This window comes from Adiantum capillus-veneris, chromosome 29, assembly GCF_014529385.1.
Source record: "Adiantum capillus-veneris isolate H3 chromosome 29, ASM1452938v2, whole genome shotgun sequence".
NCBI lineage: Eukaryota > Viridiplantae > Streptophyta > Polypodiopsida > Polypodiales > Pteridaceae > Adiantum > Adiantum capillus-veneris.
This window is the reverse complement of record NC_140959.1, coordinates 101,902,927-101,975,015: the sequence shown is the minus strand read 5'-3', so window position 1 is coordinate 101,975,015 and position 72,089 is coordinate 101,902,927. Positions and strand designations below refer to the sequence as shown.

Genomic DNA, 72,089 nt, shown 5'->3' with positions numbered 1-72,089 from the left:
TCATGTTCAAACATTTTAACTTGATGATACCCGGATTTAAGGTCAATTTTGCTAAAGATGTTTGCCCCTTTCAGTTTGTCTAATAGATCATCCACTCTGGAAATAGGAAACCTATTCTTAATGGTGATCTTGTTTAAAGCCCTGTAGTCGATACACATACGAAAGGTTCCATTTTTCTTCTTGACAAGAAGTACGGGAGCTCCGTATGGTGAACTACTAGGTCAGATTAGGCCTCGGTCAAGTAAACCAGTGATTTGAGTTTGTATTTCCCTGTCTGCGGTTGGATTGACACGATAAGGTGCTCTACAAGGAGGTTCACTACCCGGTATAATGTCAATTTTGTGGTCTTCTGGGCATGATGGTGGAATTCCAGGTGGCAGATCATGTATGAAACAATCTTTAAATTGTGAGAGAAATTCATCGTGTGTGGAGTTACGTGAATTTTTAGTTTCAACAGAAATTTGATTTACCAATACTAGATATGTTTTCCCCTGTTTTCGAATTGCTCTTTTGACTTGAGTGTGAGAGAGGAGTGGAAATTTTTGATGTGCTAATGTTGCTTGGATAGAGAAATTTTTATTATTATGAGTGAGAGACATTGTACGTGTTTTATAATTAATCAACGGGTCAAATTCATGACAAAATGGCATTCCCAAAATTATATCAAGACCATGCAATGGTGCTACCAGAAATGTATGTGCTTGTGTAAATTCACAAATGCAAACTTCAACAGTGACTTGGATTTTACAATTAAAACGTTGATTATTAAAAACAGTTTTGACCTTGTGAGGTGATGAGATTTCAGAGAGAGATAGTTGCTGTGCCAAACGTGTGGAAATGAAATCATGGCTACTACCGTCATTCAACAGAATGGTGACACTTTCACCCTTAACAGTGCCTTGCACTTTAAACAAAGTGTGAGGAGATATAAGAGTACCTGAGGATGGGTTGTCATCGTTATCATAATCAGGATCATATCCCTCACCGTAGTTAGCTTCCACTTCATTGTCGTCGGGTGTAGCATCTTTGATGAGGTTAAGAGTAGCTCCGTTGGGCGGTTGTTGTTGAAGGGTTTTTTACTTGAATTTCTATTGACTCCATTGGAATGGCCATTGGATTGACCATTTCCCTTAGCATGACCATTTGGGCACTTATCTGCATAGTGACCATACTGAAAGCATTTAAAACACTTCACCCTTTTGTTACCATTAGAATTTGGAGGAGAACGTTGGTTGAAAGAATTTTGGTTGCCTCGTTCCTGGGTGTTGTTGTTGTTGTTGTTGTTGTTGCTTGTATGAGGTTGAGCAGTTGTAGGAGAATTGTCGAATCTACGTCTCTTGAAAAACGTATGGCTTTGGTGTTTGTTTCTATCAAAGTTAGTAGAGAAAGGAGGTCTCTTGTTGCGGTTAGTGTTAGCAGGTTGAACAGTGTGAGAGGGTTGTCCACCTTTCTTCTTTTCTGCATCAAGAGCCAAATTAATAGCCTTTGAGACAGAGAATCTGGTTCGAACATATCTACCTCAGCACCAATTTGTAGTGCCAAGCCTGATATGTACTTACGCTCATATGTGAGTGACTGTTGCAGATTTTGAAGTTATTTCATAATCGTGGGTGCCTGAGGAAGGTGTGCCATGATTGCGTGCTTTTTCTATTTTTCTCTTTTCTTTTAATGATAATGCTTAAAAATGGCTATTTGGTGATATTTACAGATACAATATGCGAAATAAAAGAGTAAAATAAATAACAAAAATGTAATGTACTTAGCTGAAAATTTACGGTGTCGTTCAATCCGAAATGGCGATGCGCTAGGAAATTGCCAGAAAAGTGAGTGGTCCGATGGGCGTCAGCGAGCCAGTCGAGTTTTGTAGCGTCCGATCTCCATTACCCCAAAATGATAATATAATTGATAAATTTACTGTATGGTCACTGCCCGATCCGCGCCCTGTGTCGTAGCGGATAATTGCTAATGATGCGCGGCTTTTGATCGCCGCCCGCTTTAATATTTGGATGTGATTCTTGGAAAATAATCGGTCGTAAAATTAAGGATGACTAGCAATTTCAAATGTTGCGAAAAGCCAATCGAAGCGCAATTTTATCTTCGTCTTCAGTGGGTTGCTTGGACTTTTTCAACAGCCGAATAGTAGGGAGGTATGATTGCCCCTTGGATTGATGATGAGATTAAAAAAAAAGAAGTTGAAACTCTGCACTGGGCGGCCGAAGTAACATGTGAAAGCCCTTTGAAGGTTTGTTGTTTAAAAAAAATTGGTAACTGCAATGGGCGGCCGATCGAGGTCTTCTTTTAATTGAAGCCCTTACTTTTGTAAGCAAAAGTATGAAAGGGATTGCATGGCAACGACCAGATTGAGGATGACAGCGTCGTTTGCAAGATGGAGGTATGGTGATCAATGTGTACCTCTTCTGTGCACATGCCAGGAAGCAAAAGTACTCCCACAGGCAAAGCGTCCCCTTTGATGGTGATTTCGGGCGTTTCCGAGCAGGCCTACAAAGAGGCTTTTTCGACTGCAGGTGTTGCTTCCCATGCGGGCTCGGTAGTCATGTTAAAAGCCAAAAAAAAAAATGTTTTGAGCTAAACTTGCACGTTTGTCGGCTCGCGTCTTCTTCCTTTCCTTCAATCCTTCTTTCTTTCCTCTCTATTTATGCTTTCCGATATCGTCCTCCATGACACACCAATTACTCGATTGCAATTACTTTTCGAAACCAGGAATCTTCCGACCCTCCAAGCCTTTCTGCTTTCTTCTTGCTTTCACAATCCACACTGATTGGGTATTAAAATTGAAAGTTGAAACTCGACATACCGCCTTTTGACCATCATGAAGCCGAAATTGAAAGCCGCTTGCCAATTAGTCGTCGATTCACCGCCGATTAGCGACCAAGCAAAATTTGTTTTGCAAATTTGACTGATTAAGCTTTGAATTTCCACAAACCTTGAGTCTTTGTATTGCAAATTTGATAAATTGCAATTTCGAGGTTGTCAATCCGAGAAATTCCCTTCTTGCAATTGAAATCTGATGCCAATTAACTCGAACCTGTTAGCTCCGATACCACTGTTGGGAGAAGAGGAGGAGATCGACCACTTAAGCTATTCAACACATGCTCCAAAACATAACCATCATCCTGTCCACCTCTTCTTCCAAATTCCAAGCACACACACACACACCTAGACACACACACACACACACACACACACAACATAGAATTGACATAGACATGCTTGTAAGAGGGTGTAAGAGATGTGTAAGAGATGGAGACTAGATTAGAGAGTACACAACAAATAGAGCATAGCATAAGAGAGTAGAAGAGAATCTGCAACAGAAAGGCCTAAATCTAGCCCCAAACTCCACGGCACCTCTCTTGTGGAGTTGGTATTTAATATATTATTTTTGAGTTTAAGGTGCCAAAAATTGAGGCCCCTCTTTTTACAACCACTTCACTTTTGTAATGAAGCTCATTAGTTCTTGCATGACCCATAAGGGAAGTTCCCACTGCAACTATTTACAGAGCCATAGTGGCTTATTGAAATGATATTCTAAAATACTGTGCAAATATAAAATGGCCAAGAGTAATTTCCAGTGCCTCTTCATCAACTCTCCGCATTCCACTCTACAAAATCATCATCAACTCAATTAGAAAATAAATGGACAGCACATAATTAACCATTACGCCAGCTATCCCAATTGCAGCTGACCACTACAATAGGAGGGTGCCTAGTCTCATAACAGGCATAGAATCTCCATGTCCGCCTTTAGCAGCCGGCCCTTGGCCCGAGTCCTACTCGCCTGGGTTTGCCCTTGGCATGACACCTTCACACACTTATCAAATCCGCCTGGTAGAGACTTCATGCAACCCTTCATGCCTTCTTCCTTCCTTAAGGAGAGAGAGAGAGAGAGAGAGAGAGAGAGAGAGAGAGAGAGAGAGAGAGAGAGAGAAAAGAACCATGCTGAGCCTTGTTCGCCTTGCATGCTCCTCCATGCCTCCTTCTCCCTTGAGCTCTAATACCAATGTAGAACCCTGGGAATTGCCGTGTCCGAAATCCTCCGCCCAACCTCCCTTTAATAGCCTCCTGGCCCTAGGATCCCTTCTCCACTGGGCAGCCGGCATCACATTGGACCTCAAATGGCTTTGAGAGATTCGGTAGTGTAAGCACAAGTTGAGAGATAAGCTTTTCGCAAGCATTGTTCTCCTTGGTGGCAGACCATGTATACCTAATGTTTTTCTTTGTTAGGTCATGTAATGGTCCTACTATTAGTGAGAACTTTTCTATGAAGCGTCTATAGTATGCACACTTACCTATAAAACTTCTTAGTTCATGAAGATTCCTTGGTTTAGGCCATCCTTTTATTACCTCTAGTTTTGATGAATCCATTTGGATGCCATCTTGAGAGATAATGTGACCTAAATACTGAATCTTTTGTAAGAAGAATTCACTTTTCTTTCGATTAACATAAAGTTTATTCTCTCTTAGAACTTGAAATATTACCTGGAGATGTTGCTTGTGTTCGTTTAATGAATTAGAGTAGATGATGATATCATCAAAGAACACTCCAGTAAAGGTTCGGTGAGGCCTGCATAATTTCTCCATCAAGCGGTTGAATGTGGCTGGTGCGTTGGTCAAGCCAAAAGGCATGACAATATATTCGTAAAGACCAAACATAGTGCGAAATGCGGTCTTTACAATGTCTTGATCAACTATCCTTATTTGATGATAGCCACTTTTTAGGTCAATCCTACTGAAGTAGGTGGACCCTTGTAGCTTATCAAATAGGTCTTCTACCCATGGAACGGGAAACCTATTCTTGATAGTGATCCTATTTAGTGCTCTATAGTCAACACACATATGATATGTGCCGTCTTTCTTTTGCACTAATAGCACAGGAGAACAAAATAGAGATGAGCTAGGCCTAACCATGCCCTTCTCAACTAACTCTTGCACTTGCTGCATAATCTCCTCTTGTTGAGCTTGAGAAACTCTATAAGGAGGTTTGTTAGGCGGTGAACTTCCTAAAAGAAGTTCAATTGCATGGTCATCATTGCCTCGTTTAGGAGGTAGCTCACAAGGGATGTCGTCAATAAAGACATCTTGAAACCCCTTGAGAAAATTGGATAACTCTAATTCGTTTTGATTGTGTATATTTTCTTTTGCTAAAACATTAGGTTCATTTTGAGAGTCTTTAACAAAAATCATGTACACGGAAATAGAGCTCTTTATTGACTTATTGAAAGCTTGCGTATGTACAATGGGCATGGTATTACCCATTTCCTTAGCATCTATGTACATATCTTTTTCCCTGACCCTAAAGGAGATTCTCCTTTCAGGGAATTTAACATTGGCAACCATGAGATCAAACCATGGTGCCCTTAGGATTACCTCCTCATGCTTGAGAGGAGAGATAAAGAAGTCCTCTTTGTCCACATAGCTTTGGGCATGGAGCCTCAATTTCCCCATTAAGGGGGTGACTGAAGCTTCTTGCCCCTTGAAAGCACCGTCTGCTCGGGTAGGAAATCTCCCATCTTGTAAGCTTGTATGTGTGCGCGTCTGTCGCACGTCTCAATGCAAGGAACTTGCCGATACACCGTGTGCGAGCCACAAATAGCTCCAAGCACACAACAAGCCTAAACTAGTAAGCTCAAAGATGGCGTTGGTGTGTCACTCACCGCTCTATGCTTCCTGTCGTGGAGGATTCCTCACCGCGAAGAAGAGGGAGACGCCGCTACGCCGCGCTTAACCGCCTCGCCGCCGTCGTGCCGCCGCAATGCTCTCTCTCTCTCTCTCTCTCTCTCTCTCTCTCTCTCTCTCTCTCTCTCACGCATACACACACACACACAAGGAGATGAAGAAGAAGAAGATGGAGATGGAGCAAGAGCACTCTTCAATTGCACAAATGAGAGAATGAGTGAATTTTAGGTTTAGTTGACTTTTATATGAGCTCACCCCATTCACACTTGGGCGCCCATGCTTAGCCAACTAATCCCTTGAATGTTCTAGTTAGAGTGCGCCTCTTATCGGCAATTACTCTTACCCTTTTCCTATTGGACCAACAAGCCCGATACCTAACTCTACCAAGTAAATAATACAACGTCCGTCGTAGGTGATAGGGTGTCCGTGAGCTGTGAGGGTTAACATGCCCCCCTTCTTGATGTAGATTCCATCCTCGGAAGCTATTGAGTTGAAGCTCGTTCGTCGAGGTGGAAGAGCTTTTGAGATGAATGTCCTTAGCCTCCTTCAGTTACTGCAAAATCAAACAACATTGGCACAGTAATTGCATTCTCATAAGCAATTAAAAAGCATATGTAGTTGTAGGCAGACAATTTGATTGGTAACACAATTTTAAACCATTTGTCAGCAATAAACATTAAATTGCAATATAATCAAACGCATAAATAGTTGTAAAGATAAAAAATTAAACAAGTCTGGGGTCGCTAATTTAACGATCGAAAGGCACTAAAGATCGACTATTAATACCATGGGTAAGCTTCTTAATTTTCTCTAGTCAATTAAGTTGTTTTCTCTAGTCAATTAAGTTGTTTAATCGCGAGAGCCAAGTATTTCATGTTCAAGGGCTGACTAGAGGCTATACCTAGAAGACCTTGTAGTTAAGCTACGATAAAAGGAATTTCTCATGAAATCATCGCCTGACTGATTACTTTTTCTTTGACCCCCCAAAGTCTTTTCACAGTAATTCAATTTTGATGTGTGTGCTTATTTTGTATGCCTTGGGTTTTTTGCTTTTCAAGGAAAAGCACCCACACTGGGAACCTCTAGGGCTCTAGTACCATCGGCAATACATGTGAGTGAAGTACCAAATCAAGCCGAGATTTCTCTTCCAGCTTAAGATTTTACATTATGGCACTTTGATTTTTATTTTTTATTTTTTGTTCGTATTCAGCATTTTAATTTTGTAACTTTGGGGGGTCATATAACACTGTTACATCTCCCCAGGCTCATCACACTAGTAAACTCCCTTTATAATACTTAAGGTAAAGGTCAATAGGGTCAAGCCCACTAGAAAGCCCTAGTACATTTCACACAATGCTGCCTAAATCGGATTAAGAACCTAAGTAACCATTAATAATTAGAAAGGCATTCCCCATGGTATTAAGAGAAGATCTCTAACACCTAGCTTGGTCAAACTAGCTTAGTCGGACTGCTTGATTTTTAAATCTAGACAAGTGATTATGACAAAAAATTACATTGAATTTAATGTTTGGTACTAAGCAAATGCGCTGAATATTATGCTACCAATCACAATCAAAGCAGACAAACATGGATGCAAAAAAGATAAGGGACGATGCTAATGGACAAGAAACACATGTTTGTGTTGATGGTCGCGCTTGATTTGAAGTGTGAACGAGAGAAAGATCACATGAAGGTCCAAATCCTAACAACAGCAACACATTCCTGTACACACTAGGAAACAAGAATACCTCTAGGAGGCACATCAATGGGAAAAATGAACTTTGCTAATCACTCAACTCTAAAACAGAAACACTCCTATCATACTAATCTTACCTACCCTCCATCACTCGAGTGATGAGGATCAAAGGTGTTTAATGACATAGGTCTCTGTTTCAGTGTACCGAATATGAATGTGTAGGTCTGGTCAATGTTTTGACTTTTATTGTGCATACTCATTTTCTAATTGCTCTTGCTCTTTATTATTTTTGTTTTTTGTGAGTATAAGACTTTATATATACATTCCCTAAGATTGGGAGATTGAGAGGTCAGGGAGGAAGGTTGGGAGGAGAGTAAGTGAATGATGACTATCAGCAAACACTCCCCCCTTCCTTGGGTAGATCATACCGTTTGAAATGTGCTCGTCACCCTTTGAAACCAATTGTTCTAGTTGGTAATAGGTGAGGATTTTTGCCAGTAGTTTTCTATTACCTTAGATGCCTCATCGAGTTGCAAGGGTGGTAAGGTACTCTCCCAGGATCGTGTAGCATTGAAGAGGTGGTCTCTTAGCAGTGTAATTGATATTTTGGCCTCTTGCCTCAAGAGCAGCTACTTGAAGGACATGTTTGACTTGTCCCCAATAGTCCTCCATGTAGTATTGTGGACTTTCTTCAAGCACATCCATCCCATAGGCAATATTAGGATCTATATCTTCCTCACAGCCTTCCAAACAAGAAATAGATGACTCACAACCCACTTGATTCACAGAAGTGATTCTCGGATGTGGTGGTTGCGGTCCTAGCACTGGAGGTGGTAAGGGTGTTGGTTGAACAATATTTTGGGCCCTAGGGACCATGTGTTGTGTTGTGTTGTTTGTTCAAGAGGTGGGGCCGCCATCAATGCAGGCACTCGAGGTGTGTGTCCATGCTAAGGTTGGTCTATTGGCCATCGTGCACTTAAATACTATGCAATCCTTAGCTTGATGACCATACCTCCCACAGGCATTGCAGTTCCCATTGAATTTTACTCTAAAAGTAGGGCATTCACTGTTACTATTTGGTCCATAGCATACTGAGCACCATTGTTGCTCCCTTCTTGGATACATATGATTGTTTTGCAGAACACGATTGTCTCTAAGACTCTCTTGAATAGCCTTGGTGAGACCTGCTAAAGTCATCTCAGATATCTTTGGCTCCTTAGCCATAGGCTTTAGGGTCATTGACTGATGCCTCGATGCTTGTGAGCTAATAGATTTAAACTCAATAGACACTCTTTCTCCTTGAATCATTAAATTATCCTCCAATTGGATCGCATTGGTGGTGACTGCTTCCCAAGTGGTGATACCTCTAATGACTAATCCATTGTAGATATCCTCATGTCGTAATCCCCTAATGAATCTATCAAGCAATTGGTTATTGTTGAAGCGCTCATTTGGATTACATCGAGAATTCAAATGCTTCAAGCAACTAATAAGTCTCTCACCAATTCTCCTTCCTCTTGTTGGGCTTTCTGGAGCTGAGAGGCTACACCCCAAAGTACTCCCTCTCGTATGTATTCTTTTAAGAACAGTCTCCTAAGAGTAGGGTAAATCTTTTTTTCTTCCACCCTTAGGGTTCTATACCAATCCCCAGCCTTTCCACTTAAGGTTAGGCTTAAAGCATTGCTCTTATGTAGGTCATTGTGTTCTCCTAGAGAATCGCATATTTGTTCAAACACTTCTATATGCTTTCTCACATCCCCGTCTCCACTAAATTTTTGTGTGAGCTTGGCTATTTGTACTGCCTTACTTCTAGGCTCTCTATCAGGCATGTTACGCATATTCTCAGTAATAGATCGACCAATAGCTTGAGCAAATGTTGCCAAGTCACCTAAGTGAGCAGGCACCGTGGGTGGAGGTGCTCCAAAGACTACATGTGGAGTAGGTATTGGCATCGGGCTTGGCGCATACGAAGCCCTTGGGTTCCACGTTGGGTACGATGTTGTGCCATGTGGTGGCCCAAAGTTCATATGTATGGCTCTAGGCATAGCAGACGTCGGATGAGACATGCTAATGCTAGCCGGTATAGTCCCATGAAAATAAGAACTTGGGTGTTGTGGTTGTGGATCTTTGACTTCAAAGCTGAAATTTCTTCCAAGTGCTTGCCAGCAATCAACATGTCATCCACATACAAAGTAAGGATCAGCCAACTGCCATCCTTAGCCTTCTTTGTATATAGACAGTGATCGAACTCACTACGTTTGTAGCCTTGAGAAAGCATAAACTTGTGGAACTTATGGTACCATGCCCTTGGTGATTGTTTTAAGCCATAAAGACTCTTTAACAACTGGCATACCAAATCTTCCTTGCCTTTCTCAACAAACCCTTCTGGCTGCTGCATGTAAATTTCCACATCTAAATCACCATGCAAGAACGCTGTCTTGACATCCATTTGGTGCAACACCAAATCTAATATGGCAACCAATGCAAGAAAGCATCTCAATGTAGTCATCTTGACCACCGGAGAGAAGACTTCATCAAAGTCAATGCCTTGTTCTTGCTTAAAGCCCTTGGCAACAAGCCTTGCTTTGTACTTTGGCTGACTATCATGAGCGGTGATCTTATACCTGTAAACCCATTTACAAGGTAGAGCCTTTTTGCCCTGTGGTAATTTAACTAGCTTCCATGTTTGGTTTTTATGTAGAGCTGTCATCTCTGACTGCATGGCCAATTGCCAATTCCCGGAGTCCTTCATTTGCACTGCTTCCTTGTAACATGAAGGCTCATTGCAATCAGTCAACATGACATAGTTCATAGATGGAACAAACCTATTAGGAGGTCGTGTGATACGTCCAGATCTACGCACAATAGGTGGCTCAGGCTCAGCCACAACCTGTGGTTCCAATCTATCCCGTCCTTGCTCCTCTTGAGCCCTGACATTTTGTCTTGCACGTGCAGGTCCATCTTCTTGGAAGACAACTCTTCTAATCTCCCCAACCCTCTCTGGTTTAGAATGATATTTGGATTCATTAAAGTGAACATCATTACTGCGGATAACCTTTCTGGATTCGGGATCCCAAAGTCTGTACCCCATCTCACCAGAATTACCATAGCCTAGAAAGATGCACTTTCTACTCTTTGGCTCAAGTTTGTTCCTAAATTCCTTTGGAACGTGAGTATATGCCTCACAGCCAAAGACTCTGAGATGCTTGTATGAGGGCATTTTGCCTGACCATACCATCTCTGGCACTGAATCCTTCTGCAAAACCTTGCTAGGAGATCTATTTACAAGATGAACAGCTGTTGATACAGCTTCAGCCCAAAACCCATTTGGCAGTTGTGCATTAGACAACATACTTCTGACCTTCTCTTGTATGGTCCTATTCATCCTCTCAGCAACACCATTTTGAGGAGGATTGTAAGGAGCAGTAAGTTCACGTTTTATACCTTTTGACTCACAAAAGTCCTGAAAGGCCTTTGAAACATACTCTCCACCATTGTCAGTGCGTAAGCATTTAAGCTTCTTGCCACTCTGATTCTCCACAAGTGTCACAAACGTTTTGAAAACACTAAACGCTTCATCCTTGTGCTTGAGAAAGTAAACCCATACTTTCCTCGAGTAATCATCTATAAATGTCATAAAGTAAGAAGCTCCCCCTAGAGATAGGTTAGGCATAGGTCCACACAAAACACTATGAACAAGTGCCAACTGTGTATCTCTTCTATTGCTTCTATGCTTATGTGGCTGCTGTGTTTGCTTACCATACAGACAATGTTCACAGAATTCAAAATCATTAAATGAAAAGCCAGGCAAATAACCAGAACGAGACAAGATTTCCATTCCCTTCTTGGACATACGTCCTAACCGGCTATGCCACAAAGAAACGTTCGGCTGCTCGGTTACATTGATTACATTTTTAGAGACATTTGATACATAAATCATGTAAAGTCCTCCAGACTTTACTCCATGTGCTACTATCATAGAAACCTTGGATATCTTCCACATGTTCTGTCCAAAAGTGGTGACGTAGCCAGCATCATCAAGTAAACCTGTGTTAATCAAGCTCTTTGTAATTGCGGGAACATGTCTCACATTCTTCAGCGTGAAAGAAGAGCCATTCTGAAACTTCAATTGAACATCTCCAACACCTAAGATCTCACATGTCTGCCCATTGCCTAGCCGAACATGATCTTTAGTGGTCACATAAGAGGTAAACCACTCCTTGTTTGGAGACACATGAAGTGATGCCCCTGAGTGTATAATCCAGTCACTCATTGCATTTCCATCAGATGCTGTAAGAAGAGCTGAGTCCATTGTATTCTTCAAGAAGTAGATGTCTCCTGACACTAGACTGTCATCCTCTGCAACAGTGTTTGTCACATTTATTTCTTGAATCTTCACTGAGGACTTGTTCTTCTCACCATGGTCTTCAGCTTTCTCTTTGCCTTTTTCTGCTTTCCATTCTCTGAAGTCTCTTTTCATGTGACCCTTCTTGCCACATTGGTAGCATTCTATGTCACTCTTGCCTTTAGCACTGCGGGACTTGCTACGAGACTGATTCCTCTTTCCACCTTTGTACTTTTCTTTGGTCCTTCCCCTGACAACTAAGGCTGTTCCTTTGCCTTTGTCCATTGTCTTTCTATTGGTTTCTTCAGTAAGTAGACTTCCTTCTACACCTGTTATGTTCAAACCATCTGGAGGTGTAGAATTATTCAAAGCTGTGCGAAAAGTGTCCCAACTTTCCGACAATGTGATCAACAGGAACATAGCTCTAACAGGTTCATCAAACTTGACACCTTGAGCTGACAATTGACTGTAGATTGTGTTGAATTCATTCAAATGATTGGACATAGGTGTCCCTTCTTTCATCTTCAAGTCAACAAGCTTCTTAATCCAGTATACCTGTGAAGCTGCACTCTTCTTCTCATAAAGATCACTCAGCTTTAACCATGCTTGATAAGCCGACATCTCGTATGCTACATTGAAGTAAACGCTTTCTGCTAAAGTCAGCATAATGGTAGAAAGTGCCAACTCATCCATTTCGCTCCATTTATCTTCGTCCATATCTTCTGGTTTTATCCCCTTGAGCTTTATAGGTTTTATCTGCTTCTTTTGTACCAACACGTGCCAAATCTGCTTCTTCCACAATGGGAAATTGGTTCCATCCAGCTTCTTGATATTGTAAAGAGCAGTGTCCTGTGATCCAGCCATAGCTACGCTTCACAGTAGTTTACTTTCTTGGGAAAAATTTGGCAGAGTTTCCCCTGTAAACTGACCTCTAAACCAATATCAACCTGTCAAATGAACCAAGAAAGCTTCAGATTCTGCATAAATTTCAGCAGATTCTCCTTTGTAAAATGGCTCTAGTGTACTAAAAAACAGACCAAAAAACAGCTCAAAAAACCACTGTCTCTCTAACACTGTAAGTTGTGGGTAAACCTGTCCTGCACCTGTACTGTCTCTCACTGTCCTGTCACTGTCCAGTAAGCATAGACTGCGACAATGCCTCAACGGCAGTAAAGCAAAGATACAATCCCAACTGTCTAACTCACAGTCAATACATCCTAGCTGTCTATCTAAGGGTGCTCGAGGGATCGCTCCAAGACCTGTATCACTGAAAGGATCTCAACATTTGAGAATCCCCCAGCTCAATAAAACCTCACTCGACCCTCAACAAAGGCTGCAGTGAATCTGACAGTACATAGACTTCCCACAAAGTCATACATCCACAAATTTCCCACTATATGTTGTAACCGCTGCGGCGATTGTTAGCTGCGTGACTCACAGCCAGCAAACCCTCAACAGACATACATCATCTCTGACAATACATCCCATGTGGAAGTACCTGCAATGTCAAGATGAAATATGGAATATCAAGCAGCAAACACAAGCTACCTGATGAACTAGTGAATGCCGCCTATAGTCTTTGTGTAGATGCGCCCATGTCGTATGTGACACACCTCCAAGAACTGTGAGCCGTCCTTCAATGTGTAGACAACCACAAATCAACACTTTGGGAGTGTCGATATCCTCAGCACCTGCAGTCGTAGGCCGAAACCCCAAATTTGCAGAGTCGGATCTGCACCCGCTAAGACCACGTAGTCGAAAATGGCCTGCGCAGAACTTTGTCGAAGCCGAACGGTGGCCGAGATGACCTCAGAATGAAATTCTGAGAACATCGAGCCCTTTTCGTTCCCCCACAAGATTTGAGGCCGTGTCTTCGCCTGTCGAATCTCACTCCAATCTGAGCAGGTGACTCTGGCTACCTGCAAATGCTGCCCCGAGCCTTGATCTAAGCTCTGATACCAGTTGAAGGAGTACGAGCGGAAGTGCGACGAGAGAGAGAGTGCGAGAAGAAGAGCACGACGATATGGTGAACTCGCTCTACTGGAATGTGTAGAGCATAGTGAGTTCTTATTAGGTTTTTACAAAAGAATATGTGTACATACCTGGCGGCCCGCCCACTTACCTGGGCGACCACATTAGGCTTTATAACCCAACAACAATGTGTCCCAAATATTCAATTTCAAATTGGAAAAATGAACTCTTTTCAGGATTCAAATACAAGTGATTTTGTGCAGGCAGATCAAATACACGTGTTAAGTGTTGTTTATGCTCTTTTTCAGATTTACTGAATACCAAAATTTCATCAAAAAATACAATCACAAAATCTTGGTGGTCAATGAAAATTCAATTCATCATGCGTGTGAATGTAGCTGTTGCATTTGTCAAACCAAATGGCATGACAAGAAATTCATAGTGTCCAGTTTGTGTTCTGAAAGCAGTTTTATAGACATCATGTTCAAACACTTTGACTTGGTGATACCCTGATTTAAGCTCAATTTTGCTAAAGATGTTTGCCCCTTTCAGTTTGTCTAGTAGATCATCCACTCTAGGAATCGGAAACCTATTCTTAATGGTGATCTTGTTTAAAGCCCTGTAGTCGATACACATACGAAAAGTTCCATTTTTCTTCTTGACAAGAAGTACTGGAGCTCCGTATGGTGAACTACTAAGTCGGATTAGGCCTCGGTCAAGTAAATCAGTGATTTGAGTTTGTATTTCCCTGTGTGCGATAGGATTTACACGATAAGGTGCTCTACAAGGAGGTTCACTACCCGGTATGATGTCAATTTTGTGGTCTTCTGGGCGTGATGGTGGAATTCCAGGTGGCAGATCATGCATGATTTTTTAAATTGTGAGAGAAATTCATCATGGTTGGAGTTATGTGAAGTTTTTGTTTCAACAGAAATTTGATTTACCAATATTAGATATGTTTTCCCCTGTTTTCGAATTGCTCGTTTGGCTTGAGTGTGAGAGAGGAGTGGAAATTTTTGACGTGCCAGTGTTGCTTGGATGGAAATTTTTTTATTATTATGAATGAGAGACATTGTACGTGTTTTATAATTAATCAACGGGTCAAATTCATGACGAAAGGGCATTCCCAAAATCATATCAAGACCATGCAATGGTGCTACCAAAAATGTACGTGCTTGAGTGAACTCACCAATGCAAACTTCAACAGTGACTTGAGTTTTACAATTAAAACGTTGATTATTAAAAACAGTTTTGACCTTGTGAGGTGATGAGATTTCAGAGAGTGATAGTTGTTGTGCCAATCGTGTGGAAATGAAATCATGGCTACTACCATCATCTAACAGAATGGTGACATTTTCACCCTTAACAGTGCCTTGCACTTTAAACAAAGTGTGAGGAGATATAGGAGTACCTGAGGATGGGTTGTCATCGTTATCATAATCAGGATCATATCTGTAACATTTAATGGTCTAAAAACTTATGTGTAGCAGAAATTAGAATGAACATAGTGGGCATTTCATTAGAATAGATTCCTAATGAGAATTACAAGAGTGCTTGGGTGGAGAGAGCAACAAAAAGCATAACACCTAGTTAGATAGCATCAACAATACTTTCAAAAGAGAGAGAAATTAAGCTATTGACAACAGTTGAGGACCGGATTTGCATGGAGCCGGTTCCCCCTCCAAAAGGCTTTGTATTATGGTTTCTCCCATCAAGAGAGACATTGTACAATACAATTCTTTGTGTTCCTTCAAGACTAGCTAGTGCAATGAAGATGAAAGCTTCATGCACTAAGCAAAACACTTAGCAAACACAACATCAATTATCCCCGGTCTCAGACCCAAGACCTCACACACCTTCGAAGATGGTGAGAGCTAGCAGGGTATGAGAGTAGATTGAGAGGAAGAAGGAGTATCTTACGAGAAAGATGTACATCTCCTCACATAATCACTCATATTAGCATAGCTTAGCTTAGTAATTAGCATGGTAGAGGAGATGAGCATGCATTGAAGCTTGGCTCTTGGTTGGATTTGCATCACAAAGCCAAGAGTTGTTGGTGTAGGCCTTCATTCTCACAAGCTTGGAGTAGGTGGTAAGCTTTCCATTAAAGCTTGAGAAGGAGAGTGAGTCTTCTTTACTTCACACATGAGATTGTGTGAGTGTGTGTGTGATAATGCCTTGCAAAAATCAGCCCCCTCTCTCTCGGGTGAGCCCTCTTGCTATTTACTCTTGCAGGCTCCCCATTGGACCTCCCCAAGTCAAGCCAATGGACATTAAGCAGCATAAGTGATAGCCTTCTGACATGTGTCCCCCTTTCCCCTTTTGTGAGAGCTTAATCAATTAAACTTACTTGATTTAAATGAATTAAATCCCCATTGGACCTTTCCCCATTCTGACCAATAGGAATTAAGTAGCCCATTGGGCTGCTCAATTCCTATTGGACCCCTTCACGGGCTGTCCAATAATCATCCAGGAGACTTAATTTTCATTGGTTCTTTTTATTAAGTGTTTTTAAATTAATTAAACTAGATTTACTCTAGCCTAATTCTCATTGGTCCACCTCTAAGGCAATCCAATAGGAATTGGGTACACCTTGTGGGCATCTGGCCTAGGGAGCTGACATGTGTCCCTCATTCCCTTTGTGTAAAGGGAGCTTGTGTGTGTGTGTGTGTGTGTGGATTTCTCTCTCATCCCCTAGAAGAAAGGCTCGCCCCCTCCCATTTAGGGATATGCAAAGACTTTTTTTACACACACAAAGCATCCAATTCCCCTAGGGTTGACCTTTGGACATAACCTTTGAATTTTGGAACCTTAGCATTTTGGAAGTCTTAATGGGCTGAACCTTAGGGTCTTTTTAGCCCATTGTTGCACATGGCTCTTTTGCAGATGGCCCCCCTTTTGGATCCCTATTTTCCCTCCTTTGGATCCCTACAGTGGCCGGTCTGCTAGCTTAACCAATATTCTAGCTTTTTCTCCCCTGGCACTTCCCCACATTAAATGATCAGTTTAATATGAGAAAATCGTTTAGGAGAATTAGATATTGATTATTATGACATTACCTCTCTCTTGAAATCATAGTTATCCTCGACTATGGTGTAGAGAAGATAAAGCATATTCATGAGTCCTTTTCTTAGCGGGTAGAGGATCCCTATGTTACCCTACGACATCATTCCACAATGGATGACTAGTCCATTTGGCGCTTGAGAGCCTGAGGCTGCCGCAAGCATGTCTGCACATTAGTCCTATCAATCTTCCATAGTAGAGTGACAAGCTCTACTTGGTGTTTGGGAGACGTCGTGTTTGTGAGTAGAACCAGGGTCAAAGAGAATAAAAGCATCATGTTCTCTTACCTTTCCCCAAGCATGGCATAGAGGGGATCCTTTGTGATGAGTTTGGTGAGTCTCCTCCTCTTGGATTTCAACCAAGGAAGCTCTAGGAGGATCTTAGCGGTTGTTCTTTTGGGGACAAGCGCGGTACGCATGCCCTTGTTCTCCGCACTTGAAACACCGGTTATCCTTGCGATAACGCTCAAGCTCTTCAGGAGAGAGTTTGTTCTTACCTTTGTAAACTCCCTTCGCTTTAGCTTTGTTGGAGTTGCCCTTAGGAGACTTTTGGACATTGTCCTTCCCCTTAGGCTCATTGGAACCCTTGTTTTTCGGGGGCTTATTATTTCTTTTAGCCCCCGTTTGGAAATTGATTCGTGAGGCCACCATAGTATGGTGTATTACCGCCGATATGTGGTACGTGGCCTTTGGGAGTTGACATACTCCGCCATTTCTTCGGTTAAGCCCGCACAAAATTGTTGCTTTTGCTCTCCAAAATCCAACTTTTTGAAGACAGTGGCTTTGAGTTGTAGGTCCCAAAACTTGTCTACATATTTGTGGATGGATTCATAGGGAGAGAGCTTTAAGCTTCGCAATTCGGTGAGTACTTTGTCTTTGGCATCGGTGGCCAAAAACTGCTTCATAATGGAAGCTCTTAAAGCTTTCCATGTTCGTGGAGCTTCACTGTTGGCTCGTAGGCTAGACCACCATTGCCTGGCTGACTTTTGAAAGTGCATAGCTACATGGCGTAGCTTAGAGGACTCCGTGAAGCCCTCATCTCCAAACGCCGCATCGAATTGCTGGATAAAGGCCAAGACTTTGTCTGTAGCACCAAAGGTACCATCATAGGTAAGGAAAGAGATGCTCTTCCCTCCCTCTTTGAACTTCTTCAGCTTGGATGACCTCTTCCATGCGGCATAGGATTTCCTATGGCCTCTTCTTTTTGATGGTTCAAAGGTTGCACCATCACTTTCTTCAGAAGGTGAAGAATTTGAAGAAGGTGGAGAAGAGGGTGACCTCTTTCTCGTCTTTTTCTTGTCTTGATCTTCGTCGTCTTTACCATCACTTTCATAAGAGGAAGAGGATGAAGAAGATGCAGAAGAAGGTGTCCTCTTTCTCGCCTTTTTCTTCTCTTGCTTTTTATCATCCCTCTTTGAATTATGGCGTGGAGAAGAGTGTGATGGTCTTTTCCGCTTTGGTGGTGATGGAGAGCATTTAGCCCGTCGTCTTCGTGGAGCCATCTCCGCCAAGGTGGCGGGAGACTCACTTCTTTCTCGTTCCTTCGGTGGAGGCTCTTGAGTTCTCCTTTGGGAAGGAGATGCATCATCAAGAAGTAAATTCTTGAGCCCTTCGTACGGATTCTCTTCTTCTTCCCGAATCGGAGAGAGACCTCTTTTGGTAATTTCACAAGGAGGCTTTCTAGGTGTTCTATCGTCATGGTGATGAGCTTGGAGAATCCCGTGAGCACGGAGCTGCCGTTGCACTTCATTTTGGAGAGATGGATTGCCCATGGCTTGTTGAAGCCTAGAAACAAGATAATTAAGAAGCATTGAAGCATCATTAGTAGCTTGCTCATGAGCAAAATCAAAGTTATCAACATTTTCACTCTCTTTACTATTGTCAACCATTCTAACAACTTTTAGGTGTAAACTTTTTAGGTGTACTTTGGCACTTCAAGCCCTAGTTGCTACTCCTCTTTACCCCTTTAGAAAAAGCACTCAAGCTACTGTACCCGCGGCTTGAATACCATTAATTGCAAGGAATAGAAGAGAGGGTCTTTCGACACCAAAACAGCACCGGCTCCTGTCAAGCTTCTAATAGCTCAATAGTGGTTAAGCCATAGGTAAGCCGTAGGCAACCCCCGTAGGACTCCACTATTAAGACCATAGCTCTCGACGGTGATGCCCCGTTAACTGCACGAAGGCAAGCACACTGCAAGGCTGAAAAATCCCTATTCTACTTACTCACTGGCAATTAATAATACCAACCATTTATAGCTAGCTTGAGGACCTCCCTTCTTGAGCAAGAAAAGAGAAACCTTGTGCTCTGATACCAATGTAACATTTAATGGTCTAAAAACTTGTGTAGCGAAAATTAGCATGAACATAGTGGGCATTTCATTAGAATAGATTCCTAATGAGAATTACAAGAGTGCTTGGGTGGAGAGAGCAACAAAAAGCATAACACCTAGTTAGATAGCATCAACAATAATTTCAAAGGAGAGAGAAATTAAGCTATTGACAACAGTTGAGGACCGGATTTGCATGGAGCCGGTCCCCCCTCCAAAAGGCTTTGTATTATGGTTTCTCCCATCAAGAGAGACATTGTACAATACAATTCTTTGTGTTCCTTCAAGACTAGCTAGTGCAATGAAGATGAAAGCTTCATGCACTAAGCAAAACACTTAGCAAACACAACATCAATTATCCCCGGTCTCAGACCCAAGACCTCACACACCTTCGAAGATGGTGAGAGCTAGCAGGGTATGAGAGTAGATTGAGAGGAAGAAGGAGTATCTTACGAGAAAGATGTACATCTCCTCACATAATCACTCATATTAGCATAGCTTAGCTTAGTTATTAGCATGGTAGAGGAGATGATCATGCATTGAAGCTTGGCTCTCGGTTGGATTTGCATCACAAAGCCAAGAGTTGTTGGTGTAGGCCTCCCTTCTCACAAGCTTGGAGTAGGTGGTAAGATTTCCATTAAAGCTTGAGAAGGAGAGAGAGTATTCTTTACTTCACACATGAGATTGTGTGAGTGTGTATGTGATAATGCCTTGAAAAAATCAGCGCCCTCTCTCTCTTGGGCGAGCCCTCTTGCTATTTACTCTTGCAGGCTCCCCATTGGACCTCCCCAAGTCAAGCCAATGGACATTAAGCAGCATAAGTGATAGCCTTCTGACATGTTTCCCCCTTTCCCCTTTTGTGAGAGCTTAATCAATTAAACTTAATTGATTTAAATGAATTAAATCCCCATTGGACCTTTCCCCATTCTGACCAATAGGAATTAAGTAGCCCATTGGGCTGCTCAATTCCTATTGGACCCCTTCACGGGCTGTCCAATAATCATCCAAGAGACTTAATTTTCATTGGTTCTTTTTATTAAGTGTTTTTAAATTAATTAAACTAGATTTACTGTAGCCTAATTCTCATTGGTCTACCTCTAAGTCCATCCAATAGGAATTGGGTACACCTTGTGGGCATCTGGCCTAGGGAGCTGACATGTGTCCCTCATTCCCTTTGTGTAAAGGGAGCTTGTGTGTGCGTGTGTGGCTTTCTCTCACATCCCCTAGAAGAAAGGCTCGCCCCCTCCCATGTAGGGATATGCAAAGACTTTTTTTACACACACAAAGCATCCAATTCCCCTAGGGTTGACCTTTGGACATAACCTCTGAATTTTGGAACCTTAGCATTTTGGAAGTCTTAATGGGTTGAACCTTAGGGTATTTTTAGCCCATTGTTGCACATGGCTCTTTTGCAGATGGCCCCCCTTTTGGATCCCTACAGTGGCTGGTCTCCTAGCTTAACCAATATTCTAGCTTTTTCTCCCCTGGCACTTCCCCACATTAAATGATCAGTTTAATTTGAGAAAATCATTTAGGAGAATTAGATATTGATTATTATGACAATATCCCTCACCGTAGTTAACTTCCACTTCATTGCCGTTGGGTGTAGCATCTTCGATGAGGTTAAGAGTAGCTCCGTTGGGGCGGTTGCTGTTGAAGGGTTTTTGACTTGAATTCCTGTTGACTCCATTTGAATGGCCATTGGATTGACCATTGCCCTTAGCATGACCATTTGGGCACTTATCTGCATAGTGACCATACTGAAAGCATTTAAAACACTTCACCTTTTTGTTACCATTAGAATTTGGAGGAGAACATCGGTTGAAAGGATGTTGGTTGCCTCGTTGCTAGGAGTTGTTGTTGTTGTTGCTTGTATGAGGTTGAGCAGTTGTAGGAGGATTGTCAAATCTACGTCTTTTGAAAAAAGTATGGCTTTGGTGTTTGCTTCTGTCAAAGTTAGGAGAGAAAGGAGGTCTCTTGTTGCGGTTAGTGTTAGCAGGTTGATCAGTGTGAGAGGAATGTCCACCTTTCTTCTTTTCTGCGTTGAGAGCCAAATTAATGGCCTTTGACAGAGAATCTCATTCGAACATATCTACCTCATCACTAATTTGTAGTGCCAAGCCTGATATGTACTTTCGCTTCAATTTCCTGCGACTAACATGTTCAATAGCTTGCAATTGAATTAGACAATTCCAAAAACGGTCAGTGTAACCCTGTACGTCTTCATTTCTACCCTGTCGAATTAAATCCCATTGACGTCGTGCTTTAGCTTTGTACTATGTGGGAAAGAATTGGGGTAAAAACACTTTTTTAAATGCATTCCAAGTGTGTGGTCTTCTTCCATGTTGTTTGGTGGCGTTCCACCACAATGCAGCGCTGCTAGTGAGATGATTTGATGCACACTTTACCATTTCACGCTCGGGAAAGTCTTCATCATGAAAATAGTCATCTAGTTGACTAACCCATGCTAGAACCGTCCTAGCATCTTTAGTGCCATCAAAATCTTTGATGGTGAAGGCTTTTCTGCTAATTCTGTTTTTCTTGGGTGCCGGTGCAGATTCGGTGCGTGCAGAATGTGATAATTTATCTTCAAGTTCTTGCCTTCGCATGCGTTCATATGTGAGTGATTATTGCAGATTTTAAAGTTGTTCTGCAATCGTGGGTGCCTGGGAAAGGTGTGCCATGATTGCGTGCTTTTTATGTTTTCCTCTTTTTTTCTTTTTTTTTTAAATAAATAAATATTTAAATGGTAATGCTTAAAAAGGCTATTTGGTGATATTCACAGATGCAATATGCGGAATAAAAAAAAATAAAATAAATAACAGAAGCGTAATGTACTTATCTGAGAAGTAGCGGTGGCGTCCAGTCCGGAATGGCGATGCGCTAGGAAATTGCCAGAAAAGTGGACGGTATGATTGTGCGTCTGCGAGCTGGTCAAAAATTTTGTGGCGCCCGATCTCCCGTATTCCCAAAATTAATGGCAGTCACAGTTGGTAATGTAAAGTAAGGTTTACCGTAGCTTGAATGAGTAGAACCGAAAGGAAAAGCCAAAGGTCATCGAACTGTTATTTTGCTTGGTATGTGTACGTCGATTGAAGAGTTCGCCCTTTTGAAATTATAACTGTGATTGTTGAAAGGGCAAAGAGTGGGGCTGACGACCTTCCGAAAATAACTGATCACTTACTGTTGAGGAGAAAGGGGTTATCGACCGCTTAAATAAATGGGTGTGTTGCCTCCCTTTCCAAAACCTGCAATGGGCGGCCAAGGCAGTAGGAAAATGCTTTGAAGATTGATTTTAAAAAGGGTTGAAGGTTTGCAGTGGGTGGTATTTAGGAGGACGACAGTGGCGGCCGATCAAAAGGCTTATAACAAATAACCATAGCATAAGAGAGTAGAGAAGAGAATCTGCAAGAGAAAGGCCTAAATCTAGCCCCAAACTCCACGGCACCTCTCTTGTGGAGTTGGTATTTAATATATTATTTTTGAGTTTAAGGTGCCAAAAATTGAGGCCTCTCTTTTTACAACCACTTTACTTTTGTAAATGAGTGAAGCTCATTAGTTCTTGCATGACCCATAAGGGGAGTTCCCACTACAATTATTTACAGAGCCATAGTGGCTTATTGCAATGATGTTCTAAGATACTGTGCAAATATAAAATGGCCAAGAGTAATTGCCGTCGCCTCTTCATCAACTCCCCGCATTCCACTCTACAAAATCATCATCAACTCAATTAGTAAAATAAATAGACATCACATAATTAACCATTACGCCAGCTATCCCAATTGCATCTAACCACTACAACAGGAGGGTGCCCAGTCTCGTAACAATCAAGCTGAGATTTCTCTTCCAGCTTAAGATTTTACATTGTGGCACTTTGATTGATTTTTTTTTACGTTTTCAGCATTTTAATTTTGTAACTTTGGGGGGTCATATAACACTGTTACCCTTCCCAAGCTCATCACATTAGTAAACTCCCTTTATAATACTTAAGCTAAAGGTCAATAGGGGCTATGTCAGGCCAAGGGCAGGGCCAAGGGCCAGGATGGACATGCGGTCAAGGGGCGCTATATTTAGGGGCTAGGAGTCTATATATGGCACGGTTGGGTGGAGAGTTGGATGGTCCAGTCCCCCGCGGTCTTACACTGGTATCAGACGAGTAAGTGTTTTGGCCTCGCATCCACAAGCAAGGCTGGTAACAACTATTTTTCCACACATGCCAAGCACAAGGTGCTTCTGTGGTTAGAACAAGCATGACAAGCCTCATATACTTGCCTGCAACATATATGATTGCAATTTAGACACTCCCAGCACAAGCACGGCTTGTGACAATTGTTTTAAGCATTACCATTTTGTTGGCATCGAATCACTGTTTCACATGCCAACATGGCTCAAGCATGGCTTGAGTATTTGCAGCCCTAATCTGCTGCACGGATCATCAGCAGTTCACTTTTGATGCCCATGGAATCTCAAGGAGATCGGCACACCCTGTGGCTCGACTTCATGAAGGGTGCATAGAGCTCGGCATGGCCGACCTCTTGTCATCGCTTTCAGAAGCCGACAAAGATGCTAGCCCAGAGCTAACCACTTTCAGTTGAAATTGCTTGACAAGGTCAATTTTTTGTACATGATTGACAAGGTTGATTCTCTTTGTTATGGCATATGTTGTCAATAGCATTTGTTGGCAACGAGGCCAGACATAGTTATATGAAGCAAGGCTTCAATTTCTGCATCTTGCATTGAGCTTCCCCACGTTTGGGCTATGCTCGGAGCATACAAATTGGGAAGGATTTGACAATATGCTTGCAAGTTATTTCATTTCATGCCCGACGGGCATATATGGCGCAAGAGAGCGTAGTTGTGTACACGCCAACTCCCACTTGCACAACAAATATGGCTATCAACCATCTATGAGACATCAGATATGGCTATGAGCCATCTATCCGACAGCCACATATGGCTATGAGCCATCTATCCGACATCCACATATGGCTATGAGCCATCTGTGAGCAAGTTTTCTCCTACAAAATTTCATGACAATTACTATCATTGTGCAAAGCAAAGTGCTTTGGCACGGCTTCTCCCTTGTGCCGAGATACTGCCATTGATTTGGAATCAAGGGCTTTGGCACACAAGTTTGGGGAACTGGCAAAATAGGGAATGTCAACTCACAGAATCTGTACTAGTTTATTCTGTGCAAAGCACTTATGATTTTGGTTCTCACGCTTGAGACCGTTATAGTAGCCAAGGGCTTACGTTTTTGCATGCAAGGCATGCTAAGAAGGTGGCATGGCTTCCACCACTTTATGCATTATGCTTCCGCTATCACACTCGCAACTCTGTCAAGGACAGACTCAGTGATGGATTGTTGAACCTGATGGTTGGTTGCTATCAACACCCAACAACACTAAAAGGAACCTAAATCTAGGACTTATTTCACAGGCAAAGTTCCAATGCTACGTCATTTTCATCCAACCACGACCCTACAAGGCAGGTAGATCAAGATGTGGTTGTGTTTTTCTGTTACCTCTCTTAATGAGAGAGTCATAGCAGAAACTTGTTGCATGCTTCTAGGATACGTTGCACGTTAGGCATAAGATGCACACGAGCATGGCAATCAACTATACACATCATAGTTGTTCAAGGAAAGTTCCGCAGCCCAGCATGCTCTTCTTCTCTCTCGTTCTCTCTCTTTAAGGAAATAATGAAAATCTTCTAAGAAGCTTTTGATACGTGTTTTTCTCGTGAGTCAGCCTGAGCCAAGGCGCTCTAACTCTCAGCTAGCACGTAGCTAAGATGCTACTCAGATTAGTCTTCATCGATTCGTCCATTGAACACTTATTCGCACAAGGGCTATGAGCCACACAGGCTAAGAGCCATTGTCAGGCCAAGGGTAAGACCCAACTAGTGGCATTCTTTGGGTGATTGTTTTCAAGATTGAACAGATCTACCCAAGGAAGTATACATCGACGTTAATGCACAAGCAAGAGTCTTGTCATTGATGTTTAGGGTGTCATTTTTGCACTACATGTTTTTAGTGCGACACTCAAGCTGAGTTTTTGATAATCTTCAACTCACAGCAGTTGATCTCTATAAGGAAGTATAGATGTAGCAATCAGTGGTGACAGTCTCTATAGCACTACAGAGTGTCTATGGACATATTGTTTTGGGGTACGACCCGACGGGTGACTGCTACATCACCCCATAGGCATGGAGGATCATAGCTGATCTGCATTGAGGATCACAGTTGATCTGCATTGAGGATCATAGTTTGATCTCTCTTAGTTAGACTTTCAAGGAAAGAATTCCGCAATCTACCACGCGGTAGCGGACAAACTCAACTTTTCAAGTTGATTCCAATCATTATGTACACGGTTAACTATGTTGGTTGTCGTTACCTGCTAGTTGAGCAGTTTCTACAAAGGGTCTTACCAAGGGGTTTGACTACGTAGATTTTAACCAAAGGGGTTGGATTGCGAAGGCATCTATTAATTTAGTGTTATTCCATTTTTTGTATGCTTTGCTTGTTTTTTTTTCAAGACGTATAAGTACACTTGAATGTTACAGAGCCATGCCAAGGGCATGTCGGCACAAAGTATTTTGGGCCAAGTGTCCAATCTACCTTTTTGCCTTCTGCTGTTAAAAACCTACTTGTAGGGTTCGATTTGGCACATGTTGTCACATGGGATACAACATGGTCTAGGAACTCAAGGAGTTTGGTTTAGCCAGTGTGGAGCATGATAATGAGGGTCCCTCTCACTCGCGTCGCAGAGTGTTCGTAGTTACCTCCACACACAAGTACAGCTCGTACTTGATGGATGTCACTTTTCCTGGCATCCTTACTTGAGACATATTCCACATGTGGAGAATATGAGTCTCTGGGACTGACACTGGCGCCCAATTCGAAATGATGTGTCGCGACGAAGTCCCTAGGTGCTGGTCGCATCCGTTCATTAGACCAATTGACGCACACAGTATCAGGAACAATTTCAGTGGCCAAAAATTGTCGGGTACTAAGTACAGACTTGTTGTGATTACAAGTGCTGTGAAACCACCTTAACGGAGGGTCGTTTCTACATATAGCAAAGTATGCTACGTTCATGAGAATGTCTCATGGTTGGTTCCTAGGTGTGACCGGGTTGTCACATTCTATTATGGTCCAACTTTTGCTGCAAAGTATGCTACGTTCATGAGAAGGTCTCATGGTTGGTTCCTAGGTGTGACCTGGTTGTCACATTCTATTATGGTCCAACTTTGTTGCAAGATTTTCACGTAAGTATCGTGGAAAGTCTCGTCATGGAATTGCGGTTTGGATATGTTTGTGTTAAATGCATGCACACCAGGTGTTATGGGGCCTAGTGTTTAACACAAATTTATTTGGAGTGGCATGCAAATCCATGGACTTTATTCTTTCTGCACCCTTTTGCATTGCTAGTGCAATCCCTCTTGCAGATTTCGTATGAGTTTACACCCTGCCATACAAGGTGATGGCTGAGTATGGATGTTAGTGATTGGTTGCTGGAACCTCCAATCTACCTTCAACCTAGTTGGTTGTCTCCATTCCATATCGAGTATATGGCTGGATACTCAATGGTTGAGTCATAGTTTGTCGTCAGTCGTGGAAGACTGTCTGTAAGTGGTTGGGGAAAGTACCTCACTCTTACTGCTGTTATTCATCCCACGTTGGATAGGCAGCTGACAAGTATTCTATTTAGTACTAAAGGATATGCTAAGCGCATACGTTAGTAAACCGTGCTAAAGGATCTGCTAAGAGCATACGTTAGCACAATGCATTCTGAATAGGTGATTCTCTCCTTATTCTAGAATTTGCTTAGGTTAGGTTTTCAACTTTGAACACCTGTTGTGGTGGGGTTGGATACCGATAGTTTCATAAGTCAAGGACTTAGTAGGTGTGCTGACAGAGTATGTTGGCATGTAACCTTTGTTAGGGGTGAACATGTGGTTCTGTGTGTTCCAAAATGTTCAAAAGTCTGACATGAGGACACTCCCTATTCTATCTTTCAGTAGCTATGAGCTTTTCAAGATACTCACATGAGTTATCATGAGTTACCATTTAGATACGGGTGGTTGCAAAAGGACAACAATGTTGAAAATCAAGATGTTGCTCTTGGTTTCATTGAACCTCCTCACTGCACCAGGTATCGGTCATATGGACAATTGGCCCGTGTAGAGGATGCCAATAAGGAAAACATCAGTGTTCTTACGAAGATACTACCACTTGTGTTTTCGAGGACGAAAACACTTCTCCAAGGGGGGAGTAATGTCAGGCCAAGGGCAGGACCAAGGGCCAGTATGGACATGCGATCAAGGGGCGCTATATTTAGGGGCTAGGAGTCTATATATGGCACGGTTGGGTGGAGAGTTGGATGGTCCAGTCCCCCGCGGTCTTACAGGCTAAGCCCACTAGAAAGCCCTAGTACATTTCACACAATGCTGCATAAATCGGATTAAGAACCTAAGTAACCATTGATTATTAGGAAGGCATTCCCCATGGTATTAAGAGAAGATCTCTAACGCCTAGCTTGGTCAAAATAGCTTAGTCGGACTGCTTGATTTTTAAACCTAGACAAGTGATTATGACAAAAAATTACATTGAATTTAATGTTTGATACTAAGCAAATGCGCTGAATATTATGCTACCAATCACAATTAAAGCAGATAAACATGGATGCAAAAAAGATAAGGGGCAATGCTAATGGACAAGAAACACCTGTTTGTGTTGATGGTCGCACTTGATTTGAAGTGTGAACGAGAGAAAGATTCCAGGAAGGTCCAAATCCTAACCACAGCAACACGTTCCTGTACACACGAGGAAACACAAAGAATACCTCTAGGAGGCACATCAGTGGGAAGAAAGAACTTTGCTAATGACTAAACTCTAAAACAGAAACACTCCTATCGTACTAATCTTACCTACCCTCCATCACTCGAGTGATGAGGATCAAAGGTGTTTGATGACATAGGTTTCAGTTTCACTGTACCGGATGTGAATGTGTAGGTCTGATCAATGTTTTGACTTTTATTGTGCATACTCGTTTGCTAATTGCTCTTGCTCTTTACTTTGTTTCTTTTTTGTGAGAATAAGGCTTTATATATACATTCCCTAAGATTGGGAGATTGAGAGGTTAGGGAGGAAGGTTGAGAGGGAAGCAAGTGAATGATGGATGTCAGCAAACACTCCCCCCTTCCTTGGGTAGATCATACCTTTTGAAATGTGCTCGTCACCCTTTGAAACCAGTTGTTCCAGTTGGTAATAGGTGAGGATTTTTGCCATTAGTTTTCTATTACCTTAGGTGCCTCGTCGAGTTGCAAGGGTGGTAAGGTACTCTCCTAGGATCGAACTTGAAGTGGTTCATCCGGTGATTCTTGAACACTGGGAGGTGTGGATTCCTTTGTAGCTTTATGGAGGTCCACTATTGTAGGTGGGGGCTGTGGAGAAGCTTGTACCTCTATGGATGCATTACATGAGGAGCTAGAAGCTTCATGGGACTCCCCCCTTCCTGAGCTAGGTGGAACAAATTGTTCTTTCTTCGACACCCAAACTAGCTCTGGAGCGGGTGTGTAGCATTCAGTGATTTTCTTCTTTCCACGATCGCCAATTCATTTTGGAGCTACAGGATTGGACGCACATGGGTCAGGTGACAGGTAAGAACACAATCTATGTTTTGGCACCCAGATTTGATCATTTCCTTGATAGTAGCCTTGGGCTTCCAATAGTCGTTTAGGAATCCAACGCAACGTTTCTTTACATTTCTTGGGAAGAGTGGGACGTTTCCTACAAGGCTTCTAATTTTTAGCACTAGCTATGGTCGCTAAAGAAGATTTAGGGACCCACTTGTATGCTTTCTTTGTTATATGAGGATGAGTCTTGTCAGAAGCTATATGCATTGCTTGTAGCATATTTAAGGGTATGAGTTATGGCATTTCATCCCCCTCAGGTGTTACCCAGGTCGTCCCCCTATTTCCCCAAGTGTCTATGGTTGTTGCTAGGTGGACCCAATCTACATTGTCCGACTCAGTCATCCCATGTAGTACATCCATATAAGGAGAATCTTCCCCAACATCAGTGTCCGCTTTATACGTGTAACAATACTGCAATGGGGCCGAATGAACTGTGGTGTCATATCTATGATCAATTATAAACCTGTTTCCTAGGGGATGTGCTCGACCAATTACAAGATCCACTCGAATGACAGAATCTTGGAACTGCAAGTAGGCATGGTTTTTAGTTGTGCACCATTTTTGCTTCCCTCATGAAAGGACGTCCTAAGATCATCTTCGATGCCATATTGTGCTTGGAGAAATCCATAACAATGAAGGTAACTCTTATTTTAAGTCCAAAGACCTTGATATTGAGATCTTCTAGCATCCCAATAGGTTTAACAATAGACCCATTGGCCATCTTCACTACTATGGTTGTGGTCGCAAGGTGAGGTCTTCCCATAGTTTCCCAACAATTTTTAGTCACAATGCTAATCCCAGCGCCACCATCAAGGATTCCCTTCATAGTTAATCCCTTGGTAGTGATTGGTATGGTCGCATTGGATTCATCACCCTCAAAGTATTGTCCCAGCTTGTTAACAGGTATTTCTATAACAAGGTTCTCATCTAGGTTGGGTTGTGGATCTAAGTGTTCCTCCTCTATTGGCATCTCCCCATCTCCATCCATCCGTGCAAATTGTGGTAGCCCAAACTTCAGTTATCCATTGAAGAAGGCTTGAAGAGCTGAGACTAGCTCAGGGTCTTTATATAGTTTGAACATGATGGTGGTTCTAACTTATGAAGACATGAAATCCATCAATTTGGCAATGTTTAACGGCACCTTTTGGACTTCAGCCCCTTGACATGGGGAAAGATGGGATCTCCATTTCTTCGATAGGATCAGGTAGTCCCTCTGTAAACATTCTTTCCATCAAGAAGTGAGTACGCCCACTTTCCCATGACTTTAAGTCACTTTCTTCTTGGATGACACTAGGAATGGCTAAGGGTCTATGGACTTGGTTAGCTTGTTGTAGCATAGGAAACATAGTGTCTGTAATCTGGATCTGCCTAGGTGCTGGTTCTAGATCCCTTTGGGTATCTTCTACCAAACTCCTTAATTGCTTGACTCGCTCAATCTCCTCTGTAGGGTTTGGATAAGTTCTTATCTTCTTCTTAGATCCTCGCCATTGTGGCTCATGAAGATCTTCCTTGTTGGTTTCTATCTTAGTGGTCATTTTAGTCTCCATGGTTTCACTTGAATCAGTATCCTCTTCAGCGTCGTTCATATATACGGGGTCGCCACCAGTCCCTATGTTGGTCTTTGAACTAGGGTCTGACTACGCTGCTTTTTGCGATCTCTTCCTTCGTGTGTTTTTCTTTTCATGAGATTGGGCAATTGATGCCGTGTCTCTTTCCTCATGAATATAATTTGTTTTTGGAGCATCGATCGTGTAAGTACGTTTACTGGTACCACATGTGTACTTTGTGATGGCTCCTCGGTAACCTCAATCAAGTTTAGTGGCGTGATCTTCGGTGCATTTGGATTATTTGGACATTGGGCAATCAAATGATCTATACCACATCGATTACACATGAGTATCGGCATTGTAGACGTGCTCGCTTGATTGGTTTGCATTAGTGTGGCGTTCTTTTGTAGCCTAATAGGACACTCGGCCACACGATGCGGACCTCCACACTCATAGCATTGAAGAGGTGGTCTCTTAGTAGTGTAATTGATATTTTGGCCTCTTGCAGCAAGAGCAGCTACTTAATAGACAGGTTTGACTTGTCCCCAATAGTCCTCCATGTAGTATTGTGGACTTTCTTCAAGCACATCCATCCCATAGGCAATATTAGGATCTATATCTTCCTCATAGCCTTCCAAACAAGCAATAGATGACTCACAACCCACTTGATTCACAAAAGTGATTCTCGGATGTGGTGGTTGCGGTCCTAGCACTGGAGGTGGTAAGGGTGTTGTTTGAACAACATTTTGGGCCCTAGGGACCATGTGTTGTGTTGTTTGTTCAGGAGGTGGGGCCGACATCAATGCAGGCACTCGAAGTATGTCTATCCATGCTAAGGTTGGTCTATTGGTCATCGTGCGCTTAAATACTATGCAATCCTTAGCTTGATGACCATACCTCCCCCACAGGCATCGCAGTTCCCATTGAATTTTACTCTAAAAGTAGGGCATTCACTAGTACTATGCGGACCATAGCATACTGAGCACCAATGTTGCTCCCTTCTTGGATACATATGATTGTTTTGTAGAGCACGATTGTCTCTAAGACTCTCTTGAATGGCCTTGGTGAGATCTGCTAAAGTCATCTCAGATATCTTTGTCTCCTTAGCAATAGGCATTAGGGTCCTTGGCTGATGCCCCGATGCTTGCGAGCTAGTGTATTTAGGCTCAACAGACATTATCTCTCAAGATGGCATCCAAATGGATCCATCAAAGTTAGAGGTAATAAAAGGATGGCCTAATCCAAGGAATCTGCATGAAGTAAGAAGCTTTATAGGTATGTGTGCATACTATAGATGCTTCATAGAAAAGTTCTCACAAATCGCGGGACCATTATATGACCTAACAAAGAAGAACGTTAGGTATATACGGTTCACCAAGGAGAAGAATGCTTTCGAAAAGCTTATCTCTCAACTCGTGCTTACACTGTCGGATCTCTCAAAGCCATTTGAGGTCCAATGCGACGTTTGTGGTGATTGCCTTGGAGATGTTTTGCTCCAAGAAGGGCACGCCATAGCCTATCAAAGTTGAAGGCTCGACCCTGTTGAGCAAGCTCTATGCATATCTGAGAAGGAACTCTTAGCAGTTCTACATGCTCTAGACTCGTGGAAGCAATATTTATTGGGGACTCCTTTCATTCTGCGAACGGATCACCAAAGCCTTAAAGTACTTCATGATGCAGACCAAGCTTATTCTCCGACACGAAGACAAGGTATTACGAGGCGGTAAGGCTATCTGACGACATCTTATCAAGTTTAAAAATTATTCTTTTGAAGATGCTAGATGGATGCAAGGCATACAATTAAAGGATAACCTAAACCTTGTCAATGCTTACAATGATTCCCTAGAGTAAGCAAATGTAAATATGTATAAATGAACAAAGTTTTTGTCTTATAAGACTCTCTTTTTCTTTATTGTGCGCACATGTTAATGGTATGCATGCTTAGGATCATGTTTGTGGAGACGACGTCTCCCGAACATTTGGTAGAGCTTGTCACTCTACTATGGAAGATTGATACGGACCAATGTGCAGACATGCTTGTGGCAGCTAACGCTCTCAGGCACCAAATGGACCAGTCATCTATTCTGAAACGATATCATAGGGTAGAATAGGGATCCTCTACTCGCTAGCAAACGGACTAATGACTAGGCTTTATCTTCTCTACCTCATAGTTGAGGACGACTATGATTTCAGGAGAGAGGTAATGTCATAAAAACTAATATCTAATAATCCCAAATGATTTTCTCATGTTAAATTGATCATTTGATATGGGGAAGTTCCAGGGGAGTAAAAGTTAGAATATTGGTAAGGTTGCTAGACCGGTCTCTCTCAGGAATCCAAAGGAGGGAAATAGGGATCCAAAGGGGGCAGTCTGCAAAAGAGCAATGTGCTTCAATGGGGCTTAAAAGACCTAAAGTTCAACCCCATTAAGACTTCCATAGGCTAAAGTTCCTAATTTTAATTGTATTGTCCAAAAGCCAAAGTAGGGGAAATATTGGATGGTCATGGGAAGACTAAAAAGTCTTCCCACATTCCTAGGAAGGAGGGGGCAAGCCCTTATTGTAGGGGATGAGAGAGAAACACACACACACACACACACACACACACACACACACACACACACACACACACACACACACACGCACACACACACACTCCAAAGCTCCCCCTTTACACAAAGGGAAGGCTAGTTGCTCCCAATCTCCCCTCAAATCCTATTGGATGGCCACAGAGGTGGACCAATGAGAATTAGGCTATAGTAAATTTAGTCTAATCAATTAAAAAATGCTTGACAAAGGAACCAATAGAAATTAAGCTCCCTAGAAGACTAATGGACAATCTACCAAGGGGTCCAATGAGCATCCAACAGCCCAATGGCTTGCCTGATTCCTATTGGCCAGAAGACAAAAAGGTCCAATGAGAGTTTAGATGAATTATTTAATTACCTAAAGCTCTCACAAAAGGGAAAAGGGGACACACGTCACAAGGCTATCAATTATGCTTCTAATTTGTGATTAGCTAAGCTTTGCAGGAGCCAATGAGAGGCCAACATGAGCAAAAAGCAAGAGGGGTCGACCAAGATAGAGAAAGCTTGGCATTTTTAGTCTCACACACTTTGCTACACACACACACACACACACACACACACACACACACACACACACACACACACACACATACACAAGTTATGTGTTGAGCAAGAACTCCATCTCCTTCTCCAAGCATTGAGAAGTAGAGGCCTACACCAACAACTCTTGGCTATGGAATGCAAATCCAACCAAGACCCAAGCTTCAATGGCATGCTCATCTCCTCTACCATGCTAATTACTAAGCTAAGCTATGTTATTAGAGTGATTATGTGAGGAGAATACTTCTTTCTCGTAAGATACACCTTCTTCCTCTCAATCTTTCCTCATTCCCTGCTAGCTCTCACCATTTTTTAAGGTGTGTAAGGTCTTGGGACTGAGGCTAGGGACACTAGGTGTGTTTTTCAAGCATAATTTGGTGCATGAAGCTTCCATCTTCATTGCACCAACGAGTTTTATCAAGGAACCCAAGAATTGTATTGTACAAAAGTCTCCTTTGATGGAAGAAGCTATAATACAAAGCCTTTATGGAGGGGGAACCTACTCCATGTAAATCCGGTCCTCAAATGTTGTCAATTGTTCTATTTCTCTCTCTTTTCAAGTATTGTCAATGCCAAATTAGCTAGGTGTAAATTGCTAGGTTGCTTTCTCAAATTAAGTACTCTCTCTATGCTCATTAGAAACTTGTTCTTAATAAAATGCTCACTATGTTTTCAATTTCCGCTACACACAAGCTACTAGTGCATACATACTATATTGTATAAAGATTAGAGCATGCAATATGACATCTTTGTTCACAATCTAGAAATATGTCATTCTAGCACGACGGCATACCTCACATATATAGCGATAAATGAGATGGACAAACAAATGAAATAGACAGTCTTGCTGCTCCCACTTCTGTATTATTGTTGGGTGCTTTGCCATCAGAACGGCAACAACAAGACTTAACAGCATTGCATCTACAGTCCATCACCAATTCAAGATACCAACCACGAATCAACAGTATCCCCTCTCTATTCATGAGACCGATGAGCGATATATGGACATAAAAGAGGCATATATTATAATTATAGACGAGCTATTCATGTTAACCCAAATGACTTTTGACCTTATCGAAAGAAAAACAGTCAACGTAACAAGCAGTACATCGGCAGATCCCTACAGTAACAAATGTGTTCTCTTGCTCGGTGATCTTGCCCAACTACCCCCATTTTGTAGTCATGCATGGGAGCTTTGTAACACATGCCATATCACAAGCTCGGTCCACTCGCTACATGCAACTTTGTACAAGATGTCATGCTCTGTAAGACATGCAATGGACCCTGAATTGCTTCAATTCTTGATTATTATTCGTGAAAGAAAACCAGCTATAAGATGAGACCAATTGTACCTTGGGTGCATGTATTATAGGTGAATCTCATGCTACATCAACAACTCTACTACGATAATTAATTTGTACTCACAAAAGAGACATCCAACACTGTAACAACCTTCCCTTGAATAAGTTGTACAATCAAACTAACATTACAAAAGTTTAAATGAAGACAAGCGCGAGTAACAATATAAATGTCCTTCAGTTGTGGCTTCTAATGTCCTTCCGTAGTGGCTTCTAGACCCTAAGTTCAATGAGCTGGAATCGATCGCAATTGGCGTGTGCTGCATGATTATTCTATAGATGTTATATAGCAAGGCCCACCAAGCAAGATTAGTTGCGGGCTTCTTGGTGTGAAAGCATTTTGCCACTAGGCTCGTGACTATCGCCTTGTCACTTCGGATCGTCCGGACTCGTGTGGAACGGGCCTTTTAGAAATATTCGTACGAGTCCTACCTATCTTCCCCATTCCAATTTTCTACCCACAGATCTGCCTCTGCTCGCCATTGATGCTGTTATCTCGATGTGCGTTTGGCTTCTTTGCCGTCTCCGAGTCTGGTCTGCCGTTATGATCGCAGTGACAGAGAGTGCCTACGAGGCTTGAAGTTGGCGGTGAGCAGTCTGCTTCTATGCATTTCTGTCTTGTCTCCTGCACTCTTTCCATCTGAGAGAGAGAGAGAGAGAGAGAGAGAGAGAGAGACCGTTCGGCGTTTGTAAATTTTGCAGTTTTTCACTGTGTGGATGCGTCTACTCATAATTTTCTTCAAAATTAGGCTTACCTGCATGCGATTCCTACGTGGGGATGGTAGATTCATCCTGTACACCTCTAGTATGTCAGTATCATTGTGTGTGCATGCCTTCACTTTGGCAGTTTTCAAGTTTCCTTTGTTTATTTTGGTAGCAGGAATGGTGGAAGTATGCTGGTCGCTTTTGAGGAAATTCTGACATATTTGACATGCTGCCTTGTATCATCTCTCTGTGGTTAATGTAAAGTTCTGTTGTTCTACATGCGATCCTTCCCCTATGGGTGCGCTCACGGGGTGGATCCATAGTAATGGAAAAAGAGTTTTTTGTGTAGGGAGGGGGGCTCTACCCCCTCCTTGGTGTCGGGCTCCTGTTTATATTGTGTGCATGTGGTTGGGTTCTTTTGCTGGTTTCTCATATATTTCCGTGTTTACATGGTCTTTGAGCGTGGACTTGTTGGTTGTGTGCAGGCTTCTGTTCATTTACAGCCCATATATAGTGAAACATGGGATTTGTGTCAGAGGATAGTGTGACATCTTCATCGAATGATGCAATGAGAGAGAGAGAGAGAGAGAGAGAGAGAGAGAGAGAGAGAGAGAGAGAGAGAGAGAGAGAGAGAGAGAGCATAATACTTGCTTGGACCTATATTGGAACTATAGTGTTTGCTGTGAAGAGATTGAGATTAGGATTTGTTTTGCATTTGACTGAAATATGCACAGGGCAAAGTTGGTTCGTAGCAAGTATTTAATGAGTCCAAGGATGTGATGAGTGCAAGGCCCTCTTTCTGAGTTTGGGGTGAGATAGAATTGTATAAAGTCATACACGGATGTGTGCTTGCTTATTAATATTAGGTTCCATCGTATGGTTTTGTCTGACATCAAGCATGAGTGTGAAAATAATGTTTTGGAGGTGTCTTACGCTAGGTATCTGCTTGGGATCACATATTCTTGGGGCTGTTCTAGATGTACAACTCCATTTCAATAGTTATATTCCATTTCAGCTGGGAGATGCAAACGGATGTACGGGGAAGTGTAAGTGAACAGGGAGCAGTGAGTCACATTACTGAGGAAACAAAGCACAAAGTTCGACGTAGAAATTTGGTGGTGTTAGTGTCTTTGCCTAATATGCTGACCTTCAGTACAAGATTGGATTTGTAGTTACTGGCACCAATTTTGAGATGTTGGTATAGGTGTTAAAAGTGGAGGATTTGGTTAATGGGCTTTATTGAGAGAGAGAGAGAGAGAGAGAGAGAGAGATGTATACTTATTTTGCGAACGATTACTGTTGCTTCAGGGATTCGGTAGTTTTTCGGGTGAGTGTGCTGCAGGTGTTTAGAGTGGAGGACACCAGGTAGAGGAGCTTTATTTGGAAAGAGCAGAATAGGTTTAATCTTGCAAGGGGCGGAGATAGGCTACGCAGAGCTATGCAATTCTAGCTGTGCTACATCTCTAACAGACTGCTGCCAATTTTGGTCTCCAGAAGATGTTTTCATAGCATTCAATCAGTTTGGTCCTTGCGAGTTGAAGGATTGTTACTTTTCTCTTTGGAGTAGTGTGTTTTCAGATGTGCTAGCCTTATGTATCGGATAGTGGTACATTTAGTGACTGTAATGCTGAGGGAGTGGCTTTTGACTGCGAGTGTTCTTGCAGTCTTGTGTAATGGTGTCTTCCATGGTGTTATTTTGCAACAATTATTAGGTACAAATTCTATGGCGGTTGGCACTTGGTTGCTGCCGAGAGCTTTTAAGACGAAAGGTTCCGCACGCTCCTCGCAATTGCATCTCTCCATGAACTTAAGATGAGATTTTGGTCTAGACAGTTTGTGTTTTTGGGTAGAGGAATGTGCAAAAACTTCTGGTAGGGAGGTATGCCACAATTGAGGTCTGGTTCCTTGCAATCACATTAATGCTCGCATCTTACATGAGATTTTTGGACTATTGGTTTAGACTCTTCTTATGATTGGTAATAACATCTGGCTGGGAGGCGTGCGACAGTCAAGTTCTGGTTCCTTGCATATGCACTACTGCTTCAATGCTACATGAAAATCTTGGTGTAGATGTTACTCGTCATTGGGTAGAGGAGTGAGAGGCATGCCAAAGTCATATGCAGCTGTGCCTTCTCACCAGCATCTGTCCATTTCTTTTCTGAATATTGGGGTTGGGGAGAGGTTTGTATGGGAAGCTATGCTTAAAGACAGGTGTCTTTCATTTTGAATGCATCCTGACAGCCAAATATGCACATGTAGAGTCAGTTAAATATTTTATTTCTTTTCTAGTGTTCGCAATATTTGGTTCCACATTAAGTCTCGATGAAGCTTTTTCCATTGATACCCCCATCTTAAACATCATCCTGTCATTTTTACATGGTACAAGATATCAATGTTTCCCTTGTACGTTCCTCTTACATAATTCTGTCAATTTTTATGGTACAAGATATGTATTTATTACATTGATCTGCATCATTCTGTCAATTTAGATGGTACGAGATATAAATTTATTGCATTGATCCTAGCCTCTGTGGTGTATCTAGCAGCGATAAGCATCAATATATAGTTAAGTATCAATATATAGTTGTGTAAGTTATATAAGCAAAGCCCTGTGCCCTTTTTACATACATTATATTTGGATATCCTCTGTTGTGCCCAGTCTATGATTCATATTATCTGGAGCTTAACTAAAGGCTCTGAATTGTGCACCTTAATGGTACAGCAAGAACTTGTGTTATTCTGTCAAAATACTGTGGTACCTCGGGTCAAGTGGAACAATAGAATTGTAGTATGTGCTTTTTTTTCGGGAGTGGTGCTTGCAGAGCATGCTGGTGCGTTGGTACCGCTACTGCTGCTGTTTGGTGTTGGCTTTGGATGCAGAGGATCTGAATTGGCATTACATGGTTCCTATTTCTGGTATGCTGGTCTCCCTAAACACCTCTCCTCTTATGGTTGCACATCTTTACCCTTGCACGGCGTGATTTCGCAGCAGTTGGAGAATTTTAGCTCCACATCAACAGGCAGAGACACATTATCTCAGGGAAAGGCATATCATTGGATATTGTCTCGACGTCAATGTATGGAATTGCTCTTCTGAAGTTCTTAATGTTTCACATGAAGAATTTGCAATCTTGAATCGAGTTATTTTATTGTCAGGAAGCAGGTTGTGTCACAGCTCAAATGTACAGCTATTCAGCTCCGCAATGACTACTACAATGTTCTGGAGCTTCCACGACTTCTTGGGTGCATTGCACTATTTTGCAAGGCTGGTCCGGGTTTTACTGAAGTGAAGTCTCTACATACTCAGTTACTATTCGTTGATAACAATCCTTCAGTTCGTTCAGAGGATATTGTCGATCAAGTTACCCTCTTGTAATGGCGACCACATAAAGTCTGCTATTGATTGTCAACGGTGAACTCTTGTGTCATCTCAGCCACTATAAGAAGTCCAGTCTCTTGAATGCTGTAAGAACAATACGCCTGGTAAAAGCAAGCACCAAGTTTTTCTGATGCCTTGGAAGTGAAGGAGAAGTGAGCTTCGATGCCCCTCTATTTTCATAATGACAATTGTGGGCAGGTTGTTTTCCTGTGCCTGCTCAACAGACAGATTGTAGCAAAATAACTTCCACCTCAGAGGTGGTTTGCAGAGTACCTCCATTGACGAGTGCTTAGGTTGTTGATGTTCAGTTATTTGGCAGTTTTCTAAATAAGTTTGTCAGACCTTATACACAAGAAGCCTTGCAATTAAATTGTGTGTACTATGATCTGGTTACTTGTTTGCAATTGTTTAGTTTAGCTGCATGCAAAGGAAGCCATGCTAAGCTGAAGTGATCGGATGGCTGTAGTGGTGCTTGTGGTCGGTCTCCCTTGTTGAAGTAGAATTCATCAGGGGTGATAGCTGCATGTGCCAGTCTGACAACCAAGTAATTATCGGGTGAATGTAGATTTTGTGTTGGTGATGCTAGTCCATGTGGGTTCTTGTCCTCGGTAGCTTAGTGGTAGCTCAGTGGCAGAGCTGTTGATTTCAGTCAACAAGGCGTAGGTTCAATTCCTACCCGGGGAACGTGTTGCCCTGGTCTTCTTTATTGAATAGCCCTTTGAAGGTACAGAGGCGTCTGTCAAATCATCTCTGCTTGATTTGGTTGTTGCACCTACCATGTTGTCCTTTAAGTTCTTAATGTGTGCATTGCTCCTTGAAGCCTTTAAGTTTTATCAATAAATAGGCACGTCTTGATATCGAAGTCACATTAGCTTTTTTGTAGCCAGCCTTTTAGTTGTATATCAACCTGGTCTGTATGGATGCATGGCATGGGCTGGGGATGGGTGCTTGAATTTAAGTGAATGTTTCTAACACATCCACTCGGACTGGTTTGTGGATAGGTCTAACTGAAAGAAGACTAAGGCATGATCTTACCTGTGCAGGATTGGGATCATATTGAAAAAGTGCGCTTTGAGCTTGCATACCACAAGCCGTGAGGGGAGGAGAGCTGAAACACATGTTTTGTGAAGAGAGCAGAAGGGAGGTTTTATCTATACCTGTGTATTAAGTTATTTTTGCTTACAGCTGGCGTGCGGCTGTGGGCTTGATAGGCAAACAAGGTGAAAAGTAACTATGGCCTACTTTAGAGGATATGGAGAATGACCTATTCCGTGTCCCTCTCTACAGTAGTGGAAAAATGAATCAGTTCTCTGTAGCGTATGTATACATAAGCTGATGTGGAGTTAACAATGCACCTCAGACAAAAAGGAAGGTACTGTGAAGCCATCAAAGGAAGATAAATGTTAATACATCAATGGGTTGGTGTGTCATACTTCATGGGCAGCAGACCACAAATGCTTGAAGGGGCTCCATGCTCTACTAATGCCATATGTAGGCTAGAAAAGGAACAGAATGGTCTAGCCCATTATGACGATGGTCGGATCGGTATTGAACTATGCCTTCTAAGTGAAATGCGGAGGTTCACCAATTGAGCTAATTTTACAGGCCCATCATTGCGGCTTGTTTCAATGCTCCAATAAGTGCGCTCGGATTACTTGGAATAGATTTGTACAATGCTTCTAATAAGTCGGTACCCCCCCCCCCCCCCAAACACCAACAAAAAAAAAAAGGATGTAGAAACTCTCAAATTGCTCCAGTCAAAGAAAATTGCTATTGAACCCTCACAAAAAAGAATGTGACCCTCTCAAAGAGGGTTCAGTAGCAATTTGTCTGATCAATATACAGCAAATTGCAAGTGTGTTGTGCATGGATAGCCAAACGTGCTTAACCAACTAAATGTCAATCAAAGGAGCTATATAGCTACTGGTATGCTTGAAAGAGCAAGTGGTTTGCAATACAGATGACTTGAGAAATTGGTAAGAATTGACACCTAATTGATCAATATCCATAGAGTTATGGCTCTTGTGCATTGCTATCCTACCTATAATGAGAGTTGGAATAAGTCCGTAAGTTGCAGCTTGTGCAACAACGTACACGTAGCTATATAGCTTTTGCAACAACGTACATGTAGCTATATAGCTACGTGTATGTTGTAAAGAGCAAGTGTGGTTTGCAATATAGATGACCTGATAAATTGGGAAGAATTGACACCTAATTGATCAATATCCATGAGTTATGATCCTTGTGTATCGCTATCCTATAATGAGAGCTTGAGGAAGTCCATAAGCTGTAGCTTTTGCAACAATGTACATGTAGCTGTATAGCTACGTGTACGTTGTAAAGAGCAAGTGTAGTTTGCAATATAGATGACCTGAGAAATTGGGAAGAATTGACACCTAATTGATCAATATCCATGCATTATGAATCTTGTGTATCACGATCCTATAATGAGAGCTTGTATAAGTCCGTAAGTTGTAGCTTTTGCAACAACTTTAGGGATTGTATGTAGGAGAGTAATGAGATGCTAGTTAAGGTAATTTGGATCCCCTCTTTCCTGAAGGATAGTCTCTAGTGCTCTAAATAAACATTTTTCTAAAACTTGGAAGACCTACACATGGACCATTTTAGAGAATTTTTAAAATACAATGAGGGATTTACACTATAAATTTCTCTATACTTTGTAGATTTTCTCTCCTTTAAATCTCTAAATTTAGAAGTAGGTCGACAGATGAGGAACAAAATGCTTCTACACCTTGAGAGTTGAAAGGCACTTGGAAAGTCTGTGAGAATTAGAATGTTGAGGGCCAATCCTTAGTAGCCTCAAGCTCCCTTGAGAGTTGCTATATTTTGAGAGAGTATAGCTTCAGAAGGGCGGGTTTTTTTTGGCTATACAAGGCCTTTGTAAAGCATGGAACTCTTGGCATCAATTTTGGACCATTGGATAAAGATTCTCGATTAATGCCACCCGGCAAGTTAATACTTGCAAAGCTATCTTTTCCTTTTTCTTGAGCATAGTCTTCTGCATATGTGGGCCACTGTAAGAGATACTTGACATATGTTTTCCTATTATTAAAAAGAGGGATATTGAGTGGTGGGTCACACTCTCTTTCTCATGGTCCTTCACGGGTTTTTGCATGAAACTAAAGAGGTGACCCATGCACTTGTGCTGTGACTCAATGCATGATAAAATGCTAGGCATCATGATAAAATGTTATTTTGAAGGGAGGTTTACTTTGTTTGCATATAGCGCCCTTGCTTGAGTTGGAGCGTGCTCAATGCATCCAATTAGCATGTTGTAATAAGTAAGCATCAAACTTTGGTAACCTCGAATTTTGGTCAAGTTTGTTTGAGTACCGATCATTCTAAATCAGGAATCGCTACTTCAATTTTGAGTATTTTGATATTTGGGAGCATAAAGAGGGGGTGAGGAAATTATTTTGGGCCTCAAGGTTCTATCTTGTAACAACCATTACAGTAGCCTATTTTGGTGATTTGGGCTATCTTCAACGAGTCTAAATATGAATCCTTGGAGCTACATTGTAATGTGTGCTTAGTAGCATTAGGGCTCATTAGGAAAAATGTGGACTCTCCTTAGGCCATATAGGATTAAGGTTAATTAGGCTCCAGCCAATAGGAAGAGAGCAATGTATATAAGTCTAGAACCTAAGAAAGTAGAGAGAATAATAAGGTTGTCCACTCATTTATTGCTTTGTATCCTAGAGGGAGGTGGATGGGTAAAAAGGGGGGGGGGGGGGGGGGGGGGGGGGAAGTGGTGGGTCCAAAGATACGTTTTTGCAAAAACCCTAAAATTTTAAAATTTTCATAAAAAACTTAAATTCAAAATATTTCATCCAAAACTCCCCCCAAACCTACCCTATGATCAAAAAATCATTTTCTCACTCTAGAACCTTTTTCCCAAGACTCCCTTCCTCCATAGCCCCTTACCATAACACAAAGCTCCCACTCTCTCTCTAAACTCTTACACCTTCCTCCTTCTTCAAGCTCTCCATTGCAACTTTAAACTTTCACTCTCTCTCTAAACTCTGTCTCCCTCCTCCTTCCTCAAGCTCTCCATTGCAACTTTAAGCTCCCACTCTCTCTAAACTCTGTCTCTCTCCTCCTTCCTCAAGCTCTCCATTGCAACTTTAAGCTCCCACTCTTTCTCTAAACTGTGTCTCCCTCCTCCTTCCCCAAGCTCTCCATTGCAATTTCAAGCTCCCACTTAAGCATCCATGGCAAACAATGGTCAAAATAGACGCCCCAAACCCATCATTCAAAGTATGGTTCTCCACAACTCGAAGAATGAGGAGCAGCAATGGGAACCTCAGGTTTTTCAAGAAGGTGCGTGGGTCTACATGCAACCTTCCGCAATCGATCCCCATCGTGTTCGTGAAAGAACAAACGTTGATCTCCATTGGAAGGGAAGACTAATTGGCTTCAAGCAAGTAAGAGACAAGGGTACGGTGGTAATCGTTCAACATGTCTTCATATTTGGACACATGTGTCTATGAGGGATCACCAACTCAACGGATTTTCCTTGTAATTGTATGTCCCTTGCACTTCAATGGTTTTGGTGGTAGCAAAAAATTTGGACTTTTTACATCTCACGGACTGTTTTGTTTCTATGTAGATGTTTTCCCTTCTAGCCTTGTGGAGGAGCAACCGCTCTCGTACCTTTCAGGCACATTTACGGCCATGCATGCAAGTCTTGGGGATATGCTCTTCTCTAACACAACTTCATCAAACCTTGCACGACAAAGGGTGTTCTTCTACACCCATAAGTACATTGTACCTACAGATGAGCAAAGCTACGAGAGCTACAACCTTTGGAGGCTACAACCTTGCATAGCATGTGTAGGGATTTCTACGGTGGATACACACTAGAACCATTCATTGCATGAAGACTAGTAAGAGAGAGAAAAATACACGTATGAGTAAATAGAGCTACAGAGCTTAGATTATGAGAAAAATGGAAATTGGTTACAAGCATGAGAGGAGGTCCTCTTATGTAGGTTTGAGGTGGAGTTCTAGAGAGTTCTAGGTAGTGTTCTCGCACGGCTAAGTAGGAGTGAGAGCAACATGTGTTTACCCTTCAATCTCCCTCTTAAACACATGCTTGAACTTCCTAAGGTTCACTTGCAAGAAGAAATGCGGTTCATGGTGGTTCTCAATGGATACAACACCTATGACCAACATTGATACAAAAGATTGGATACAAGATCAAGGTTCAAATGTGATGATGGTTCTCAATGGATACAACATCTATGATCTACATTGATACAACATGATGGTTCACAAAAGATTAAGACTTCAATACAAGGATCCAACATAGGAGTTGGGAAACTACAAAATGTCATCATATTCAAAGACTTTCAATGAGCCATGTTTGGAACTCCCTCTAGCATGTTTTTTATTAGAAGTAGAAGCAATAGAGATGGTTGGAGAAGAGGATGCGGAAGTAGAAGTAGATACGGGAGCAATAAAGTTGACTTGTTCATCTTCATCACAATAGTCGCCATCACTTTCATCATCATCACCACTATTTGTGTAGTGGAGATTGTTGGGAATGCTTTTACCTCTTTGGTTGACGTTGGAGGTATTGTTGGTGTTGGGGACTCGAGTGTTGGTGTTGCAAAATTGAGGTGCATGCCCCGTTTTGCCACACTTGGTGCACTTCTTGACTTTGTAGCAATTGGGGGACAAATGGTTTGTCTTGCCACAATGCTTGCATGGAGAGGTGTGCTTGGTAGATGATACATAAAGTGCATTATTAGCAATTACCTCTTGATTTGTGTGCTTCTTTTCTTCTTCTTGAAGTGAATGTACTATGCTTTCAAGAGAAGGAATGGGCTCCTTTTCTTTAAGCACCGTTACAATATTATCATAATGCAATGGGAGTGATTTAAGTAATACGGCTATCTTATCTTCTTCTTCTATGTTGCATTGGATATATGAAAGTTGAGTGCAAATGCTCTTAAGCCTATTTACTAGGCTTGATAGGCTCTCATCATTTTGCATAGTAAGCCCATATAATTGCATTTTTAGAGATATTTTTGAATGCTTTGATTTAGCACCAAAGGTTCTCTTTAAAATCTCCCATGCATCTCTAGAAGAGGTAGCTTGATCTAGATGGTGTATGATATCATCTGCTACACTAGTGAGGAGAATGCCCAATGCCTTTTCATCTTTAATTTGAAATTCCCTTTGTTGTGCATGAGTGAGTTGAGTTTCATCTTCCCCCTCTTTGGTGATTACATTCCATAAGCCCTTTCTCATTAGATAACCTTTCACCTTGACTTGCCATGTATGAAAACCTACACCATGAAACATGCATATGCCGTCTTTGCCCATGATGTGTGTGGCAATGAACTTGTAATGCAAGGGAGGTCCTATTAAGAGACTCTCTTGATGGTGTCTAACCCTTTACAATGAAGCAAATGGCAATGCGACAATGGAGAATGATAGCAAAGTTACCCGTCTTGAATGCCTTGTGTAGTGAGCTTGGTTTTTTTGAGTTGAAGCTCCCTCTTGATTTGAAGCTTCCTTGCCTTCTCGAGTGCTGAAAAATCTCTGCAAATCAATCCTTCAATGGTGTATTTGCTCCTCAAATAGCTCCTTCCTTGATGTAGACTAGTTGCTAGTAGTAGAGAGCTTGCCGGAGGTGTTAAAAAACACCTTTCTTGATGAGCTATGGCCTCAAAACTCCAAGGTTGGCTTGCTGAAATTCCAGATCTGAAAATGAAAGTGACCTTGAGAATGGCTCGAGAAGGCTCAATGGAACAAGGCAAATAGCTAGTAATACTAGCTAGTCCGTTGCCAATGGCTTCCTAGTGCATATGAGGGCTTGGGGAGGCAATGAATGACCTCAAGATTTAATGGAAAGCTTGCTGGTCCGCAACACTACAGAAATTCTAGATTTGAGATTTCTTCAATGATGTAGCTCACGGATGCAAGAGATGGGGTCGCTAGCTAGTAGAGATGCTGGTAGAGTGTGTAGAGAGGGTTGAGAGACAATGGAGAGGATGAAGTGCAACAATGGAGAGCTTCTAGAGCAGCCCACGAGCTGTTTTGAGGCTTATTCTCAGCCAAGGAAGAAGAGGTAAAGTGGGTGAAGAGAGAGAAAGAAAGGAGGCCACCTACTTACTTGACTAGTGGAGTCACTAAAGGTAGAGAGAGAGAGAAAGGAGGCCACCTACTCTTAGATCTAATGATGAGGATTTAGATTGGCCTTGATCCTATGGCTTTGATACCAGTTGTAGGGATTTCTACGGTGGATACACACTAGAACCATTCATTGCATGAAGACTAGTAAGAGAGAGAAAAATACACGTATGAGTAAATAGAGCTACAGAGCTTAGATTATGAGAAAAATGGAAATTGGTTACAAGCATGAGAGGAGGTCCTCTTATGTAGGTTTGAGGTGGAGTTCTAGAGAGTTCTAGGTAGTGTTCTCGCACGGCTAAGTAGAGAGTGAGAGCAACATGTGTTTACCCTTCAGCATGGAGTGGCCAAAGCCAGATGCATTCACTGTAATGTCTTTGAAAGCCAAGATTGTAGCTGATGTGAGAGCATCATTAAAATTTGGAAAAGCCTCGCGTTCTGTTGGGCTTGGATGGTGTTGTCCTGCTCATGTCTTCGCTAACATATTCGGATCTTTGCCTTTCCATCATACAAATACTATGTATGTTTGCAAAGATCTACATTACGATACATTGGAAGCCATCCTTGGCGAGAAGTGGGGGTATCTTGAAGTACTTCACAACGTAGATCGCTTTCGGTGTCAGGTTGGAAGTTTCGGCATTGCTATCCGTTTCATCAAGGTGCGCTCCACCCTTTACGTGCGGTACTTCTATGAAAGATCGATGTGCAAGCTTGGTGAATGGATTCCATTGCAATCCACCGATGCTACAATTGAGGTATTTGATATTGCAATCAAATTGTCGAGTGGTGCTGTTGAGACCGTCCAAGTGAACAAGCATTGGACATTGGCCAATGTGTGGGAGCACTTAGTGATAATGGGTTTAGAGCATGGAGAAGATACAAAATTTTGCATCGGACAACGTAAGGTGAATGATTTTTCTCTCTTAATTATGTTATCTTTATGTTCTTTGGATTATTCCCTGCTCTAAGGTGGGTATGCTATTTCTTTTTTTTTTTTTGCTAGATCGGTAGCCGCATGGAGAGCACGATTCAAATTGAAAAGGCGTGGATGACGGAAGAGAATCTGATTTTATCATTAGAGTAGTTATGTTTTGTACTTCAATTTCTTATAATATCACAATTGTAAGTTCAAACAGATGATTGTATCAAATTTTGGCAATGCACATTATCTTAAAGTCGTAGTGATGTGTTTTTAGAGTTAAATGATTATAATTTAATTTGAAAGTTTTTTATAACTTCTTGTTATTTGTGTTACTTTATGAAAATTGTTTTATATTTTAATTATTGTTATTAATTTTTATTTTTATTTTGGGGGGGGGGGGGGGCGCTATATAAAGCCTCCTAAACCCTACCATTTTCACAATTCACCTACATAGCCTGTTCACACTCTCATTTGAGCTCTAGCACTCTTTGCATTCCTACCTTAGGAGCTAGCATCATGGCATCCTCCTCCACCCCTCCCGAAGCCACGGCGTTACAACGCTTCCAAGCGTTTTTACAAACAACCGAGTGGCAAGATCGTGACGATCTCCACAATTTCTTCACCCAATTCCCTGATGTGAACGCAACTATTCACCTAAACAGCCAATCTTTTCAGCCTATCTTGGAATTTTTGAAATCTACATCGACAAGTATGCTGTACCAATTGTCGGACAAGGGGAATTGTGGATTCCATACGATTTGCTTCGCTACATACACAAAGGCGATCGGCCTTTCACCCAACGGCTTCAACGATTTTGTGTAATTGCGGGTGAGGCAGGCCAGTACATTGAAGATTCACGTTTGAAAAAGAAGAAGGTTGGCACCCCGTTTCTAAGTCGCTTGGCGACTTTTGTGTTTCTTCTTGCGGAGGAGCCTGAAAGATCTGAGGTGAGTTTGCCTCATTTGCGCCTTGGAGGTGTCGTCAAGGACACAAAGGAGCCCATTACAACGCCCTGGGATGCAAGCAAAGAGGACAATATTCTTGCCCTAACCTACCCAGGAGGTGTCATGGATGCCGCCAAATCCATGGGTGATGAGGGTGCAGAAGCATCCTTTAAGCCCGCTGCAGATGCGTCCGAGGAGACATTAACTCCGGAGGTTTCTTTTGAACACCTCTCCCCAATTGTCATAAATGGGGAGGAATATTTGTTTTTACATGATCTTGAAAAAACTTTTGACATCCGCATGGATGAGTGCTTGTCCATCCTCTGTGCCACTGTAGAGTCCTCTGCCATTGACCCCTCCTTCGATCCACTGGATCGAAGCCTCCTACCCCTTGGAGAGAGTGTGGTAGATACAGCGGAGTTGGCAATGGTGGCGGTGACAGATGCACCGTACTCATTTGTGTCGGAGGATGAGTTTGTAGCTACACGCGCATTGCTTGAAGCCCAACGCACTCCTATGCCTGTTCATATAGATGAACTTGAGAGTGTCGCTATGGCTCCCAATTCATCTATTTCTCTTGACAGCAAAGACATAAACGATGAGGAAAAACAAAAGGTATTAATTAATTTTTGTTTTGTGATTACGTTAATTTTCATTGTTGCATTCTGAAATCTTATTTACCTATTGATTTCTTTGTAGAATGTTGTGGAGCTGGATGAGCATGTAGGTCGCGGAGGAGATGGTAGGCGCCAAGCTTTTGGATGACACTCATCCCTTGCGCATTACCTTGGCAAGCTCCCCCAGGACGGCTTTGCGATAATCCACACGGAGTACACTCCTTGTGGTCAATTTTGGGTGTCAATGATGAAAGCAATGAGCCGCATCCTATGCCTGTCAACCATATCTCAAGCCTCCCAAGTTATTTATCTTGTAAATAAATCTTTGGCCAGTGCTGCATTTGCGACACACATTCGTGGTCGTGTGCTTTGTAACGTGGCCTTAAAGAGCGCCGAGAAAACATTGCTCGCCATATCTTAGATGGCTCAAGCACTCAATAGCTGCATATATCTTGTAATTAACTCTTTCAAATTTGTAATGAGATATATCACATCTTTGTACTTTGCTATTTCAAATTTCAAATGGGACTTGATTTTAACTGGTACTTTACATTATTTGTATTGAGTTTATGGTACAATAGACAGTAGGTGATTGGTTCTATCTTGTGATATAATTGTGCAATTCTCTGAACCAAAATCAAGAGTTTTTTTTTCATACAAATAACACCAAAAAGGCATAATATCATTGTATTCTTGTAAACCTAGCCTAGAGAAGGTAAAAAAAGGCTGTCTGGGGGCCTGCCGACAGAGGCGCGTGAGAAGGCAAAAGTAGGTCAAGTACCTCAAGCACCTTAATCAAGCACCTCAAGCACGGGCCGGGTTCCCACCTCAAGCTCAGACCTAGCTTACCTAAGGTCAAAGGACTTTTACACACATTATTGGAGGTCTTCAATGAAGCTAACCCTAAGGTCTTATGCTCCATTGGTTAGCCTTGCTCTTTGATAGACCATCTCTCATTTGGGCCCCTTTTCTATTGGCCCCGTGTTGAGATAGATCTATAAGCACATATCTATATCTTAACACTTGTTCCCGTTCATTCTCCCACATTAAGTGATCAATTTAATATGAGAAAATCATTTGGGTTGGTTAGATATTAGATTTTATGACACCTCATAGTCTGTTTTATAAAAAAATCTTTTTTTTGGAGGACTCTCCTTGGCATGGCTTGTATGCAGGTAAATACAAGCTGACCATGTGTAGAAGGGCTCATAGATGTTACAAGGCTGGAATCCACACTTGGCAAGACTTCTTTCAAGAGGATCACATCAAAGACATGGTTACTTACAAAGACAGTTCAATATTAGTCCAAGAGATGCTGAATGGTGTCTAGCCAGACTAGAAATGGTTCTACAGAGGGTTCACCTTCACTCAAGGAGCAGTAACCATAAAACTCAACTCAAGATTTAGTGCATGACATCTATAACAACTACAAGGTTAAGGAAGGTGTCTCAGAAGACCTTAAGAGAAGGCTCAACAAAACTTGGAAGACCAACTGGAGCTGTAAACAATGGTGCTACAGGTTTAAGTGTATGTGGATAAACCCCATCTCCAGAAAGCATAGCACCTTGCTATGGCTCATAATTCATCAGGGAGTGTGGTGTGGTAAAAAAGCCAAACAGATTGGAGCAAGTGATGGGATGTGTAGAAGATGTCACACATAGGTTGAAGATGTATCTCATTTGTTCTTCAGATGCAAATCATCTCAAAGGATGCTAGCTTCAATTCTCGAAAGCATATGTGTGTTCAAGATGCAACCAGCAGATTGTAAAGACATTTTTCTTGGTAATTGTCCCAGAATGGATATTCCATTATGGAATATCTGGAGAAGAGTCTTCCTATGGTTCGTTTGGATAAACAGGATGACTGTTGTATATGGGCAGTCAACCCTTCACCCCAATCTCCTCATTGTAGAGCTCAAGAAGGTCTCTTCACTTTTATGCAAAGAAAGCAAGGATGCTCTAGCCCAAAGCTCCTCTCTTGCAGAACTATAGAGGTCCATAAAGTGGACAAAATGGAGAAAGAAAGTCCCCGTCTTTTACTCTAGCTTACGACTTAGGATGTTTGAGTATTTGTCTGATTAGTTGATCACCTTGTAACTCATTCTTGGTGGGGCTACCCTCCCCCATCCTGAGGGTCTTGTATTTCTTTTTTTTAATCTCAGTAATTCACTCTTCTACATTCCTAAAAAAAAATAAAAAATCCGTGCACCACATGGAGAGGAAAGGCCTCGACTATAAAGCTCCACTCTCCAACCCCCAAGCAAATTGGGCAATCCCCACCTTCCCCCAAAGAAATGCGTCCCCTCTCTTTACAATGCGATTTGCGGAGCATGCGCATCGAACATTCGCGGACATTATCTGTCCACGTAAAGAGGGGAGAGGTGGCCTGTCAAAAGTTGAGCATCTGCTGGCGACGGGTTCATTTCAGCTCAGGCTATGCATCGTGTGACCACTGCATAGAAAAGCTTATGAGAGGGAGAGGATTAGGACCGTTAGTGTGAACAAGAGTAGGGTTCGTGCCATAACGTGTAGGAATCCAATTTGCAAAGCTTTCATGGTCCACATCAGCAGTCTCCAAAGAACTCTTGTCCACGTCTCTATTTCAAGACAGGTCATCTGCCGCTCCTTGCTCCACGTCATTATGAAGTTTGTCCATGTCAGCTCTCCACCCTGCGGCTCTTTTATTGCACCCGTCTTTATGTAGAAGCCGACACTTCCGCATTCTGCATCTTAATTCGCACCCGGAACTCTACATGCTGCACAGCGCAGGGGGTCTGCAGCAGCTGTGGCGACTTGGATGTTCTCATTCTCTTTCCTGGCGTATCTCTCTGTTGCTTCGTATGTAGCTTCGGAAGTTTCCACCGCCAGCCATCGCCTTTGAAGTGCGCGTGTGAAGCTTTCTTTCCCGTCAGCTATGGCGTTCAAAGAACTCTCTTGGCACTTCCTCCATACAGGAAGCTCTGTCTTCCTTGGCATGCAAGGATGACGGTCTCTGTGTTACTCTAAGCTTGATCGTTTGCAACGTTTTACACAGTTCCCTTGGTCGCATTTCTGCAAGCGAAATGGATTGCTTCCTTACTGCGTTTCGGGTCTATTCTTCCCAGAAGGTATCCATGGGTAATTCTTCTGATGCAGAGGATGCCTTATCACACTCGTCTTCAATTTCTTCAATGTTTTGCTCTGGCGCAACCTCTAACTTAAAGAGGCAGCGAGCAGTGGCATTCTTTATGAGGTTTTACGTGTGCGGCATAAAAACGGGTCTGAGAGGCGAGGGAACGGTGGATGCGAATGCAGATTACCTGCTGGAACTGGGATTGCAGAGCGGGAAAGAAAACAGAAAGAAATGCTGCAAGGAAGAGAAAGAAGCGCTGCAATGGTGGGAAGAGGGTGCGAACAAGAGGAGAAAGCTTGGAAGTGACGAGTGGGTAGCAGGAGAGAGCCGTGGCAACCTATTGCGGAGAGCGCCAGAAAGATTGAAGAAGCTTCTGAGGAGAGTGAGGGCGAAGATGAGGAAGATGGGGCAAGGGCAGAAGGCAGCTAGCTTCCATTACGATCCAGTGAGCTACTCCATGAATTTTGATGAGGGGTGTTGGCAGCAATGTGAGTCGCATGCCAAGGTCTTCTACGCTGCGTCTTTGCCCAGCCCTTGCAGTTCACAGCAGGGAAAGTGCAAGGTGCCTAGTGGAAGATAGCTGTGAGTCTGCTTCCTCCCCGCATGGTCGTAAATTTGTCTGGTTTCATTCTTTGTGCCTGTAGAGGCCCATTCAACGATGTATACATAATTTGAAATGAACGATGTACACATCTCTCTCTCTCTCTCTCTCTCTCTCAAGTCCCTTCCTCCAGCTGAGAGTGAAGGGTCTCTTTGAACGACCATGTCCTTCAAAGAAACAAGCAATTTTCTACGGTTTCCGTACTGATGTGAATGCCTCAATATTGAAGGCTTTGATAACACACAATGACTTTGAATTTTAGCAATGTAGGGATGAATCTTCCCCCCCCCCCCCCCCCCCCAAAAAAAAAAAACACAATTGATTGACGGTTGAGGTGATCTTGGCCGTCAGATGCGCATTTGGTAAATTTAAATTCGGGGAGAAAAGTAAGTTCGGATACGCTTGTAAATTCGGGTCAATCGGTACCCCATGTTTTGAACCTTTGACCTCCCCACCATGAGTCATGTGCACTAACCACTACGCCCTCATGCGTACATTGAAATATAAGGAATTCGAGTATGTCATATTGTAAATGTGGACCGATTAGTTAATTCGGGGCAACCTCAAATCCGACGGTCCATGATTGTTGTGCCCCTCCTTTTCCTCCTCCACCATTGATCCGATTTGACCATGCCCGTGTGATAAAGTGATTTTTTTGGGGGAGGGGGGGGGGGGGGGGGGGGAGCGTAAAGGGATCGACGACAAGGAAGTCATGGGCAAAATCTCTAGGCGCACTAAACCTCTCATCGCAAAAAATGGAGGCAAAAATGGGAATCCACCCCCTCACGACTCGGATTTAAACCACTTACCTCGCACTTCAGGTTTTGTGAGTCATGGGCTAGCCACCCCACTCGTGCGCACGTTGTGTAATCTCCTCCACTTTTTCAAGGTTTTATTGTGAGTTAACACACGTTGCTCAAGTCTTTCAGACTTAATTCGTATCCGGGTTTAGCTTTTAAATGGATGGTTATGATCACCTCGTCTTTCGTGCGTGAACTTCTCGACTGTTCCCCCTCCCCTCTTTCTTTCTTTAATGCTCGATGTTACTTAGGCAATGGTCACGCAAAGCTTAGTTATCAGTTATTTGAACAAATAACTAAGCGTTCAGATAACTAAGCCTCATTCTTGGTCACATTGAAAGAGGAGCATTAAATGATTTACTAAGCCTACCCTGAGTTATCAAGTGGCTCTCCTCCCACTTTCATTAATTAATTAGCGTTCAAGATTCCTTTGGGTCCTAAAAGTCTAATGCATTTTAACACATATCTAATGTGGAGGTGATGCACGCGCGTGATTTCCTCTCTTGCGCTACCCGATCTCATCACTTCCAATCCTATCGTTCTGAGCTGCTTCCTTCCTTCCTTTGCCAATGTGAAATGGACAGAACTATCCAGGCGATGCCTCGCCGCGCACCTAGGGCTATCTTGTAGCATGCCCATCTATTGCATGCTTTCAAAACAAACAAACACACACACACACACACACACACACACACACAGAGACCAGCTCCGCCATCTCTCACCCAACTTGCCCGCTGTCTTATTTGCACGACTCATACCATGTGCAACATGCCATTGACGCCCTGCAGATTCCCGGCACAAAATTGGAGAGAGAGAGAGAGAGAGAGAGAGAGAGAGAGAGAGACGCATGCACACTTGCCACCTCCACTTCAGGTGGATTATGGCCTTTTCTGTGCAACACTTCCTGGTGTGCGCATTCTTGCACATGTGATCTCCCATCCTCACGGAGATGGCGTGCATCGACAAACCTAACATGATGCATGCCCTGCAGATGAGTGCGGACTGAGGCATAGCTGCACACAATGCTGGTGACACAACAACAGAAAATATCATGTTTTCCTGCAACCCTCCATAAGCATTGCCAGCATCAATTCTCCTTCAATCCGATATGCCACAACCCTTGACTAACATTTTCATCACATTTCTCCTCCCCTTCTCTCAGAAATCCATGTATCGCAATCTCAGCCCGCTCATTAGCTTCACAGAGGCGTAACCTTCGCTTTGCCCCATTTTCTCGTGCACACCCTCGTTCTTCCGCAAATCTCGCTCTGTTCCACATCTACTACCAAGCCAAAGATCATACAAACGAGACGAGAGATCTACTTAGCACCATGACCTTTGGCACACTGCACACTCGTAGCAAACAAAGGAGAGAGAGAACCCTTTGCAAGGCCAAGCTTTGCTTGCATAATGGTCGCCTCCTCCTACGAGCTGATCCAAAACTAGATTGGCATCAGGGTTTTCCGCTCCCTCCTCATGATGATGCACAACCAACAATGAACAGTCCACATTTCACATCCTCATACTCCACTTGTCTTGCAGATAGATCGCGCTGCCCCCTTTGTCCCCTTATACCCAACAGCTCCACCAGTCGCCGCTCTCGGAGAATACTAAGACTGCGATTGGGTAAACGAGAATGAGAGAGAGAGAGAGAGAGAGAGAGAGAGAGAGAATGAATGTGCCTCCATGAGCCGTCTTCGCTGCAATCCGTCCTTCACTACTCCTTACCTGCCATGAAAATGCACGAAAAAAATCTACCCCTCTCCACCACGTGGCCTATGCACTTTTTTCTTGCACGCAATTTTGCTTTAAACACCCTCCCTTTTCCTTTTGAAGCTCAAAGATGGAATTTGCGTTAGATTCCATGTAATAAACCCATAAAAAAACCGTTTTGGTCACCTACTGGCATAGTTGTGAAGTTGAAGGCATAGTTAGGAGGATGACTAAGCCTCGTGTGACTATGCAAGAGGCTTAGTTATTCATTAAATGCTTTGTGTGTGCATAGTTGGCATAGTTATCAATAACTAATAACTAAGTCTCGCGTGACTATGCCCTTAGTTCTGAGGGATCTCAAGGGCTGATGGTTAGAACCATGTACCAAGTGACATACTATCAAAAGTAAAAAATGAAAAGTGTTATGAGTTTGAGTTGTTCGTTCTGTTAGGGCAATGTAAAGTCAAACAACTTACTAACTATTCTATCTGCCTTTGTAATATTTTAGTCTTTGAGGGAAGGTCATGGAGTTACTTTTGTTTATGAAAGCCATTTGAAGGGTGACTAGTCTTTGCATGTTGAAGACCTTAATAGAATTCCCTTCCAGGTGTCACCCAATGAATCTCCCTTCCATGTGTCACCCATTTGAAGGGTGACTAGGCTTTGCATGTTGAAGACCTTAATACAATTCCCTTCTGACCTTAATACAACTAGTATGGCTGGCAGCCTTTGGCGGCCTCTCTCTCTCTCCCTCTTTATCGCGTGCAAAGGGGTTTGTTTTTGTTTTGGACTTTAGCCTTCATGTCGCAGATTGCGACACGTGTAAAGGGCTCCCCCTTCCGCCATATTATGTTAGTAGATTCCCTTCCATGTGTCACCCAATGAATCTCCCTCTGCATGCTTGCATGGACTTTTCATGCCGTAAATAATATCTGTCCTTGGCACTCGAAGCTTAGCAGGTACATGTATACGCTTGTGTGTGTGTGTGTGTGTGTGTGTGTGAGAGAGAGAGAGAGAGAGAGAGAGAGAGAGAGAGAGAGAGAGAGAGAGACCCCTTGTGCCTCTCTATGGGTGTGAGAGAAAGAGTCTATGTGCCATTTGATCTTGTGTTGGAGCATTGCATGGAGGCCTTCCACACTTGCATTGTATTAATGAAGTGTACCAAGGTCGATGATTCTCTGATGGGAGTCCAACAATTTGTTGTGGTTGTCTTGTATGCATTGTGTGTGTATGTGTGCACATGCGTATGCACACTCTATGTGTGTGCCACCACCATCATGTGCAAGGATACGAAAAAGGATTTTGGTTTTCTTTTTTCGACACACTAGATGGCTTACAAGGGAGGTGTTTATCCCTTCTAAATATTAGCTTGGAAATATTGGAAATAAATATTTGGTTTTTCAAACATTGGAAATAAATAAGGGCCACAAAAAAAATCTTCTCGATAGTAGTCAAAGTTTGAAGATTTGCCTGTATCTACATCAAACTTTGCAAATTTTTCAGTTTTCTTCATTGCACTCTTAGAACCTAGCTCAACTAAACCTTGGTTTTTTGAGAACATTGGTCTCAAATAGCCCCAAAATGCAAGGCATAATGGATGTAGAAGAGTTGAAGCTCAATACATCCATAGTCACTCTCTTGCCACCCCAAGGATATGCTATGCAAAGAGAAGAGGGGTGCCCCTTTTATATTTGTTACACCTTCACGCGGGGCACCGACGCACGTAAGAGAGAGAGAGAGAGAGAGAGAGAGAGAGAGAGAGAGAGAGAGAGAGAGAGTCTCCTTAACAGTCTCGCATGCCTCCAAAAGTAATTACATATTGTTTCAAGAAAAAAGGGAGTTAGTTCTACAACAAGAAATGCTTTATCTACCTATGTAATGGAAATGGCCAATGAACTTTGAGAGTAGCGGAATTAGAAAATTAGGTGAAGCACTTTTGAGAGATTACTTTGTGAGCATAGCAGGTGAACTTAACTGATGGTAGCAACATAACATGGTACTTAGTTAACTTAGCATGAACAATACTTTTGCAAGAGAGAGAGTTTAGAGAACACGGCAATACTTGAGGACTGGATTCATATGGAGCCGGTCCCCTCTCCAATAGGCAATTGTATAGTTTTTCCCATCAAGAGAGACTTGGTACAATATAATCTTTTTTTTCCTTGTGACCTACGTGATGCAATGAAGATGGAAAGCTTCATGCATCACAAGCATAACATAAACTTGTAGAAAGCATTAACTATCTCAAGCCTCAGTCCCAAGGCCTCAAACACCTTCAAAGGTGGAGAGAGCTAGCGGGGAATGAGGGTAGGGAAGACGAAGAAGAAACATTCCATAGGAGAAAGAGATAGTTCCTCACTTATCATTACTCTTCTTGCTAGCATACATAATAGCATAGTAATGGAGATGGAGAAGATGACAAGCTTAAGCATTGAAGCATGGCTCTTGGTTGGATTTCCATTCCATAGCCAAGAGTGTTGATGTAGGCTCTCACTTCTCACTAGCTTGGAGAAGGAGGTGGTGTTCCTCAAATTTCACCAAGTGAGAATGCCCTTGCAAATGAGTGTGTGTGTGGAGTATATCCCCCTAGAACCCCCCCTCCTTGCTTTGGGCGAGTGGTGACTTTTCTACCTGTTGTTGCAAGCTCATTGGACCCCTCTCCCCCTAGCCAATCACATGCAACATGCAGTCAAGTACATGGGTAGTCTTTTGACAAGTGTCCTCCTTACCCCTTAGAGAGAGAGAGCTTGAAAATACCTAGATATTTGTTGGATGGAAGTAGAAGCTCATTGGATCCCTCTTTAGCTCAACCAATAGCATTCAAGCACACCATATGGTTAAGCTTAGTGAGAGTCTGACATGTGTCCCATGTGCCCTTTTAGAAAAGGGTGCCCCTTTGGTGAGTGGAAGGTTAGGTTAAAGATTCCCCTAACTTTGAGACTTTTATGCATAGGAAGTTTCTCAAGCAACCTCCTCATTAAGTGTATAGGTCTCTTTTTGACTCAAGCTTCTTAAGAAACTTCCTCATTAAGTGCGTAGGGTCTCTTTTTGACTCAAGCATCTTACCCCCCATGCATAGGAAGCTTCTGAAGCAACTTCCTCATTAAGTATGACAAGTACCTCAAGTACCTTAGTCATCAAGCATGACAAGCACCTTAGATGGAGTTCCCCCCTCAAGCTCAGTCCTAGCTTGCCTAAGGTCAAACGCAAGTTTAGGTCGGGTTCGCATCTCAAGCACAACCCTAGCTTGCTTAAGGTCAAAGACAAATTTAGGTCGGGTTCCCATCTCAAGCTCAACCCTAGCTTGCTTAAGGTCAAAGGACTTTTAACACTAACCATTGGAGGTATTTAATGAAGCTAACCCTAAGGTCTTTTAAGCTCCATTAGTTAACCTTGCTCTTTGAAAGACCATCTCTCATTTGGGCCCCTTTACCATTGGCCCCGTGTTGAGATAGATCCGTAAGCACATATCTATATTCTAACCCTTGTTCTCGTTTATTATCCCATATTAAATGGTCAATTTAATATGAGAAAATCATTTGGGTTGGTTATATATTAGATATTTAATGACATTACCTCTCTCTTGAAATCATAGTCGTCCTCGACTATGAGGTAAAAGAGATAAAGTCATAGTCATTACTCAATTTGTCTTAGCGGGTAGAGGATCCCTTTTTACCCTACAATATCATTCCAAGATGGATGACTAATCCATTTGGTGATTGGGAGATATAGCTTCCACAAGCACGCCTGCTCTTTAGTCCATTTCATCTTCCCAAGTAGAGTGATAAATTCTACATGGTGTTTGAGAGACGTCGTCATCCCAAACATGATTCTTAGTATGGATACTACTTAAAGTTGTGCATAATAAAGAGAGAATTAGTCTTATAAGACAAAACATTGATCATTAAAAGAAACATGTACATTTGCTTACTCTAATATAGCATTGTAAGCGTTGACAAGGTTCATACTATCTTTAAGCTGGATTCCTTGCATCCATCTAGCATCTTCAAAAGGATAATTTTTAAACTTAATAAGATACTGTCTGATAATCTTACCATGTTGTAGTACCTTGTCTTCATGCCGAAGGATAGCTTCGGGTTGTAGTATCTCTTCTTGATCTTCGATTTCGGGAGGGTCTTCAATAATTGGTTCATTTGGAGGTTCTCCTTTGTAGGGCTTGAGTAGGCTCACATAAAAAGCATTGTGTATGAGCCAATGGTTAGGCAACTTGAGTTGATAAGCCACCTCATTAATTGGCTTCAAAATTTGAAAAGGACCATAGTATCTGTTTGCTAATTTAGCATAATTCTTTTCATAACCCGTAGGATTTTTGCCCGTCGTTTGCCTCAATCGAGCCTTAGGAAACTTAAGTAAGACCCAATCAATTTTTTTGAACGTTAAGGCCCTTCTGTGCTTGTCAGCAGCAGCTTGTTTCCTTAGTTGGAAGATGGATGTACCCTCCTTAATCTTTTGAAAAGATGCTTGTACGTCACGGCTATACTCATCGGCAATGAAGATCTTCCCATGTACTTTAAGTAGCGAGGTACTTTTTAGGTCTTCCCTCTATGATTTCAAAAGGTGCTTTTCCCGTAGAAGTATGGATACTATTATTATACACATACTCTACGAGAGGTAAGTACTTTTCCCATTGTGAGCGTTGATCTACTTCTGTAACATAGGTCTTTAGTAGATCAAGAATTGTAAGATTGGCTATCTCACTTTGGCCATCCGTTTGTGGATGATAGGCCAAAGAGAAATTCAATCTTGTACCTAGATTTTTGAAGAGACCTTTCCAAAAATTACTGGTCATTCTAGGATCTCTATCTGACATGATGGATGTTGGCAATCCATGGTGTTTGAAAATCTGTGATATGAAGAGAGTTGCCATTTGGTGTGCCTTAATAGTCTTCTTGACAGGAATAAAGTGTGCTTGATTGCTAAACCTGTCGACTATTGTCCATATTCCCGTATTCCCATGGATAGATTTGGGTAATCCAAAGATAAAATCCATGGATATACTCTCCCATGGTGAATTAGGAATTGGCAATGGCTGCAGTAATCCAGGTTGCTTCCCTCTATCATACTTGGTCTTTTGGCATACCACACATTTTGTAACATACTCTTGTATGTCCACTTTCATGGTAGGCCAATAAAAGTACGTCTCTACTCCTCGAAGAGTAGGTTGAATGCCTCTATGCCCCACATAGGGAGGATCATGGGATTCATACATGACTTTCTCACGAAGAGAGTGGGTAACACATAGTCTATTGCCATGGAGAAGATAACCATTCTGCAAGTTGAATGGTTCCTCTTTCTTCCCCAAAGTAAGGGCTGACATTATGTCTTTAAAGTCAGGGTCAGTAGCATACTCATCTATTATAGAAGATAGATCATTGTGAGTTGTTATTGACACAGCATTAACTTTTGGTCGTCGTGAAAGTGCATCAGCCACTTGATTGTGCTTACCAGCAATGTGAGCAATGTGGAAATTAAATTGTGAAAGAGAATTTGCCCACCGCATTTGTTTGTCGGAAAGCTTTGTTTGCGTCATGAAGTACTTGAGGCTTTGATGGTCTGTTCGTAAAATGAATGGAGTCCACAATAGATAGTGCTTCCGTGTGAGGGCATGTAGAACAGCTAACAACTCTTTCTCATAAATGCCTAAGACCCGTTCATCCGTGTTGAGCCTTCAGCTCTCATATGCTATGGCATGTCCTTCTTGAAGCAAGACTGCTCCAAGGCAATCACCACAAGCATCACATTGGACCTCAAATGGCTTTGAGAGATCCGAAAGCATAAGGACTGGTTGAGAGGTAAGCTTTTCTTTGAGCCTGTCAAAAGCATTTTGCTCGTTAGCAGTCCATGAATACTTAACGTTTTTCTTTGTTGAGTCATGTAATGGTCCTGCTATTTGAGAGAATTTTGCTATGAAGCGTCTATAGTATGCACACATACCAATAAAGCTTCTTAGCTCATGTAGATTCCTTGGATTAGGCCATGCTTTTATTACCTCCAGCTTTGATGGATCCATACGGATACCATCTCGAGAGATAATATGACCTAAGTATTGAATCTCGTGAAGGAAAAATTCACTTTTCTTTTGATTGAGAAAAAGCTTATTCTCCCTTACTGCTTGAAAAATCACTTGGAGATGTTGCTTGTGTTCCTCCAAGGAATTGCAGTAGATGATGATATCAGCCCAATGAATTTGCGGTAGAGTCTAAAATATTTCTCCATTAATCGATTGAATGTAGCTGGTGCATTAGTCAAGCCAAAAGGCATGACTAGATATTCATAAAGGCCAAACGTTGTACGAAACACGGTCTTTAGGATATCTTCATTCACTATCCTTATTTGATGGTAGCCACTTTTAAGGTCAATCCTACTGAAGTAGGTAGAGCCTTGTAGCTTATCAAACAGATCTTCTACCCGAGGTACGGAAAATCTGTTTTTGATGGTGACATGGTTTAGTGCGCGGCGATAGTCCACACACATGCGGTATGTACCATCTTTCTTTTGCACTAAAAGGATTGGAGAGCAAAAGGGAGAGGAGCTAGGCCTCACCATTCCTTTGTCTACCAATTCTTGTACTTGCCTCATGATCTCCTCTTGTTGAGCTTGTGAAACTCAATAGGGAGGTTTGTTAGGCGGTGAGCTTCCTGATAGGAGCTCAATTCGATGGTCATCATCCCCTCGTTTTGGAGGTAAGTCCATACGGATATCATCGATGAACACATCTTGGAATCCTTTTAGAAAGTTAGACAAGTCTAACTCTTCTTGATTCCTACATTCACCTTTGATCAAACATTAGGACCTTTTAGGGATTCTTTTTTGACAAAAATCATGTACACAGTGTTAGCGGCTGGACACACTCAACGGAGGATGATTGCCCGACGGGATACTAATTTCCTTTGTAATCATTCCTTAATTGAGAAGAAACTGTCATTTCACCTTTGTAATTAGTGGGGCTTGCAGAAGCTTCCAAATTGTATCCCATTTTTGACATTTAGACTTAGTAAATGGTTAAATTGGAACATTAGGGTTTGAGATTGTAAGGTATTTATACCACTTTTGACCTTAATGCAAAAAACCTTTTGTCATTTTTCATAAGTTTGTCTGTGTGAGTTGAGCGTACTCTATGTACGAGAGAGAGTGAGAGTTTATCTTGACACGATGCGCACACTGATGGTTGGAATCCAGTGCGGAGAAGTGCGGCGTATTGCCCCCGGAGAGAGCTATGCGCCAACACCTACATTGCGCGTATACTACCTGGCCTCGCGAGATTGGCCTGCAAGTTGTTTCTGGTGATTCGGTGAGCATATGATGTCTGTTTTCACATTTCATCATATCCACGCGTTCACAATGAGTAGAGCTACGCATTAGGCATGTTAGTTTCAGAAAACGTGGACATGTGAATTTCGACCAGACATCCTACGCGATTCTGCACCGAGTGTTTAGGGTTGGCGTTTTGGGTCACGGACCTTAGGGAGAGAGACCTATTGGTGTTAATAGGATTTCCCTCAAGTTCCGTAGCGTTTTGAGAACGTTTGATGGGTAGTTGGCTCTTGAAAGTGTTGTAGGAAATCTCCTCTTGTGTACTCTTGAAGGTGTAACTTAGACATTGGGTAGAGACCTCTGTAGGAAGTAGTCAATAGTCGGTCGAGTGTAGGTTGACACCCTATGCTTGCTTCCACGCGCCTGCGGGTCGAGCTTTGTCCTTAGCTGACAAATCTTGTTAGGTGAGTTCTCACTGCGGTGACGTCCGTCGCGGCGTATCAGCCAACATTGGCGCCGCTGTCGGGGATGAAAACCCTAGGTAGGTGACTGAGCCTACTCATTGAGGATATGGAAACTCTGGCTTGCCAGAGTTTTATTTTACATTTAGATAGGATCAGAGGGTGTGGACTCTCTAGGTCTTAGGAGGAGTCTAGGGAGCGAGTGTCTGGCCTAGATCCTTCGACTTAGGTAGTATTAGGTAGGAGAGTAGGAGTTAGAGTGGTAAAGGCGGTGAAAAGATAGCTTGAGAGTTCGGGGAGGCCAAGAAGAAACCGAGACACCAAAATCACCATCTCACATGATGAGTAGGAGTAGGGTAAGTAGGACATCATGATTTATGATCTGGAGCACTTCATGCATGTTATATTTGCTGTTAGGCTCATCAAAGAGTTGTAAAAGACGGAAAAGAGTGTTTAGAAGCTGAATTGAAGCTCAAAAGTTTCTGTGAGTATTTTTGAGAGAGCTGTAGAGCATAGGGAGTACTTCTATCAGAAAAAAATTTAAATTTTAAGACAGTAGACATCCTACTCATAGCATGTCTCCAGGGGGTTTTTAGCAGGGAATTTGGGGAAACTGAGGTCACCTATGTGTTCAGAGGGTGGGTTTCACCCTAGTAACATATAGACTTGAGTGTTTTTTCCTTATTGGATTGCCCAAAAGCTAAAAGGCGGACTCAGAAAACGTAAAAGTTCAGAAAAGGTTTAAATTGAAAGAAATTTACATATTTTTGCACTTGTAAGGCATATTGGCACTTTCTGAGAGCATAGGGAAGGCAAAGTAGCACTTTAGTATGAGAAAAGGAGCAGTAGACATCCTACGCATAGGATGTCTACAGGGTGTTCTGGTGAGAATTTTGAAAATATGAGTTGACAGTGTTTAGAGGGTAGCAATTACCCTATATTCACTTGGAAGGGGGAACTTGACCATATCTTGACAGGATAAGGCCAAAAGATCGAAATTGCCAGACATCTTACCCAAATTGGGCCCAAGACATTATTTTAAGACCAAAACCATAGGATGTCTTCATGAGCATGATCTACATGATTTATTGAGTGCATGAGAAAGGTTTCATCTCAATTGGGTGAGAAAATTGGGTTTTAAGCAGACTTTAGCATTTTTGACTGAAAAAGGCTAGAATAGCTAAATTTGGGGTCTTTTGAAATCCAAACTAAAATCTAAGCATAGCATTGGGTTGCTGACATCAAGGGGAAGTTGTGGCTCAAGTTTGGAGTCAAACACAACACTTAGACATCCTACGCGTAGGATGTGTTCACAATGATTTAGCACTCCAAATGTGAGCATACCAGAGTGATCAACACTTTAAGAGGAGTCTGTGATTTGAATTTGCAGCAATTTTGAGCAGTTAGACATGCTATGCGTAGTATGTCTAAGGCATGATATTGAAGTCAAAATCTGACTGTGGACATAGCAGGGTGTTGTATAGCCTTAGGCAAGCCTCCTAGTCAATTTTGGTCCAAATTGGAGTTGATTTGACTAGTGAAATATCAGATCAACATCAGGCTGCTGGAATAGATTTCTGATCAGTTGACCAGCTTATAGGTGTCCAAATCAAAAAGTGAGAACAACTGTGGACTCAACACACCAAGGGGAATCTATAGTGCAAATTTCAGCCAAAACAGAGCAGGTAGACATGCTACGCGTAGGATGTCTACAGGGTCTTATTGAAGTCAAAATCTGACTGTGGACATAGAGTGATGTTCCAATTGACTTAAGGGTTCCAAAACTTCTTTCAAAAGTGAAATTGGACCTTGTTTCACATTTTGATGGAGCAAAGACGGAATTAAGACTTTACCTCTAGACTGACAAACACTCGGGTAAAGTACAAGTCCAAATTAGCAGACCTAATCAAGAACATCCGAAGTGTATAGAGTGCATTAGTGGTTGAGGTTAACTCCAATTATACCAATCATTACTAAGATCACCTCTAGTGGTTAAATGCTTTGATTCGATTGCCGAAATTAAACGCTTGTGTACAGGTATATTCAGTGGCGCAAGGTAAGAAGTTGTGCGGAAACTGATCCCTTGCCAGGTGAGTGGTTGGATTTGTGATAAATTGCATTGCTAAGTTTGATGAATTTAAGATCACGAAGACACATTCCTAGAGACCAAAAAGTGGCAGGTGATCAGGGTAGCTTAGTGTCGTCACTGAGGAGAGTGTAACTCAGGCAAGGCTAGATCCATTGGCACCAATCATTGAGGAGGGTAGTGATACTGACACTTCATCAGATAAGTCCTTCTTCATGATGGGTAGTCAACAGTCAGGAGGTTTCTTCGATGAAGAACCAATGCTAGGAGGAAGTACCTCCCAAAACCCTTTGATTGATGCCAAGTTCACTATAATCTTCTTAGAAGGAACAAACTCTAGGGGAGCCCTAGTTTATTGTGACTATCGAGGACGCAAGTTTATTTGTATAGAAGAAAGACCTTCTCAGAGACTGGAGATAATTCGAGTTTATGATGATGGAGATAGATTCCAAGACGAAAAGGGGAACCACTATCTGATAGTTAGTAACCTTGAGGATTATAACATATATGGAGATAATGTGGCAAAAGGAAAAATGGTTCAGAGGCTCAAGAGCTGCCTCCAAAAATTGATCGACCTAGAGCTCTTTTTATGTATGATAAAAAACCAACCAGGGTCTCTACCTATAATGAGAATGTGGGAATTTACAGGCATAAGAGCGAGGGAGTAGTCTCTTATTTTCTATGCAAAGAACCCTACCCAAATGAATTAAGCAAAGACAAGGTTCTTTACTTATTCTCTTATGAAATTGCTATGGGGAAGGATATCATTTTTGTTGACAGGTACGGGCGAGAATACAAACGAATTGTCCCAGAGGAGGTAGAAAAGGCAACAATTCCAGAAACATCAACATATGCCCCCGAAGAAGTACCAAGGTCCACCTATACCCCTAGCAAGTCAACAAATCCATTTTCAGAAGAGTACGACACAACATCACATTCTAACTGACAACAGATGTTCAACTACCAGAACCAACTAGCAACCCAACCATCATTGCAGGCATGGATTCAACAAAGTGCGACATTAGAACAAGACCGAAACAGAGATGGTTATCCAGCCGCAAGAGGGCTAAGAGATTTACAAGAACCACCACTCTATTCACAGTATCAAGGCGAGAGTAAGCCAAAAACTCAAGAGTCGACAGAGCCCGGAAGACAACCCATAGAACGAGTTCGAAGAGATGAACCACGTCTTGCAAGAACCATAAGAAATTATGGCTTAGGGACACCTCTGGGAGAGGAACCCTTCCACCACCGAAGGCCAGACGAGGTATATCGAGTAGGACGAAGAGAACCAATGATAAGATTTGTAGACCATTGTAGAATTAGACCTTCTCAGGTGCAAAAATGGGTAAACAAGAAATACACGGGAAACAGAGATCCTAGGGATCATGTAGTAGCCTTTGTGCATGTAATTAGAGCTGAAGAAGTTTTGGACTTCCCTACTCAATTTGTAGGGTTTGGGCTTACCCTAGAAGAGGATGCCGCTACTTGGTTTGACTCTGTGGAGCATAGAGATTTCGAGTCTATGGAGGAGGTTTTTGACGAGTTTATTGAGGAATTCTCACAAAGGGGGATAGCTCATAATACAGTCTCACAAATCCATAAATTCAAACAGAAAGAAGGGGAATCTGTGTGAAAGACAGCCCTACGACTAAAAAGATATGTGAAGTTCTGCCCTATGGAAGAACTGCCAACTCAGTCCAGACTTATGCTTATATTTATTCAAGGACTAAGGAACGCAGATCCCCAGAAGGACTTACATATGAAGAGGAGCACGACGTTAAATGAATTAACTAAGGAGGCTCTTTACCTTGTAGACAATTGTGTGTCTACAAGGAGGGTGAATTCAAGGAGCTTGATGACGATTCATCCTCACAACAAAGTGGAAGCAAGTTCGCTAAGACATCACCGAAAGGAGAAGTAGCTATAAGCTAGGAGCAGCTTGTGGAGGAAGTGCTAAAAAAAATTAATATGTATGCCAAGCCTTAGGCTAAGCAGCCGAAGTGGTGTGCTATTGAACAAAAATTGACAAACCATGTGACAGAGGAATGTTATTATAACAAGGGATATGTGAGAGAGCGACCTTATGCTCCCCAAGATCAGGTAGCATCTCCTCAACTTCCATTGATGCCTAGGTATCAGCAGGCAACCTACCAGGACCTGTAGGTGTTGAAAGACCACAACCAGTATTTGGGCAACAACCACCCCTACTAGGAGTAAGACCGGTAGGCATAAGATACACACCAACAGTAAACGAACTAAAAGAGAAGGCTTTGGTACCTATGCATGCATATTACGAAGATTCCAATGGATATGCAGCAAATCCTGTCTATTATCCATCGGAAGAACCCCCAACGCCAGAACCTTGGAGCATGATTGGAAGTACATGACCACCAACAGCTGCACATGCAACAAGAGAAGGAAGATACAACTTGGATGAACGAACACTGTTGTTCATAGCCAACGGAGGCATGGGCGGGCAGAGGCATGCGTACCAACAAAGAGGAGCTCAAGGTACACCTCAACAGCCTAAGGGACCCTGCTACAAGTGTGGCGGAGATCATTGGCTAAGGGATTGTCCTCATGATGAAATCATTAGAGTCAATGCGTATTGTACCGAGTGTGGAATTACTCACTTGATTCCTGATTGCCCTAAGAACCCGAGCAAAGGAGCAAAAACTACTTTGAACATGCTAGAAGCAGTGCCTTCCAGTGGAGGGTCAGAAAACGAGACAGTAATACCTATTCAGGCAGTGACACGAGCACAAGCTCAAAGAATGACAAATGAACCTATAATTGAAGAGCCATAGACCGATGCCCCAAGTGCAGAAATGAAAAATCAGAGAAGCACTTGGAAAGCTAGAAAGGCGCGTATGAAAGCTAGGAGAGAACGAGAGCAAACGGCTCTATCCGAGGAGTTAAAACACACAAAGGATAGATTGGAGCGGTTAGAGGATCTAACTAGTTTAAGTTCACACGCTGCTACAACCAAAGGAGCCAAGGAAAGAGTAGAACCCAAAAGTGCAGGATCAGGAGGATCAGTGCTGGTAGAAAAAGTAAATGAGCAGCTGGACGCACTTTTAAAAGCATTCAAAGCCAGACTCAAAAACAACCAAAACCAAGAGCAAAGATGGATGACTTATCCATATGCAGAAATAGAAAAACAGAGGCCCGTGGGAAATGTGTTGAAAGATGATTGAAACAGCCCAATCCTTGATAGAAAATACGCTTGGTAAACCTGCAAGTTGGCACGAGGTACCTGCTCCAACCCCTATCAAACCAACTCTATAGAAACAAGTAGACACGAAGGAGAGACTCACGATTGCCTTTGAGTCTAGGAGAGAACCTATCATAGTGCCAAATACACCAGATGAGACAATTGATGGTTTTCAGCCTAAAACATTGGTAGAAATGGGTAAGGATTGTAACAGTTTAGATGACCTGTGGAAGCAAATCCGGGAAGCAAATGAAGCTAACAGGGTGAACCACCAAATAAATAGCACTAGAAAGGAGGAAAATGAGATCTTACCTCCCATTGAAGAGTTTGAAGCAAGATCACAATTGAATTTTGATATGCATTCACAAGGGGGGGACCAGGGTTCAATTAGTTCGGGGCACAGCCAACCAGACTCGCTAAAAAATCTACCCTCTTACCTAGGGGAGTATGAAGCTAAGTCTGAGGTGAGAGCAATCCCATCTCAAAGACTTTCTTCCAACAGAGTGATGGCTTCACAAGGGTTGATTGAGTTATTGTCCACCCCTGTGGCATGCACAATCACGTTAGCCGAACTCCTGAGGTTACGACCAAACATGTGGACCACCGTAGGCAAATTCTTAGAAAAATTTGGAGTAAAAGACCCTACCTCGAAGCTTCAAGAAGGGATCAGAGAATTGGACAAGCTTCAACTAAACACTAAGCCAGTACCTTTAAACAAGGTTGGAGAATATTGCGAGGGAGAAGATGGAAATACCACACTACCAGTAGAATTTCAAGGAGTAGTATCCAAAGCTATTCTTGACAGTGGAGCGGGAGTCGCTATCGCCACCAAAGAAATCTGGAAAAAATGGGGAAAATCGGCTTTGAGAGCTACCAGAATGAAATTGCAACTGGCAGATGGGTTCATAGAAAATCCTCTAGGACTTTTAGAAAAAGTAATTGTCACCTCTTGCGGAATCAAGTATGAGCATACATTTGCAATAGTTGATGTCGACAAAAAGAAAAATTACGAGATCATCTTAGGAAGACCATTCATGAGACAATTAAAGATGGTCCAAGATTGGTGTTACAACCACATATACCTCAGACGTGGGCAGACTACAACCAAAATATACCTAAAAGACCATAGTTACAAAGATGTGAACCAGACACCAGTGGAAGAGTTTGATTTAGCTACATTGGCAGGGTCCGAACTCCCAGCATGGTTAGGGAAAAAAAAAGAGCTATGGATGTGCGGAGCTTCACATTGTGGGAGATTAAAAAGAGAGGAATGCATCTTAGAAAGAGCTATTGAGGACAAGGAGTACATTTCGGAACCTTTTTTCAAAGATGCCTTAGAACCTCTGGAATGGGAACACATACTAGCAACATTGGATGTCTGTACCATTACAGATAGCCCAACGACAAAATTTTGCGATAAGGATGGCTATGATGTGCTACCCTATTACATGGTAAACCTTATACCAGAAGGAGATGAGTATGTAGACTCACTAAAACAAGAAGAGTTTTATGACTCCTTTGAGCATCTGGAATTAAGTAACGATGCAGATAACGAGTGTTCAGACAGCTCAAGCGAGCGTGGGGAGACAACCGCGAATATCAAGTTTTATGATTTTACAAATCAATACCCTAAATGCCAGGAACGCTATAGAAAAAAAAGAACAAAAAACAAAATTAGAGAGAACCTGATGCCCAGGATAAAAGATAAAACTCACTATCTAATGCTGGTCAAGGTAGAGGATTGTGTAAAAGACCAAATATCAGGAAGATTCTCAAGAGTTCGAAGGGAAAGGACACATGAGGAAATAAAACAAGCACAGAAGACTAAAACAGAAACAAAATCAAGAAAATCTCAACAAAACAGGAAAAGACAAAAGATCCAGAGTGGACCAAAATGGAGCGTAAAAAGAAATACCAAGAACTAAAACGGTCGTTATGAGAGATATGGACTACTGAGGGAGAAATTGATGGTAAGGAGGATTCAGAAAAAGGAAACATGAATGTACCATCCCCCTATCGAAAAGTCACCATCCAAGACAGAAAAATCATAATGACACTACCAATAAGGGAAAGAATAAACCAGGAATCTTACGATGGGCCGGAAAATGCAAAACAAATAGACGTTGCTGCACCAGGCGAAGAGCCTCAGCCTGTCTATATAGCAACTGATTTAGAGCCTGAAGAAGAAGAAAGGCTAACACAACTTCTCAAGAAGTATAAAGATGTGTTTGCATGGTCCTACAAAGACCTCAAAGGAGTTGATCCCTCGATATGCCAACATACAATTCCTTTAAAATCAGATGCCAAACCTAGCAAACAACGTCCTTACACATATAATGACACATTCGCTAAATGAATCAAAGAAGAGATTGACAAGCTGATGGATGCTGAATTCATCTATGAAATCAAGCTTACAGATTGGGTGCCACCCATTGTGGTTGTCCCCCAAAAAAAAAAGCTGCGTGTGTGTGTGAACCTCAAAAAATTGAACGCAACCACAATAAGGTATAATTATCCCTTGCCGATCACAGAACATGTTCTTGAGAGGGTGGCAGGAAAACGGGCCTATTCCTTTTTAGATGGGTTTTTGGGGTATAACCAATTGGCAATTGCAATAGAGGATCAACACAAAACAACATTTGCCACAGAGTGGGAAATATATGCGTATAGAGTTATGCCTTTTGGCATAACCAATGCCCCAAATACCTTCCAAAGGTTAATGACTCATGCGTTGAAAGAATACATGAGAATATTCTTAGAAATATATATGGATGATCTCTGTGTCCACTCTCTTATACGAGAAGAACATATTGACCATTTACAAAAGGTATTTGAGAAGTGTAGAACATATCGAATCTGTCTCAACACGGAAAAGTGCATTTTTATGGTAAGGCAAGGCCGCATCTTAGGACATATTGTCTCAAGAAATGGCATAACCACTGACCTAAACAAAATTAGAGTCATAGCAGACTTGCCCAGGCCTACTAATGCCAAACAAGTACAATCTTTCATGGGACACTGTGGATACTATCGAAGATTCATATAGATGTATGCGGTCATTGCACAACCTCTATATCGCTTATTAGTCAGTTTCGACTGGACTGAGGAGTGTGAAACTTCATTCCAAAAGCTTAAGGAAAACCTTGTATTAGCACTTGTACTTAAAGCACCAGATTGGGAAAAGATATTCCATGTTCACATTGATACATTTGCATACGCAATTGGGAGTATTCTGGCTCAACCTGGAGACAAAACAATGGATTTCCCAGTTTGTTATGCGAGCCGACAGCTAAATAGTGCAGAAAAGAACTACACCACCACTGAAAGAGAGGGATTAGGAATGATTTATGCTGTAAAGAAATTTCGGCATTACTTGCTTTTAAACAAATTTGTGTTCTTCACAGATCATCAAGCTCTTTTGTATCTAGTCAATAAACCATGCAATACTGGGAGAATTGTATGGTGGTTTATTATATTGCTAGAGTTTGACTTCACAGTGGTAGTAAAAAAGGGTAAAACTCATCTACGGGTGGATCATCTTTCAAGGCTACAAAACGGGGAAGCTTCTGAAGGAGTAGATGATGACATACCCGATGCTTATCTTTTCAATATTGAAATGATACCCAAATGGTCTTCGAAAATTGTTAGCATTCTTTCCTTTGGAGGTAGATTTGATAACAAGAAAGACAGATCCAAACAACAAACATTTCGACAAACAAAAATTTTTCAGTTGATTGCAGGACGACTGTACCATCTAGGCTCGGACCAAATTCTACAATTATGTATAAATCCAGAGGAATTCGAGTGTTATCTTTAAGAGGCACACATCCAAGATTGTGCATTTCATTGTTCAACATTTAAAACACACCAAAGATTGAAACACTTAGGAGTTTATTGGCCAACTATATATGCTGACACACATGCTTATGTTAACAATTTTACTATATGTAGTGCCAAACAACCGGTGGATCACGCGACATTGTTTCAGGTAACCATTGCACCTGCATGGAGTCAATATATCATTGATTTCTAAATAACAAGGACATTTCCTGAAAACATAACAAAAGTGCAAAAAAGGGCTATAGAGTTGGAGGCTCGAGACTTTATGGAAATCAACTCTACAAGAGAGGGAAGGACAATCAACTTAGAATCTGTGCAAGAGAAAGTGAACACCTGCTGATTCTAAAACACGTACATGGAGGAATAAGTGGAGGCCATTTTTCAGGCGATAAGACGACAAAATTGTCTTAACCGCAGGAATATGGTGGC

General features: G+C 42.1%; 2 protein-coding genes across 7 annotated transcripts; both read left to right on the top strand.

Annotated features, from left to right (window-relative positions):
• Positions 1-35,238: 35,238 nt before the first annotated feature.
• Positions 35,239-39,184, top strand: LOC147419674 (uncharacterized). Of its 6 annotated transcripts, XM_086506234.1 has the most exons (5): positions 35,239-35,416; positions 35,531-35,637; positions 35,709-38,449; positions 38,523-38,610; positions 38,697-39,184. In XM_086506234.1, exons 3-5 carry the CDS (start codon positions 38,196-38,198, stop codon positions 38,907-38,909), a joined length of 555 nt encoding a protein of 184 aa, XP_086362360.1. In that variant the 5' UTR covers positions 35,239-35,416; positions 35,531-35,637; positions 35,709-38,195; the 3' UTR covers positions 38,910-39,184. The 6 variants fall into 6 exon arrangements, with proteins under 6 accessions (XP_086362360.1, XP_086362362.1, XP_086362361.1 ...); XM_086506236.1 differs by lacking the exon at positions 35,531-35,637 and having other exon boundaries at positions 38,526-38,610; XM_086506235.1 differs by lacking the exon at positions 35,531-35,637 and having other exon boundaries at positions 35,240-35,416; positions 36,019-38,449.
• A 10,595-nt stretch (positions 39,185-49,779) lies between these two features.
• Positions 49,780-52,481, top strand: LOC147419673 (uncharacterized). Its single transcript, XM_086505556.1, has one exon. The coding sequence runs from the start codon at positions 51,618-51,620 to the stop codon at positions 52,245-52,247; it is 630 nt and encodes a 209-aa protein (XP_086361682.1). The 5' UTR covers positions 49,780-51,617; the 3' UTR covers positions 52,248-52,481.
• Positions 52,482-72,089: the final 19,608 nt, after the last annotated feature.

What these genes read in the sequence shown, in the direction of transcription:
- LOC147419673 (XM_086505556.1), top strand. Translation starts at nt 51,618, where the DNA reads ATGGATTGCTTCCTTACTGCGTTTCGGGTCTATTCTTCCCAGAAGGTA.
- LOC147419674 (XM_086506234.1), top strand. Translation starts at nt 38,196, where the DNA reads ATGATTCATATTATCTGGAGCTTAACTAAAGGCTCTGAATTGTGCACC. An exon ending in TTACATGGTTCCTATTTCTG is followed by an intron (nt 38,450 to 38,522) that starts GTATGCTGGTCT and finishes GTGATTTCGCAG; the next exon opens with CAGTTGGAGAATTTTAGCTC. An exon ending in GATATTGTCTCGACGTCAAT is followed by an intron (nt 38,611 to 38,696) that starts GTATGGAATTGC and finishes GTCAGGAAGCAG; the next exon opens with GTTGTGTCACAGCTCAAATG.